The sequence below is a fragment of the Salmo trutta genome, chromosome 19, assembly GCF_901001165.1.
Source record: "Salmo trutta chromosome 19, fSalTru1.1, whole genome shotgun sequence".
Taxonomy (NCBI): domain Eukaryota; kingdom Metazoa; phylum Chordata; class Actinopteri; order Salmoniformes; family Salmonidae; genus Salmo; species Salmo trutta.
Genome location: NC_042975.1, coordinates 49,025,830 through 49,092,678, shown reverse-complemented (window position 1 = coordinate 49,092,678; position 66,849 = coordinate 49,025,830). Strand labels below are relative to the sequence as shown.

The window sequence follows — 66,849 nt, the reverse complement described above, 5'->3', positions numbered from 1 at the left end:
ATCCAGAGCGACTTACAGTAGTGAATATATACATTTCATTTTTCATTTCATGCATTTTTTTTTATCCCGCTATACCACAGTTGCCAAAGAAAACAATACTAAAGCACACATTTACGGGTATAATTTTTTTTTAATTGCCATTGATAATTCATTATTTCTCATCTTTTGTTTGCTTGAGACGCAACCCAGTTCTATGTGTTCTGTTGCCATGCTCGCTGGCAACATTCTTGTCCCTTGCTTACTAACTAGACAACTAGCTACGGCTAACAGTCTCGACCTCTGCAGCCGGAATAACCGCAAAGTAGCTGCATTTGTTTAGGATATTTTCTATTGACAGTCATTCGAATACATCCATAACAATGAGCTAAGTATGCCCGATTTTGCCGGGCATAGCTAGAAAAGGTTTCCTTCTCGCCGAGCCCTGAATGCTAAGGCACCTTGGAGGTTTGTGATATACTGTATGGCCAATATACCATGGCTGAGGGCTGTATCCAGGCACTCTGCGTTGCGTTGTGACGCTAGAAAAGGTTGCCTTCTCGTCAGGACACTTGACACTGTTTTAATGTCCATTCTAGAATGCCCTTCTAACCAATCAGTATTCAACAATGTTGTGGTATAAGTTCTATTATAAACTGTGTGGTTTGAGCCCTGAATGCTAATTGGCTTAAAGCCGTGGTATATCAAACCGTATACCACGGGTATGACAAAATATTTATATTTACTCTTGTAATTACGTTGGTAACTAGTTTATAATAGCAATAAGGCACCTTGGAGGTTTGTGATATACTGTATGGCCAATATACCATGGCTAAGGGCTGTATCCAAGCACTCTGCGTTGCGTTGTGCGTAATAACAGCCATTAACTATGGTATATTGGCCATTTACCACAGCCCCTCGGGCCTTATTGCTTAATTATACCGCAACATTGTTGAATACTCGTTTCTGATTGGCTAGAAGGGCATTCTAGTGTTGACAGTTGGAAAAGATTTCAGGACAGTTAGAAATGATATCGGGACACCTTGCAATCATGACACAATATGCGCCTACACATGCAGACCATACTTGCAACAAAGTTACAGAAAGCTAAACCTACAACCACACAAACCGAAATTGGATACATTGTAAACGCTGGGCCAACTATGAAAAACGTAACTACTAGTATCGATAAAACATTTTTTTCAGAGACATCTTTTTTTGGGACCATCTGGTGTCCTAATGCAGTGAGTGATCAACATGAATTTCACCGGTCCCTTTGTTGCAGTCATGACGCAAGTGGCGCTGTGCTGTCAAATCCTCCCACATGTTTCTAGTTTGAACAGCTACTTTCAGCTACTGGTATGTTTTAATTCGGTTGTCATACTGGTAGTTTTTCTGGAAACAAACTAACGTTATTTAGCTAGCTTCTAGCCTAGTGTTTGATATGCTATGCAATCTCCTCATAATAAACAGTGTTGAGTGTCATGACAAGTAGGCAACCTTTCTAGCTACCCAAGGCAATCGGGCATCATCAGCTCATTGTTATGGATGTATCCAAATGAATGTCAATAGAAAACAGCTTAAACAAACGCAAATCCGGCTACTTGCTTTTATTCTGGCTGCAGAGGTTGTGACTGTGTTAGCCATATCTAGTTGGCTGGCTAGCTACAGTAGCAAGCAAGGGACAAGTATGTTTTTTTTTTGTTTTGGGGGGGACAAGTATGTTGCCAGCGAGCATGGCAACAGAGCATACAGAATTAACAACTGTGTCGCATCCATAAATATTGAACTAATCGAACGAAAGACTGGGTCGCATCTCTAGCAACCAAAAGATGAGAAAGTATGAATTATCTTCTAAAAATGAAAATATCAATGAAGATATAATTTATACCTGTAAATATGTGCTTTAATATTGTTTTCTTTGGCAATTGTGGTGTAAGCATGATAAACACCTCTTATGTACAATACCTTGGAAAAATGAACTCCCCAAAGAGACTCGGCTGCGTCGTCCATTATTTCCGAGGTAATATGCAGAACGTCGGTGTTTATCCCCTTAAGTCTAAAGATTGCTCAGAAAACAAGGTGTTTTAATTGGTGTATGCTTACTTCGATTATGACCTTATGCCGATTAAGACAAACAGAGTAAGGTGTTTACATGTGTCACGCCCTGGCTATAGAGAGGTTTTTTATTCTCTATTTTGGGTAGGCCAGGGTGTGACTAGGGTGGGCATTTTTTTCTCCTTTTTTTATGTTCTTTATTTTCTATGTTTTGGTCGGGTATGGTTCTCAATCAGGGACAGCTGTCTATCGTTGTCTCTGATTGGGAACCATACTTAGGTAGCCCTTTTTCCCTCCTTGTGTTGTGGGAAGTTGACTTTGTTTATGGCACATAGCCTTTAGCTTCACGGTTTGTTGGGTAGTGTTTGTTGTTTTGTTTGGCGTCTTTTCTAATAAAAATAATATGCAAGCTCACCACGCTGCACCTTGGTCCTCTCCTTTCAACCGACGTGACAACATGACTAATGCCATAACCGACCTACTGCTATAATCAGTTTAATATCGAATTATTAGTGTGCATGTAAACTTACTCATAGCTAGTTTTTTTTACAATATAACAACGTTCACAGTTAATACAATGTATTTCCAGATGGTCAATTCAATTAGACATGAGTGGAAATAATAGTGAACATCTTTATTGCATGTACAGTAGAATGGGCTGACCATTATTCACTTAAACTGATATAACAAAATATGCAAGCAAATGCCATTAAAAAACCCTCACAGTGCATTTGCTGTGTAGCAATGTATGCATCTCAATTAGTGTATGGAGTTCATTAAAAATAGAAATGTGCACCTTTTTTTTCTGTCTAAGATGTTTAGATATCGTTTTTTGTCTTATTCAGAAACATCCCTCTACCGTGTGCCTTTCCATCTTACTATTATTTACAATTTAGATACCTAACAGAACAGGGAACATATACATGTTTTGCCAGCCCTGGTTACAGTAATGAAAAGTGTATATTTAAGCAATAAGTCCTGAGGAGGTGTGGTATATGGCCAATATACTATGGCAAAGGGTTGTTCTTACGCACAACACAATGCGGAGGCCTTGTGGCCATATACCACAAACCCCTGAGGCGCCGTATTGCTATTATAAACTGGTTACAAAAATAATTAAAAGTAATTTTGCATCATATCTGTGGTATATTGTCTGATATACCACGGCTTTCAGCCGATCAGCATACAGGAACCTACCCAGTTTATAAATAAGAATATACTATCATTGCTTTGATATAGAGGTACCATACATTACAGACTGTATACGAATGATACTATACCGAGAGTAAAAATTGAAAGATTATGACAAAAATGTTAACAATAAAGGCACTTCATTTGAAATGAAACAACATGAAAAATCATTAAAACAGCATTAAAACTAAGTCATTTAGTACATCTCAAGAAATTGCATGTAAAGTATCAACTGCCCTTTCAATGTGTCTGAGTTAACACTCAAGGATACATGCCACAGACCTTTCAATATAGAGTTGGAAATTCAACAGCATTTTGCACAAGACAATACTCTAGCCAGGCAAACAGATTAGGCACAATGAATATATACTATTGATGAAAAATGTATCACAAATTAATTCTGACATTTACAATCAGTACCTTTTAATATGCTGACGAAACCTGATGGAACAACCCTGACCGCATGAGAACCCTTGGAAGGAATGAGATGTCGTGCTTAAGGGGGAAATCTGCAGTTCAAACAATAACAAAGCCAGCATCCTGCCCCTGTTTTGGGTAAACAGCTGAGGGATGTGGCTGGAGAAATGCAACCACTCTCAAATTCATAGACATAGCTACGGATGGAAGGACTGACCATCCATCATATCAAAATTATAGTTTGATATAATCATATCTGCTTTAGCTGACATCCACATAGCAGCTGCCTTGGCGGTGTCTGAGGTGGAACTGTGTTAAGCTTACAGTATGCTTCCCAGTCCAAACAGTTTGCTTATATACAGTGCAATCGGAAAGTATTCAGACCCCTTGATTTTTTCCACATTTTGTGATGTTACAGCCTTATTCTAAAATGCATTAAATCAAGTTTTTTCCTCATCAATCTATGCACAAATCCCCAAAGCAAAGATATGTTAGAAATGTTTCCAAATGTATAAAAAATGTAAAACTGAAATACCTTATTTACATAAGTATTCAGACCCTTTGCTATGAGACTCGAAAGTGAGCTCAGGTGCATCCTGTTTCCATTGATCATCCTTGAGATGTTTCTACAACTTGATTGGAGTCCACCTGTGGTAAATTATATTGAATGGACATGATTTGTAAAGGCACACACCTGTCTATATAAGGTCCCACAGTAGACAGTGCATGTCAGAGCAAAAACCAAGCCATGAGATCAAAGGAATTGTCCGTAGAGCTCTGAGACAGGATTGTGTCGAGGCACAGATCTGAGGAAGGGTACCAAAAAATGTCTGCATCATTGAAGGTCACCAAGAACACAGTGGCTTACATCATTCTTCAGTGGAAGAAGTTTGGAACCACCAAGACTCTTCCTAGAGTTGGCCGCCCAGCCAAACTGAGCAATCGAGGGAGAAGGGTCTTCATCAGGGAGGTGACCAAGAACCCGATGGTCACTCTGACAGAGCTCCAGAGTTCCTCTGTGGATATGGGAGAACCTTCCAGAAGGACAATCATCTCTGCAGCACTCCACCAATCAGGCCTTTATGAAGTGGCAAGACGGAAGCTACTCCTCAGTAAATCTAGTACTGAAAGCATAAGCTACGACTAGCTAGCACTGCAGTGCATAAAACATGGTGAGTAGCTGACTCAAAGAGAGAGAAAGACAATAGTTGAACAGTTTTGAACAAATACATTTCTTCAAAAATGAAGATCCAAGAGAGGGAGAGCTATATTTTGTATTTTTTTCACTTTCACTTACTTAGCTAGGGAATGCAGCTAGCTAGTTTAGCCTACTCAAACACCCGGCTCAAACAGAAAAGGATGCTATGTTACCTAGCTGACTATGGCGATCCAACAGTGGATCTCTTCCAAGTCAAGGTAAGCTTTTGGTTTCATTAATTTATTGCCACCGGGGCCCGCCAATGTAACTGCTAAACTGCTTGCTAACTGTACACTGTACGGCAATGTAGTGGGTTTATTAACGCATTAGTTCTCGTAGCTCTGTTGACTTGATGTTGGATAATATGGTGACAAAGATGTAGGCTTTGTGTAGCATTTTCTTCGCCTGGTCACAGACAGCTGTTGTGTTGTGCACTGAAGTCCACAAGCGAATCAAAAAGGTGAGAGGAGTAGATGCAAGAAGGAATTCTACAACAATCGAAGGGATCATGCTGTTTGTATGTGGCCGCTATGAAATTGAACTGTTTGAGTGTGATCAGGGGTGTATTCATTCCGCCCATTCTGTTGAAAAAAAAAGCTTAAACGGGGATAAACATAACTGAATTGGTCCAATAGAAACTCGCGTTTGCAACTGTTGGACTAATGATTACACCCTAGATCAGCTAGATGCAGGCAAGATTATGCAAGACGATTGAATGTGTCAATGTCTGTCACCTTGATTACTCAAATTTCTCTCGACCTGTTGCGCCTATGTTGTAAACTCATTCATAGGCTAGGTTTTAGCAAACTCATGATGGGTATAGGGAAAATTAGAGTATCATGTAGTAGCCTAAACTTATCGATGTTACGTTGAACTGGGTGAATGGAATATGAATGACAAACAAGCGTTCTACCTGACAACAAAAAGGGTTGTTCAAAGGGTTCTCCTATGGGAACAGCCAAATAACCCTTTTAGGTTCTAGATCGCCTACACTTCTAAGGCGAGTGGGGCGTGGGTTGCTTCGTTACAATGATCGCAAGAGCAGCTGCTGACTGATTTGATCGCTCCAACGCAGTTCCACCTCCAACACCGCCAAAACATCCTATGCAGCTGTTTGCTATCGCCGGTTAATGCTTGATTTGATTGAATTTAGGCCCATGTTTCGAGGCAGTGTTTGTTTACAATTACATTGTTTACAAACAGTGGAGTTAAGCAAGCTTATATTTTGGGTTCTGATGGGGTATAACAGTTGAGCTAAGCTGGCATTTATAAGTTATATTCTTCAAGAATCAATGGGTATATATCATTCATTTAAAAGTCCCAAAATGTATGCTTAAATTTATTTAATCGCTTTTTCAAAACATAATTTTGTCTAAAATTGAGAATGAGAAGTGCAAATATGCGGTGCATTACTGCAAGCTTACATTCTCTTTAAAACATTTTTTTTTTTAATGATTGAAATTAAATGTATTCCCATGCCAAATATACTTTTCTTTACAGTTTGACAACTTGAATTTGATTACATTTGCATATAATATTACCATTGCCATTTGTCAAACTGCTGATGCTTTTTTTTGTGAATCATAGCATTAAAAGGGAAAAAGTACCTGAAAGATATACAGTATATTACCAATATACAAAAATAATAACGATATAATGTTTCCTAAAAGGGCCTACAACATTAGTGTTTAACTAACAACACACATTGTCATGTACAACATCGTCCTATACAGTAGACACCTCTAACTTCAGCTCTCTAATGAGGGGCTACAGGAAACTCTCCTCCACTTCAGGGGTACATGGAGACTGGGGGAGCTTGTCTTCTTGCGTGGGGGGAGGCACCTCTTCCTCTGTGGGTACTGGTTCTTCTAGGGATGCTTCTGGTCCATCCAGGGAGGCTGTATCAGTATCTGTCTGGTCGGTTGTGCTTGGAGGACTAAGAAGGCAGAACAAAGATTGGTTTTACGTTATTACTGCTTTATTAATGTCAGAGGAAAATCAAAAAGACCGAGTGTCAACTGCCAATTATTAATGACAATGAGCAATAAACAGAAACACAACATAAGAAAAGATTGTGCAGAATTGGGAAGTCCTCAAATGCTGCCTCTGACTCACGCAGCCACACTCTTCCTGTGGGAAACAGCCACAGAGTTGACAGACAAGAGACATATTCTGTGGAGAGAAGATCCTACGTTACCTTGATGTACTCTGTGTGGCGGTGTCCAGCACCTCACCACCTGCTTCTGCCTCTTCGACTACATGGATATCTGGGATGGCGATTATGTAGTCAGTCTGGGAGGGGCCAGCCTCCTTCCCAGTCTCCCCTATCTCCCCCGTCTCCCCTGTCTCCTGACCCGCTCGATCCCCTGAGGAGTGGTCATCTGAAGACACAGCCGGGTTCCCTGCTGGTATGGGTTTGGACCTGATCGCAGCGTGGTGGTCGCTCTTCAGAAAGCTCTCATTCACCTGGGTGTATTTCTGGGATGGTTTGGAAATGATATGGAGTTATTAATACATGAGCAATCAAAGTAGTCATAGCCATAGTGTTGAGAATGATTCTAGTTTTCCATACCTTTTTGTAAGCATCAGTCAGCAGGTTTCCCGTCAAATTAACCAGAGAGGAGAACAGTGGCCTCTTCTTGAATTTCTCATCCCAACACTTGCACATGACGTCATAGCTGAAAGAACATTTTTATTCCGAGTGAATCTCACCTTGTCCTATGCATGCAGTAGTTATTTTACTCATAAACTCCTACAGACAAAGAGAGACAGATGAGGCCTTACATCTCGTCTGTAGCATGAGGGGGTTTAGGCATCCTGTAGCCTCTCTTCAAGGCAGCGTAGAACTGTTCGTTCATGGGAATGTCAGGATAGGGCGTTCCTCCTGAAGTTAGGCCGAAACAAGGTGTATACGGTGCATTCGGAAAGTATTCAGACCCCTTGACTTTTTCCAAATGTTCTTACGTTACAGCCTTATTCTAAAATTGATAACTACTTTTCCCCCCTCATCAATCTACACACAATACTCCATAATGACAAAGTGAAAACAGGTTTTTAGAAATAAAAAACAGAAATACCTTATTTACATAAGTATCCAGAACCTTTGCTATGAGACTCAAAACTGAGCTCAGATGCATCCTGTTTCCATTGATCATCCTGGAGATGTTTCTACAACTTGATTAAAATTCAATTGATTGGACATGATTCGGAAAGGCATACACCTGTTTATATAATGTCCCACAGTTGACAGTGCATGTCAGAGCAAAAACCAAGCCATGAGGTCAAAGGAATTGTCCGTAGAGCTCCGAGACAGGATTGTATCTTGGGAAGGGTACCAAAACATTTCTGCAGCATTGAAGGTCCCCAAGAACACAGTGGCCTCCATCAATCTTAAATGGAAAAGTTTGAAACCACCAAGACTCTTCCTAGAGCTGGCTGCCCGGCCAAACTGAGCAATCGGGGGAGAAGGGCCTTGGTCAGGGAGGTGACCAAGAACCCGATGGTCACTCTGACAGAGCTCCAGAGTTCCTCTGTGTAGATGGGAGAATCTTCCAGAAGGACAACCATCTCTGCAGCACTCCACCAATCAGGCCTTTATGGTAGAGTGGCCAGGCGGATGCCACTCCTCAGTAAAAGGAACATGACCGCCTGCTTGGAGTTCGCCAAAAGGCACCTAAAGGACTCTCAGACCATGAGAAACAAGATTCTCTGGTCTGATGAAACCAAAATTGAACTGTTTGGCCTGAATGCCAAGTGTCATGTCTGGAGGAAACCTGGCACCATCCCTAAGGCGACGCATGGTGGTGGCAGTATCATGCTGTGGGGGATGTTTTTCAGCGGCAGGGACTGGGAGACTAGTCAGGATCGAGGGAAAGATGAATGGAGCAAAGTACAGAGATATCCTTGATGGAAACCTGCTCCAGAGTGCTCAGGACCTCAAGCTGGGGAGAAGTTTTACCTTCCAATGACCCTAAGCATACAGCCAAGACAACACAGGAGTGGCTTCGGGACAAATCTCTGAATATCCTTGTGTGGCCTAGCCAGAGCGCGGACTTGAACCCGATCGAACATCTCTGGAGAGACATGAAAATAGCTATGCAGCAACACTCCCCATCCAACCTGACAGAGCTTGAGAGGATCTGCAGAGAAGATTGGGAGAAACTCCCCAAATACAGGTGCGCCAAGCTTGTAGCATCATATCCAAGAAGACTTGAGGCTGTAATCGCTGCCAAAGGTGCTTCAACAAAGTACGGAGTAAAGAGTCTGAATACTTATGTAAATGTAATATTTCAGTTTTTTATTTGTGATACATTTGCAAAAATTTGTAAAAACCTGTTTTTGCTTTGTCATTATGGGGTATTTTGTGTAGATAAAAAAAATTATTAAATTCATTTTAGAATAAGGCTGTAACGTAACAAAATGCAGAAAAATTCAAGGGGTCTGAATACTTTCCGAATGCACTGTAACTAATATCAAGAAATACAGTCATAAATATTATCTCTAATTGCAATAAGTAAAGAATCAAAACACATCTGTTCTATGCAGAAACTTTTGTATTTACCTAGAGTAAAGATCTCTGAAAGCAGAATGCCAAAAGACCAAACATCGCTCAAGGTTGTGTAGAGGTTCTGGAAGATACTCTCTGGAGCCATCCACTTCAGTGGCAGGAATGTCTATAATATCACAGACATACTGTAGGTAATCCATTTTGGGTAATGACAGTTGTAATACAGAGTTACAGATGTAATTATGGAAAATGGCCTTGTGCTTTTGGTACAGTGAAGAAAATTGACAATGTTTTGGTATTCTGACCGAAGTCCTGTACCATCTATGGCATAATGACTTTTGGAAAGCTGTTTCACATCCTCTTCTGATCGAAGACCAAAAAAGCCAAAAGCCAAGAAAACCCCAGTGGAAAGAGTCTGCAGCCCAGATATCCAATAACTCAACCACATTTCTGGCAAAAACAACTTCACCCTACTAGGAAGTTTTAGCATTTAAAAACCCTGAAAATGGCGCCTGCGCCATCTTTTTAACCTAAAACATATTTTACTCTCAGGATGTACAGAATTAACCAGCAATGCAGCAGTCTGTTTGGGGAAAAAATAGCTTAAACCATTTAAACATTATAGTGTTGTCGGTCAGATATTTTGCATAAGTAGGTCATATTAACCCACATCTCTGGAAGTTCCATATCAAAAAATTGTCTTTCAGTTTCAATCACTTTCATCTCCGAACAGAATGACTGTTTGGTTGTTTCTTCCCTACCTTTACTTACTGCACATCTTCCAATGGCATGTAAACAAATACATAGCGACAAAAAAACTAAACAAATGAACTCACGTTGCCTTTGGCTATGTAGTTGGAGTCGTTCATGACATCACGGGCCAGGCCAAAGTCACAGATCTTCACCAGCTTTCCCTCGCAGATGAGAACGTTTCTGGCAGCCAGGTCACGATGAACACACTGTGAGGACAGGGCCAACAGTATAGACTATTACTGGAGTTCATGTGGGTTCAGTAAGGTCATTTACACATGTTCTCCAGAATTAAGGAACGTTTGATGTGACATGGCAAGAAATGTCATGATATGAATAAGGATGTATTATGAAGCTATTCCATAGTCATACATTCTTGGACGCCAGAAAGTCCATGCCCTTAGCCACTTGGTAGCTAAAGCCCACCAGATCTGTGTAGCTCAGAATTGGGGAGTCACTGATAGACAACGGGACGTCTGCTCTCTCTTGGCCTGAGCAACATGAAAAGAGAACATCAAATTGTCATAAACTTTGAGCCAGACCGTGCAAACAAATGACCAACTGATGGTGTTTATCAAAAGAACAGTGTTAGAAGGCATCGTCTGGTTACACAAGAGGTTGAAACATATACGTATTTTTCTGTAAGATGCTTGCGTGTCAACACTCTTAAGTGGAGAGAAAGGCTTCCCTATTTTGGTCTCTCCGGTAGTATTTCAACATCAGGGGTCTGTTTGTCTGCTCACCATCTGCCTGACGGATGTTGAAATGTCTTCAACACACTAAAGTAGCGTGAGGAGGACCATTGTTTGCTGCTGCTTCCCATAATACATGATGAACAACCAAGTTTTCATCAAATAAAATGTTGCTTTTATGAAGTGTTTTATGCCTTCAGCATTTATATTTTGTAAAAAAAAAAAATATTCCACCTTTATTTAACCAGGTAGGCAAGTTGAGAACAAGTTCACATTTACAATTGCGACCTGGCCAAGATAAAGCGAAGCAGTTCGACACATTCAACAACACAGAGTTACACATGGAATAAACAAACATACAGTCAATAATACAGTAGAAAAATAAGTCTATATTTTTTAATGTGAGCAAATGAAATGAGATAAGGGAGGTAAAGGCAAAAAAGGCAATGGTGGCAAAGTAAATACAATATAGCAAGTAAAACACTGGAATGGCAGATTTGTAGGGGAAAAAAGTGCAAAGTAGAAATAGAAATAATGGGGTGCAAAGGAGCAAAATAAATAAATAAATACAGTAGGGGAAGAGGTAGTTGTTTGGGTTAAATTATAGATGGGCTATGTACAGGTGCAGTGATCTGTGAGCTGCTCTGACAGCTGGTGCTTAAAGCTGGTGAGGGAGATAAGTGTTTCCAGTTTCAGAGATCTTTGTTGTTCGTTCCAGTCATTGGCACCCGATTCCCTATATAGTGCACTACTTTTGACCAGGGCCCATAGAACTCTGGTTAAAATTTGTGCACTATATAGGGAATAAGGTGCCAATTCAGACACACCCTATTTCTTTGTAGAAAGCAGGGGTTGGAACGGAAATACATTTTCAATCGGTTCACTTTGAACAGAACCCTTATTTATTTTATTCCGTTCCACTGCTCCAACCAGCAAAATAAAGTTCTGAACCAGTTCAAACCTCCCAAAAAGTACCGGTTTATGTCGTTCCTGTCTGTTCATTTTTAAACCTCTGAAATTGTCATGATTCCCACCGACGGTGGCGCCCCCTCCTGCTCGGGTGGCGCTCGGCGGTCGTCGTCACCGGCCTATTAGCTACCACTGATTCCCTTTTTGGTTTTCCCTTCTTTTTGGTTTTGTGCACCTGTGTTAGTTTGGTTAATTAGCGGGGCTATTTATGTTAGCTGGTCCGCTTCCGTGTTGTGCGGGATTATTTCTATTGTGACGGCTCATGTTCGTGTCGGCGCTATTTTACGCCGTGTGTACTTTCTCCCCTGTGTTTGGGAGTATTTGTTTGATGAGTGAGTGTAAATTAAATACACCACTACCCTGTGCTCGCTGCTTCCTGTGCCTCATTCCTTCACCACGACTGCCAACCCGTTACAGAAATCATACTTTTTTAACAATTAGCTCGACATTAAATTACTTCACCAATCATGCGCTGCGGATAGAGCAGCTTGCTATGGAGCAGGAAAACTATAGCTCAGTGAGTTGTTTACATGCTGTGATAGAAAGACAAGTGTAGGGCACGAGATGCAACTGACATTTTGCTGGTGTGGAGAGTGCAAGAGAGGGTGAATGAAGGAGGAGGAGGCTTGGCTTGAAGTGCTGGGCATCTTGTGATGACATGCATTATCTGAATTAGGCTCACAGAATTATGCCTGTAGGAGTGGCTTCTATAGAGGAACTTTGAATGTGTTTGAACTTCAGAGTTGGCTAAATGTTGGACCAGAGCTAGCTAGCTAACAAGCTTGTGTGTGCAGAGCGGCACCTGGATTAAAAGCACATCTTACCTTTTTGTAGTTAATACATCCAATGTGAAATGTGATAACTATAGAATCCCTAACTAGCATTGAAAAAGTGAATCCTTTCTCCTCTAATAAAAAATCTCTCTCCCTAACTTCTGAATCATACTTACGTCAGTAGGCTACTAGACTATGCTTGGAGGGGGATGGGCAGGTTGCCTAAATGAACACATACTGGCAAAGATTTTCATCTGGCATGCAGACACTGGAAGAAGTTTCTGATTGACAGAGGGAGGGCTTTGAATAGGCGCTTCGTTGCGTTTTTTATGGGACTGGAAGAAATGGCCAGAATGTAAAATAATGTTATTAACCAGTTCCATGTTTTTGAAATAACATTTCTGTTCAAGGAAAGTATAGATCACTTTCGTTCCCGGTTCTGATTCTGTTCCTTGTAGTTATTTTTTTTTGTAAAGTTATTTTTCTGGTTTTCGGTTCTGGTCCCTGAACTGGTTCCAACCCCTGAAAAAGAAAGTGCCCACTGGGCACAGGCAACATCTATTCCACATTGGTTCAACGTCATTTAGTTGAAACGACGTGAAAACAATGTTGATTCAACCAGTGTGTGCCCAGTGGATAATGTGTACAAAAATGTACCTTGTCCTTGGTAGTTGTTGTCCTGATGGTAGGGTGTCTCATTGACTGAAGGCTCGATGTCTGCATACTTGATGTTGTCACTCAGCTCTTGCATTGGGACATAATTTAAAGATTCTTCCTTGGTCATGTCCATGTAACCCCCATCGCTCTCACTGTCAAAAACCAAGGGCACAATTTGTTACAATAAGTGATAGTACATCTTTGACTTACAGAAAGCATAGGCCTCTGAATACATTTTCCAATGCAACTAAACATTGAATGCTGATGGGTGATTTTGCAATGTAAAATCAGTAGTGTGTATTTCGGAAGGCATCAGTCTTGCCTTTTTCCTTGGATTTGGACTGTACTCTCTGTGCTGTTCCTGCACATATCAGCATCCCTGCGGTTTTTGTCTGCGTAGTACTGCAGGAAGGTATGCTTGTTGCGGTGAAGGTAGTCAGCCAGGTCACCATAGCAACAGTACTCAGTTATGAGGTAAATAGGACCTTCAGGACAGAGAAAAGTGGGCAGTTGCTAACACACACTTTGACTAACTTATCAGAATATGTTAAGTCTATAAGCAGTGGTATGCTTTCCAGTTCCCACCTCGTTTCGTACAAGCCCCCAGTAGGTTGACGATGTTTAGATGGGGCCCAAGGTGACTCATTATCTTCAGCTCAGATATCAGAGCCTGAGTCTCACTTGTCCTTGCTGTGGCTGTCAGTCAAAACAATAGCAGAACATGCAGTGTTGCAATATTTTTGCATGGTAGAATGAGTACCGAGGTCAGTGGTTTGTGTGTAAAATGGAGGAAATGGCAAGCTGTTGGTAATAGTAAAGCATAAAGCACTCACACTTTAGCATCTTCACAGCCACTTTGGTGGTGGACTGAGAGTGACGAAGGCCATAGGCTGTGGCCTCCACGACCCTCCCAAATGCTCCAGAACCCAGAGTGTGACCTGGTATGACAGAAAAGGAGGTGTACTGTTAGCTTAGCTCATGTCAAATATATCAATACATCATGATTCATAAATAGGCTATAGTATTCACACAATTATACTAAAACATTCCCTGTAATATAATAGTCGCTCACCCAGGACCAGGCTGTCCCGAGGTACCTCCCATACACAGTCATATGGCAGGTGCATGGGGTCCATGTAGGTGTACTTATGGCCATCTGAGCTCACTGACTCGATCACCTTCCAACGGATCTCATACCGGGGCTTCTAAAGGCAGATACAAAAGGCTGTCAGAGTTTTATATATTATATATTTAAGTAATAAGGCACGAGGGGCTGTGGTATATGGCCAATATACCACAGCTAAAAATTGGCCATATATCACAAACCCCTGAGGTGCCTTATTGCTATTATAAACTGGTTACCAACGTAATTAGATTAGTAAAAAAATAAATGTTTTATCATACCCGTGGTATATGGTCTGATATACCATGGCTGTCAGCCAATCAGCATTCAGGGCTCGAACCACCCACTTTATAAACAGTATTATACTTCATTGTCCCCAAGGGGAAATTTGTCTTGGACAATGAAAGAGTGCTGCTGCTTCCACAAAAATACATAAATACATAGAATCAACAGAAAGTTTGTTATGCCAGGCAAGGCTGTGACTAAAGTGGCAGTTCCACATGATTTAAGACCTACTGGCCAGGCTCCTGTCAATTATTGTAATCCTCGCTAATTTTACAATCTCATCTTTCAACAGTAGCATCACTACCAAGACAAATGTGATGGGAAGGAGATGGGTTTCTGTTTGGGGGGGGGGTCACCTTTCTCCAAAGAGCGATGAGGATGATGAGGAAGATGACGGCAATGACCACCAGGGCTAACACTGCAGCCAAGACAGCCACCTGGGAGAACAGAGCTGCAGATACACACACAGAGAAGGAGCTCATACAAGAGGACAACCTCTGTGTTCCTTATTCATACTCTGTTAGTCAAAGTCAAAGACTTTGCCAAAGACTAATACATTTCTAGGATTTTATTTGTATAAATATGTCTGTAAAGTGTATTGAGGCTTTTGATCAATGCACTTTAAATAGATTGTGATTTGAAAGAGTTTATATCAGTAAATCAAAAGTAATCAATTTGTTTCCATTTTAAATGAAATATTTTAAATGACAGTTACTGTAACTGCTTATAGCTTATTTGCATATATGTAAATACGTATCGCTTATTTGCATGAATGCTTACAGTTCGAGACCAGTTTGATGTCCCAGGCCCTGCGCCCTCTCTCGCTGCGGGCTTCACAGCGCACTGATGTAATACCCCCCATGGTCTGGAAGGTCAAAAGGCTGCGGACGTGGTTGACCCCTGAGGCCTCGATGTAGCTCACGTTCATCTGGATGCTGACGTTGTCTTGGTCAGCCGACAGAGACTTCCACGCTGTGGTCTTATTACTGCATCTGGGTGAAGATGTCATAATTAGCATCGATGGTGATAGAAAATATGCTTGTTCAGTTCGTGAGACTTTCTGTCTGAGCGAGATATTGGGTGACTGATAAAAAAACACGCTATAGACTATTGAGAGTCCAAAATAAGCAACAGGTCTAACAAATATCACTCAATTGTTTAATTACAATGTGTGACCCTATTGTAACACTGCCCTCTACAGATTGAGAGTAAAAGTCAAAACACAACTGAAGAGCCAGAATATGCTTCATTGTGTTGGTCAGTATTTCCAGGGGTCTGATCCCTTACTTTCCAATGCTTTCACAGCTGTACCAGTGAATGGTGGGTGTGGGGACCCCCTCTGTGACACAGAGCACCCCGTGGCCCTGGTCCATATGCTGGTCAGACAAATCTATTATCTTCGGGGGAGCTGCAGGGAGAGGAAATATCCAATGAGACAGTGAAAGGTAGTGAAACATAGATACACTGAACAAAAATATAAACGCAACATGTAAAGTGTTGGTCCCATCTTTCATGAGCTGAAATAAAAGATCCCTGAAATGTTCCATATGCATAAAAAGCTCAATTTCTTTGCACAAAGTTGTTTACATCCCTGTTAGTGAGCATTTTTCCTTTGCCAAGATAATCCATCCACCTGACAGGTGTGGTATAACAAGAACATTGTGCTGAGGACAATAAAAGGCCACTCTAAAATGTGCAGTTTTGTCACACAACACAATACCACAGATGTCTCAACTTTTGAGATTGCGTGCAATTGGCATGCTGACTGCAGGAATGTCCACCAGAGCTGTTGCCAGAGAATTGAATGTTCATTTCTCTTCTGTAAGCCGCCTCCAACATAATTTTAGAGAATTTGGCCTCACAGCCCCAGACCACTTGTAACCACGCCAGCCCAGGACCTCCACATCGGGCTTCTTCACCTGTGGGATCATCTGAGACCAGCCACCCGGACAGCTGATGAAACTGTGGGTTTGCACATCCAAATAATCTTTGGACAAACTGTCAGAAACCGTCTCAGGGAAGCTCATCTGCATGTTCGCCGTCATCACCAGGGTCTTGACCTGACTGCAGTTTGTAACCGACTTCAGTGGGTAAATGCTCACCTCCGATGGCCGCTTGTACACTGGAGAAGTGTGCTCTTTACACGTCATGTGGGCGAGCGGTTTGATGATGTGAACAGAGTGCCCCATAGTGGCGGTGGGGTTATGGTATGGTCAGGCATAAGCTACGGACAATGAACACAATTGCATTTTATCGATGGCAATTTGAATGCACAGAGATACCGTGACAAGTTCCTGAGGCCCATTGTCGTGCCATTAATCCTCCACCATCACCTCATGTTTCAGCATGATAATGCATAGCCCCATGTCGCAGGGATCTGTACATAATTCCTGGAAGATGAAAATATCCAAGTTCTTCCATGGCATGCATACTCACCTGACATGTCACCTGTTGAGCATGTTTGGGATGCTTTGGATCAATGTGTATGACAGCGTGTTCCAGTTCTCAACCAATATCCAGCAACTTCGCACAGCGATTGAAGAGTAGTGGGACTCTAAGTGAAGGAGATGTGTCTCGCTGCATGAGGCAAGTGGTTGTCACACCAGATACTGACTGGTTTTCTGATCCACGTCCCTGTATTTTCTTTTAAGGTATCTGTGACCAACATATGCATATCTGTATTCCCAATCATGTGAAATCCATCGATTAGGGCGTAGTTAATTTATTTTAATTACATTAACTTTAACTCAATAAAATCTTGGAAATTGTTGCATGTTGTGTTTACATTTTTGTTCAGTGTAATTTGATTGTTTAATCAATAGAATAAACTGTTCAACATCCTTTAAATTCAGACATGTTAACTCAATAAAGAAAAATGGCTGAATAGTGATCCCATCTAATGTAGATATGTCTGTCCAGAGTTGATAATGATTCAGGCATGTATCTTACACTTGACTTGAAGATCAAAGGTTATCTCCTTGACGTCGTCTTCATTGGCCACCTGGACAGTGTAGAGGCCCCTCTGTTCCATCCTGACCCTTACCAAGGTCAGAGTACTGAGGTAACTTAAGGTCAAAGATCAAACAGAACACAATCAATATCATGGGGCTTATGTACTGATTCTCAATTTCATTGTCACCATAATAATAGATTTCTTTGTTGGGCTGTTCATGATCATGTATGATGGGTACCTGGTCTCATGCACCTGTCTGGTGTCCATGGATACAGTTTCCCCAGTAAGGGTGGTGTTGTCTCTGGTCCAGAGCACCTGAGGTTTGGGATACGCTTCAATCTGCACTTTGAGCTCAACGCTCTGATACTGCAGCGCTGAAACATTAGTGTTGATGGAGGGTTCCAAATCCACAAAGCCCCGTTCTGTAAAATGATATTTGAATAGAAGATCACTACCTTATAGATGCATGGCAAGAACATCAATCAGTTAGATACTTTCCAAAGCAGACACACACAAAGCCCATGGAGGCCCCATGACATTGTGCATAGTATTGCCACCTTTTCACTCGATTTAATGAAAAGTTACTCAGCTTATGTTGTTGTGAGTTTGGAAACGCTTTGAGGGTGGTTGCTCACCCAGAACAGTGACAGTGAGATTATCCATGGCTGACTTTCCGGAAAAAGGGTCCTGCACTCGGCAGATGTACTGGCCAGAGTCCTCCAGAGTGACACTGGAGATGTTCAAGAAGGAGCGGATTCTAATCTCCGATAGAAAGTCTGTCAGTGGCTCAATTGTCTTCAGATGGAAACAAAATATAACAGAAGTAAGAACAGCATTGCAACAACCTAATTATCAACAAAAGAGATGATTATGCTTGGTAATATAGGTCGCATATTGTCCACTCACCTCTTTACGAGGAAAATCCCATTCGAAGTAAACTATCTCTGCTTCTTCTACAGTACAATTAACCATTAAGGCCTCGCCTTGTTTCAGCACAGTCTTTGAGAGTGTCATGAAGGCGTTCATGGATTTGGGGACTGGAAAGAATAAACCGGAAGAGGACATTATAACAGGTCCGACCTTCCAGCAGCCTGGTCTTCAATAAGCATTTTACAGCTTTTTAAAGAATATTTTAAGATTGTGCGTTGAGACACTTTGTTTTATTTTGATTTAAGTTTCACTTTGAGGGTTGACACAGAGCCTTACCCACAATGCTGTAGACATAATACACCTGGGACGCCTTCTCCTCTCCGTTCATGGCACCTCGGCAGATGTAGGAGCTATCTTTCAGGATGGCGGTGAACCCTTTACTGGGGTGGTATGTTCCCTCCACAGAGGCCTTGTTGTCCCTCTCGTACAGGGTCACGTTAATGCCAGGGTCAGTCACCATGCAGTGAATGGTACCTTCCTCTCCCTCCTTCATCACTACTGCTTGCCGCAGGGGAAGAAACCATTCCTCAGGGTCTGGGGAAGTAAAAAGGGAATCAAAAACAATGACATTTCTAAAATAGCCTTTAGAGACACGGGGACATTGTATTCAAACGGTAGGGGGTGGTGTCAATTGTGAAACCAGCCCTAATTTGTATTAGCTTTGAATTGTAACAGTTTGTCCCTCCATAGTCCTCCCTAAAATAGAAGGTTCAGTGGTCTAGGATGGTCTAATGGTCTAAGCCACTGCCTCCGGATCTCACATATCGCTGCAGCATCCGGCCCACTGCTATTTTAGCACACTCTCTCCTCTATCATTCCTCTCTACCTCTGTCCTATCCAATAAAATAAAATACAAATGCATGAAAAAGAAAATAGAAGGTTCATAGAGGGTGTTTGGTCTCACCTGGTACAAACACCGATATGTCCTTGGTCTCCTGTGTAGAGGACTCTTCACAGATATAGTTCCCAGAGTGCCTCCAGGTGACGTTGTGGAGGACCAGCACACTGGTGGTTCCCCTGTCCTCCACAGCCACTCCCTCCAGGCTGGGGTCGTGGGGAGACTTCCACGTCACCTTGCTCCAACCAGAACAGACCACCGTGAAGGAGGAGTTGGTGCTCAGTATGACCTCTTTCTCGCTGGGGCTGAGCTCCAGACTGAAGCCCTCTGGACAAAACTGCAGCAGCACTGGGAAATGTATTTAGCATTTATTAGAATCCCCAGTTAGCTTCTACCGAGGCAGTGGCTACTCTTCCTGGGGTTCAAACATAATGAGATGAACAACGCGAACACATTACAAATGTGCAATCTTGACCAATTTACAATCCAACTACAGTGTAAAAACCCCATTTAGCTTTTTCTTACCTGCAAAGATGGCCACCAAAGGCAGAGACTTTGCCAAGCCCAACTCCATAGTGCCAGTGTGAATTGATAACACTCTGGAAAATAAACATTGAATGGTGAAGAAGTCCGTAAAGGAGTACTGTGTAGAGAGAGGCCTTTAAATACTATGTATGTGATGTTTTTAGAGGGATTGGAAGCATGGAGGACTTGCCGTGTCTGGAAACAATTAGGCTCAAATAAAGAGTGGAGAGCACAAAGATGGCAAGGACACTGGGACAGGAATGAGTGGGTGTACTGGGAGTGCACAGAGCATGTCAACTCAAGTAAGTAAGGTCTGTGAAATGGAAGCTCACCAACCAGGGGTAGATGTAACATAGTAAGTGTAAATCTGTCTCCCTCCATTTAGTATGATATGTTACGTTTCGTATGGTATGTTTTCATTTGGGGATGTCCATCATCCATTTTGTATGGTACACGCTTAGAAAAAAAAGTTGTATTGTATCTAGAACCAAAAAGGGTTCTTCGGCTGTCCCATAGGAGAACCCTTTGAACAACCCTTTTTGGTTCCAGGTAGAACCATTTTGGTTCCAGGTAAAAACCCTTTTGGGTTCCATGTAGAACACTTTCCACAGAGAATTATATACTGCTCAAAAAAATAAAGGGAACACTTAAACAACACAATGTAACTCCAAGTCAATCACACTTCTGTGAAATCAAACTGGTCACTTAGGAAGCAACACAGATTGACAATGAATTTCACATGCTGTTGTGCAAATGGAATAGACAACAGGTGGAAATTATAGGCAATTAGCAAGACACCCCCAATAAAGGAGTGGTTCTGCAGGTGGTAACCACAGACCACTTCTCAGTTCCTATGCTTCCTGGCTGATGTTTTGGTAACTTTTGAATGCTGGTGGTGCTTTCACTCTAGTGGTAGCATGAGACGGAGTCTACAACCCACACAAGTGGCTCAGGTAGTGCAGCTCATTCAGGATGGCACATCAATGTGAGCTGTGACAAGAAGGTTTGCTGTGTCTGTCAGCGTAGTGTCCAGAGCATGGAGGCCCTACCAGGAGACAGGCCAGTACATCAGGAGATGTGGAGGAGGCCGTAGGAGGGCAACATCCCAGCAGCAGGACCGCTACCTCCGCCTTTGTGCAAGGAGGAGCAGGAGAAGCAGTGCCAGAGCCTTGCAAAATGACCTCCAGCAGGCCACAAATGTGCATGTGTCTGCTCAAACGGTCAGAAACAGACTCCATGAGGGTGGTATGAGGGCCTGACGTCCACATGTGGGGGTTGTGCTTACAACCCAACCCCCACCCTCATGCTGCTGCCTGCAACATCCTCCAGCATGACCGGTTTGGCGGTGGGTCAGTCATAGTGTGGGGTGGCATTTCTTTGGGGGGCCGCACAGCCCTCCATGTGCTCGCCAGAGGTAGCCTGACTGCCATTAGGTACCGAGATGAGATCCTCAGACCCCTTGTGAGACCATATGCTGGTGCGGTTGGCCCTGGGTTCCTCCTAATGCAAGACAATGCTAGACCTCATGTGGCTGGAGTGTGTCAGCAGTTCCTGCAAGAGGAAGGCATTGATGCTATGGACTGGCCCGCCCGTTCCCCAGACCTGAATCCAATTGAGCACATCTGGGACATCATGTCTCGCTCCATCCACCAACGCCACGTTGCACCACAGACTGTCCAGGAGTTGGCGGATGCTTTTGTCCAGGTCTGGGAGGAGATCCCTCAGGAGACCATCCGCCACCTCATCGGGAGCATGCCCAGGCATTGTAGGGAGGTCATACAGGCACGTGGAGGCCACACACACTACTGAGCCTCATTTTGACTTGTTTTAAGGACATTACATCAAAGTTGGATCAGCCTGTAGTGTGGTTTTCCACTTTAATTTTGAGTGTGACTCCAAATCCAGACCTCCATGGGTTGCTAAATTGGATTTCCATTGATTATTTTTGTGTGATTTTGTTGTCAGCACATTCAACTATGTAAACAAAAAAGTATTTAACAAGATTATTTCATTCATTCAGATCTAGGATGTGTTATTTTAGTGTTCCCTTTATTTTTTTGAGCAGTGTACATGGAACCCATTTACATTTACGTCATTTAGCAGACGCTCTTATCCAGAGCGACTTACAAATTGGTGCATTCACCTTATGATATCCAGTGGAACAACCACTTTACAATAGTCCCTCTATATCTTTTTTGGGGGGAGGGTGGGGGGGGGGTTAGAAGGATTACTTTATCCTATCCCAGGTATTCCTTAAAGAGGTGGGGTTTCAGGTGTCTCCGGAAGGTGGTGATTGACTCCCCTGTCCTGGCGTCGTGAGGGAGCTTGTAGAACCCAAAAGAGTTCTACCTGGAACCAAAAAAGTTTCTCCTGTTGGGACAGCCACAGAATCCCTTTGGAACCCTTTTTTCTAAGAGTGTATGTTACAAATTAGCTAGGCTAGGGGTTAAGGCTAAAGTTAGGGGTTGAGGTTAGGGATAAGGTTCAGGTCAGGGGTTAAGGTTAGGGTTAAGGAAATCGTTAGCTAACCTGCTAAGTAGTTGCAAAGTAGCTAAAACATTTTAGGTAGTTGTTGCAAACTTACTAATTAGCTAAAATGCTAAAGTTGTCCGTGATGTGATCCGAACAGGCAACCTTTGGGTATACGCCCACCCACCCATCCTCCCTCCCCGCCCGCCCGCCCGCCCGCCCGCCCCCCCGCCTGCCTGCCCAAACTCCCTTCTTTCATTTTTGTCTTAAGTAACCATTCGAAATGTAACACATCTGTCACAGATTTACATTTACTCAGTAGCGGTGCATGGGTAAAATCACTGGGGAAGCCAAGCCAGAAAAGCCAGATAATTGCGTTGTTTGCTCTATGACCTGTTAGTTCATATGCTTTGCGACCGTGGTATATAGGCCTAAGACCGAGACAATAAGAAGACACACTGGCAGAATAAATTCAACCACACCTTTGTTTACTCACAAAACCAGAGAGCAACCTCTGTCCAGTGAAATCGACAAAGCATATTGCAAACAGTTACATGACCCACAGCATGGTCATCAGGGGCGGAAATCCCGGGGGGGACAGGGGAGACACGACCCCCCCATCCTGGGAAAAATATGATTTGTCCCCCCCAATATATCACTGAAACATAACTATGTAATTTAAATAATATTAATAATACGCAATGAAAGCAATTGTGCTGATTATAGATACTTAATAGCACGTTTTTAAGTTTCAAAAGATTGCGACCCCCCCACCCTTTGCCTCACAATGGTTTGATCCACTACCAGTTCCTTAGCTTGCTAGGTAACAGAGAGGTCGTATCTACTGTCTGAAAGGCACTCAATGCACGTAACTGACATGAGGTTAATCCAGTCAATCGCGCACACACACTAGCTGAATATGCAGAGCTAGCGCGCAAATATTAACTATTAAGCTAGCTAGTACCTATTCCATTTATGTGGCGTCGTCAAAGATGGAATCTTTGCTATCGTCAATTTATTCCAAGATCAGCATGCAGATGATGTAAGTTAGTGCTTCAAAGTCCCTGTGATAAGGTTAGCAATAAACTGAAATCCAAACTGAACAGAACTACACTCTCTTCTACCATTGTCTTAAATATATTTAATGGTCTCGTTGCAAAAGCTAAATTGTCGCAAGGGAACTTTTATTTATTTATTTTATTTCACCTTTATTTAACCCGGGTAGCAAAGATTATAGCAAACACCACTGAAACTGAATTGGTGCTCGCTAGCTTTGCAAATTCAGCTATTGTTGGAAGCCAGCCAATATGAAACAAACTATTACAATTACAAAAGGTTGCAGCATATGTTGTGTAAATGGTGAACTCATACAGCTTTCAACTCTTGTCATTTTAATCCGTTTCACATTTGCTAGCTACCTTTTAGATCGAAGCCCAAATAGAATGATTGAAGATGATAGAAGCCCATCTCCTACTGTAAATAACCTACACACTGTGTGTGTAGCCAGCCAGCCAGCCAGGTAGAAAAATGGCAGAAAAATAAAAGACGGACATCAGAGTATTTTTCAATACACCAAAACGCATAGTAAGAACGCTAGTAGCCTAATATCTCAAAGACTAGTTGATAAAATGTTCATAAAAAAGAAATGAAATTCTAATGGAAATGTTTCACAATGATGTCATTAGGCAGAGCAGGCAACAGATGGCACACAGACAGCAGAGTTGGGGACAGATATGCAGGGACAGACTGGCAGAGACAGGGAGTCTCAGGTAAGATTGTTGAGTCTTTGTTTGGCAACATTATGAAAGGTTCTCAATTTTTTTGACTTGTAAAATAGGAACATAATTGGAAAATGCCATGGATACCCCCACTCTCAACTTAAACTGGTGACTGAACTAAGATTTGTTAAAGACAATGGTATTGCTGTTGTGATTAGTTGTGTAGTTTTGGGTACCGGTAGTTAGGAGTACGGCAAACACCTTATTTCTTTGGTTCCTCAATATACATTTACCATATTACAATGTAGGCTATGTGTTACAGCACTACTTTTGGTGTCCCCCTCAGGAATTGCTCTTGAGAAAATTTCATGTAATTGTCCCCTCCAAAGTTGATATCAGATTTTTGCCCCTGATGGTCATGCAAGTTACCGCAAGTCGCAAAGAAAACACAAGCTGCCTCCACTATTCCAGCACCATTTCAACTTCAAACATTTCAGCATCACAAAATCACTGATAGTTAGTCTAATACAGTGACAACTAAAGGATACCAAAAACAATTTAGTTCAATCAACGTAAGCTAAATATGATGTGGCTTTCAATGGTTCTGATTTCTTACCTGTATAAAAGACATCTGTCCACAGAAGCAATCAATCAATCAGATTCCAAAGTCTCCACCATGGCCAAGACCAAAGAGCTCTCCAAGGATGTCAGGGACAAGATTGTAGAGCTACACAAGGCTGGAATGGGCTACAAGACCATCGCCAAGCAGCTTGGTGAGAAGGTGACAACAGTTGGTGCGATTATTCGCAAATGGAAGAAACACAAAAGAACTGTCAATCTCCCTCGGCCTGGGGCTCCATGCAAGATCTCACCTCGTGGAGCTGCAATGGTCATGAGAACGGTGAGGAATCAGCCCAGAACTACACGGGAGGATCTTGTCAATGATCTCAAGGCAGCTGGGACCATAGTCACCAAGAAAACAATTGGTAACACACTACGTCGTGAAGGACTGAAATCCTGCAGCGCCCGCAAGGTCCCCCTGCTCACGAAAGCACATATACATGCCCGTCTGAAGTTTGCCAATGAACATCTGAATGATTCAGAGGACATCTGGGTGAAAGTGTTGTGGTTAGATGAGACCAAAATGGAGCTCTTTGGCATCAACTCAACTCGCCGTGTTTGGAGGAGGAGGAATGCTGCCTATGACCCAAGAACACCATCCCCACCATCAAACAAGGAGGTGGAAACATTATGCTTTGGGGGTGTTTTTCTGCTAAGGGGACAGGACAACTTCACCGCATCAAAGGGACGATGGACGGGGCCTTGTACCGTCAAATCTTGGGTGAGAACCTCCTTCCCTCAGCCAGGGCATTGAAAATGGGTCATGGATGGGTATTCCAGCATGACAATGACCCAAAACACACAGCCAAGGCAACAAAGGAGTGGTTCAAGAAGAAGCACATTAAGGTCCTGGAGTGGCGTAGCCAGTCTCCAGACCTTAATCCCATAGAAAATCTGTGGAGGGAGCTGAAGGTTCGAGTTTCCAAACGTCAGCCTCGAAACCTTAATGACTTGGAGAAGATCTGCAAAGAGGAGTGGGACAAAATCCCTCCTGAGATGTGTGCAAACCTGGTAGCCAACTACAAGAAACGTCTGACCTCTGTGATTGCCAACAAGGGTTTTGCCACCAAGTACTAAGTCATGTTTTGCAGAGTGATCAAATATTTATTTCCCTCAATAAAATGCAAGTCAATTTATAACATTTTTGACATGTGTTTTTCTGGATTTTTTTGTTGTTTTTCTGTCTCTCACTGTTCAAATAAACCTACCATTAAAATTATAGACTGATCATTTCTTTGTCAGTGGGAAAACGTACAAAATCAGCAGGGGATCAAATACTTTTTTCCCTCACTGTAGATACATTTTGAACTTCCAGGGGCACAATGTATGAATTTATGGTTGGATCAGAGTTGCCGTTATAATCATTGGCCAGTACGGAGAATTAAGAAAAACCACAAGTCCAAATCCCTATCTTCATCCATGGTTAATTTAGGAAAGGGCCAATTTTAGCTAGCTAGCTAGCCACCGGAGGACAACAAACAACGAGATGCAACAATTCAAGAATGTTTGTATCAATGACAAATGTTTTCAAGGGAGGCCAAATGCACTGCATCTCAGGGCAAGAGGTGCTACTATAGTACCTGGTTCGAATCCAGGCTGTATCACATCTGGCCATGATTGGGAGTTCTATATTGCGGCACACAATTAGCCCAGCATCGTCCGGGCTTGGCAAGAGTAGGCTGTCATTGTAAATAAGAATTTGTTCTTAACTGACTTGCCTTGTTCAATTTTTAAAAATGCTACTGGCGGCAACAATGTCATACTCTTTATGACCAGACACCATCAGATACATGGCCTATGCATACAGAGACAGAGGGGCGCTGTTTTGCTCGGATGCTTTTCCCGGTGAGATAGATTCAGGCTCTTGCGAATTTCAGGAAGATTATGGAAACTTAGAGAGACTAAATATTTTGTTTTGTTTCTTTGTCAATACTTGGGGGAAGCCTGGCTTCCCTTGGCATGCATGAATACATGCCACTGCATTTACTATGTTTCTTCTACTCTTTGAGGCCAGGCTGAGCTCACAGTCAAAATAGAGATGTCACAACTGGGGGTTCCCAAAATCTATGACATACTGCTTCTGGAATTCACTACACCAACCAGCAGGTCTTTCTTCCTCTGCACTTTTGTAAAATGTTTGTATTAACCTATTGAGAGCAATTTTGTTTGTACAATCTGAGTCATGGTGTCTTATGATTCATCTTTTCCATTCAGTCACAGTAACGTTATGTTGTCAAGGCCATTGACATTCCAAGTCGAACATCATTGGTTGTCTCAGACCACTAGCTGCAGGACAAAGAAGCAGCAGGACACTGCTCTGCTGTCTGTCTGGTACCATGAATCAAATGCATACCTCTCTGCTACAAGACCCTTCAGCCAGCTATAGTGATCCTCGGCAAGTGAAGTTAATGTCCTTCCCAGCTACATTATGTCTGAAAGTGAGAGTACAGATGGGGCATTGGTGGCAACTCGCAGGCAAGAGGTGCAGACAGACAGAACCTCACTGTGATGTGACTGCCATGTTAGCCTCTCTTTCTCTCTCTCCCTGTTTCCCTCCTTATGGTTTTACTAGAGCTTAAAACGGACCCCCCCCATCCTTTCATTAATCACACTGCCTTTTTCTCTGGGGAATGAACAACTCAATAAACAGACCCCGGGCATTTTAAACAGAATTAAAAAGAATTGCTCTTGCTACCTGATCATTTGAATTTTGTGTTCCCTCTGGAAACAAACGGAATATGGCATGGATTTAATGACTAGACCATGCAGGCCAAGTATAAGGAAATTCCATCTGAAAGAAGCAATGTGTTTTCAGGGGAAAATATCAAGAGGTAGAGGAAGAGTGGTTAAGGGAGGAGGCCACATAGAGGGAGATGTTGGGAAAGAGCCCCAAAGATAGGGGGAATTTTCCACAGAAAGCCAGAAAGCCAATGCGATCAAAATACCTTGTTGAGATTATCAGCTCTTTTCTAACCAAGCATCCTCTCAGGACTCGTGCTCTTTTGAGGAATTAAAACAAACATTATTTGCCATAAACCAAAAACCTCTCTCTGGCAAAGGTTTGCAAATGAACTCTTTCAGAAAAGCATCAATAGTTTGTAAGCACATTGGCCCAGGTCCTATAATGTTAGTTGGCCGCTTCCCAAAGAGGGGCTGGAGTCAAAATGTCTAATAAAACAAAATAAACTGTCTCTATGTGACCTGGCCTCATAGATCAAATAAAGGTTGTTTACATGAACACACACAAACTCATTTCACACTCATACTTCCTCCTCGCCAGGGAGGAGCCACTGAGTAAGTGAGAGATACTTTATCTAGAGGTCTAGGCAAATTCGGGATAAGACTGAATTCCCAACGGAACTGAACTGGGCATCACCTCATCAGTTCAATCAGTTAGAGTCTGGAGCATGGTGTTTACGAAACCCTCTGAGCTGAGCTAAAGCAGCCAGCTGCTTTCTTATCATTTTGAGGGTGGGCAGAACCTGGCCGTCACAGTGTCTCTGTGACGAGGAACACTGGCCTCCCTTGTGTGGGGGTGAGTGACTGACACACCAGACGCAACCAGCCTGCGAACGCAGATGCTGATCTGTGGCACCCTACCATAACCGCGCTGCATGCCATGTGTTTCCCACCAATCGGAAAGGCTGCAAAACAAACTAAACCTCTGTTTCATATGGCCTGCGCTCCTGTATCCGATTTAGCACCGTCAACGACTCCACGACTGGTACGTTTCCAGCCCACGTACAGTCTGCAGCAGACCCTCTCATTGGGTATGGCATATTTTCATTTCAAAAATATGTACTAAATTAAACACAAGCTCCTCCTAGCTCGTCGCAGGCCTATTAAATGGTAATAGGCCCTCGAGTAGCCGCTATAGCAAAATGCAATGGAAATGAAATCACGCAGAGGCCATCATTTCACCCTTTCAAATACGCGTTAATAAGCTGTAATCCTTGAGAGTTTGGCCTGACTAGATGTTACATAAACGACCCCGCAGCAGTATATTGATAGACAATTTTGTAGTTTTCAGTACTAAGCAAATGTTCATCTGTGACCCAAACAAGGCCTTAATCAATTTAACACATGTTCCATGCATTGTCTGGATTGAAGGGAGGGGTCGGTGGTGGTTATAGAGTAATCAGGTTACAGTGTATAGAGCAGTACCCAGTTCTGTGGTAGAAGAGTATTTTATGCCATTGTTTTTAGTTGAGGGAAGTCTTGCTGTATTACTTTTACCCCATTGAGGTTAGTACATCCTGTGATGGAAAGTAAGTGTCTAGTAAAAATGGAAGGGTGTATGAGCATGAAACTCTACACTGCAAAATCTGCTATTGCAATTTGGTTTCTTTTTGCACCATGTGATCTAGACGAGCTGTTTTTCTCACAGCTACAGTAGTGGGTTCCTTTTCTTTTGTTTTGCTTTCGGGTGAATTGTGTATCTGTAATGACATTCCACGCATGCCTTTTCTCATGTCTTCGTTCTTTGGTAAGTGTGCAAGAAAGACGGGAGGACACAGACGTTTTGACTCAAATGTACAGAATAATAAAATGTTGGTAAGCGATGCTACTGAATCCGCAGTTGAATAGTCAATATATAATGAGCTGTGTGGCACATCATTTTTTATATTTTACCTTTATTTAACTAGGCAAGTCAGTTAGGAACAAATTTTTATTTTCAATGACGGCCTAGGAACAGTGGGTTAACTGCCTTGTTCAGGGGCAGAACGACAGATTTTTACCTTGTCGGCTCAGGGATTCGATCCAGCAACCTTTCGGTTACTAGTCCAACGCTCTAACCACTAGGCTATTACGCAACAGTGTGGTAACATACTATGTCTATGTGTTCTTTGACCATTGTGCCATTGAACTGAAATCCAAGCAAGTGTTAATGTCGAACAGCCCCCATTGAAGGAGATGAGGGATATCCATAGAGGGTCAGTAAATCTTTCAGCGACGGCCACAAACCAGACAGTGTGTGGCCGTCGTGGCTCTCAACCCATGTTACATGCTGTTTTCTTTTCATCTATCTTGGGAACAAGTTTGACCATCTTGTCAATGATGAGTATCCTTACATGTCTGGAAATACTATTTGGTTAAAGTCCTCTTGTTATCATTTAGCTGCCTTGCCTGAGGGGAAGGAACACACAGCAGGGGATATGCATACCAGCTGCACTGAGAGACAAGCTATTCGGAAAAACATCAGTTTGTGTTGTTCACCCTGACAATACCACAAGAGAGACCCATCAGGATGTGGATAGCTTTGTCACCCATCACCATGTTGGGGATTTTATCATGCCCGAGAGCAGAGAAACCAGTAGTGTCTCACATACAAAAGTGTGGGTTGGCAGTTGTGAAATAGTCTGGGCTGGTTGCAGACAGAGAGACGCAGCCTTGAAACCCTCCTTTTTGTGTGTTAGAATAAGAGTGGGAAGAAGAAAGATGATAAGGACGATATGGTCGTCACTTACCTTGGGAGAGTTCCTCTCCACATTTTTCACCACCCTGTCTTCTCTGTTGACTAGTAAGATATCCCGTATCCTTTCTGAGTTGGAGAAAAGTCCTTGAATTTGATGTTGAGTGAGCTCCTTCAATTTGCAGGGATATATGGGTGGAAACCTTCCGTCTGGCGCATGCTTTAGGAGAGTGGGTGTATGGGAAGTAAACAATACACAACAATTCTCTTGAAGCCATTAGGGTAAACAGTTCCTCCTCCTTGAACAGGACAGCATTCTGGCTAGAATTGCTATGTCCGTTCTTACTACAAAAGGACAAACAAATCAATACAAAATAAATATCTTATCCACTGGCGGAAGTCTATTATTGCCTTGAAAGTCAATATTATTCCATTCCGATAAAGAGCGAGAAAAGAGAATGGCTGCTGCCTTTCTTTGAGGGTCCAAGCTCTATGTCTGTTTTCAATCTTGGCTTTTCAGCCCTTCTTTTTCCTTTTCCTTCTCAGGATGTGAGTGGCTGGCTAGAAAATGCAGGGAGCTCGCCAGAACCTTAGCTAGAGCTTTTTTATTTGTGTTTTTTTTTGTGGGGGAAGGGGAAGCAAGGTCAGTGGAGGGATTTAACTGGTTTCTGTGAAGTCACTCTTGGACAGACAACGTCTAAATGTTCAGTGTGTGCTCGTGTATGTATGAGTTTAATCGTCTTCCATTAGCTAAAATAATATAATAGTGAAACTAAATTCAATACTTCAAAACTTTTATGACTTTTCAGAGACGGCATTTGGATCTTATTTATCCAGACTGTGTGCGGGATCATATTCATATGAGATTTCCCACATAGCACTGCTGTAGAGAGAGGGAGATGTTAGTGCTGGCATGTTCCTGCTCTCTCTGACACAGCAGTGTTTGTCATGGCTCTGCTCTGTGGGAGGACAGGCACGCACACACACCAACATGAAATGAGGCAGACCCTGATTACTGACCTCACCAGTTTTAGACCAGTGTGTGGGGGTAACCACGAAAATCAAATCGAAGTTTATTGGTCACGTACACAGATTTGCAGATGTTATCGTAGGTGTAGCGAAATGCTTGTATTTCTAGCTCCAACAGTGTAGTAATAATACCTAGAAAACAATACAAAACACAATGCACATAATTCAAAAGTAAAAAGAAAGAAATGAAAAAATGTGAGAATGAGCAATGTCAGAGTCCGGAGCAAATAAATAAAGTATTCAGACCCCTTGACTTTTTCAACATTTTGCTACGTTACAGATTTATTCTAAATTTGATTGAATTGTTTTTTTTCTCTCATCAATCTACACACAATAAATACCCTATAATGAAGAAGCAAAAACAGGTTTTTAGAAATGTTTGCAAGTTTATTACAAATAAATACTGAAATATTACATTTACATAAGCATTCAGGCCCTTTACTCAGTACCTTGTTGAAGCATCTTTGGCAGCGATTACAGCATCGAGTCTTCTAGTATGACGCTACAAGCTTGGCACACCTGTATTGGGAAGTTTCTCCCATTCTTCTCTGCATATCCTCTCAATCTCTGTCAGGTTGGATGGGGTGCGTCGCTGCACAACTATTTTCAGAGATGTTCGATCGGGTTCATGTCCGGGCTCTGGCTTGGCCACTCAAGGACATTCAGAGACGTCCCGAAGCCACCTCTGCATTGTCTTGGCTGTTTGCTTAGGGTCGAAGGTGAACCTTCACCCCAGTCTGAGGTCCTGAGCACTCTGGAGCAGGTTTTCATCAAGGATCTCTCTGTAATTTATTATTTTCAACTTTGCCTCGATCCTGACTAGTCTCCCAATCCCTGCTACTGAAAAACATTCCCACAGCATGATGCTGCCACCACCGTGCTTCACCGTAGGGATGGTGCCAGGTTTCCTCCAGGCGTGATGCTTGGCATTCAGGCTAAAGTGTTCAATCTTGGTTTCATCAGACCAAAGACAGTGACTAAAGTTCAGAAGAGAATACTCGGCGGAGGCCGGCTATTGGTGACTGTTTAACAGTCTGATGACCTTGAGATAGAAACTGATTGTCAGTCTCTCGGTCCCAGCTTTGATGCACCTGTACTGTCTCCTCCTCCTAGATCAGAGATGGGCAACTTTGATGGGGGTGGGGACCACAAAAAAATCTGAACTCATCATGAGGGGGCTGCAGTTTCTCACGGGTCTGCGTATCCAGATGTACATACCCCCCACCACATAGCGAGTAAAACATTTTAGCAGCCCCCCTATTGACAGCGGGGATAAATAACAAATGTTTTATGCAAATTCCACATTTTGCTATGGGGCATAGAGAAATTTGGCCGTATCAAAGCAACGAGTCAGAGTCAGAGTTTTCTCTGGTCTCTCCTCCACCCGTTAGGGGGTCTGAGATGCCGAAGCCTCTCACCATTAGCTCTGACAAATTGAGCACCCTAGTCAATGGCGACTACATTACCCGTAGTATTACCCATAGTATTAGTAACATCCAGCGATCATACACTGTTTACCAGGGGGCAGGGCCACCAACGTTATGGCTAATCTGAAGATGGTGCTGGCTAAGGCTAAAACTGGCGAGTGTATAGAGTATAGGGATATTGTTATCCAAGTCGGCACCAACGATGTTAGAATGAAACAGTCAGAGGTCAGCAAGCGCAACATAGCTTCAGAGTGTAAATCAGCTAGAAAGATGTGTCGGCATTAAGTAATTGTCTCTGGCCCCCTCCCAGTTAGGGGGAGTGATGAGCTCTACAGCAGAGTCTCACAACTCAATCACTCGTTGAAAATGTTTTTCTGCCCCTCCCAAAAGATAGAATTTGTAGATAATTTGCCCTCTTTCTGGGACTCACCCACAAACAGGACCAAGCCTGGCCTGCTGAGGAGTGACGGACTCCATCCTAGCTGGAGGGGTGAGGGGTGCTCTCATCTTATCTATGAACATAGACAGGGCTCTAACTCCCCTAGCTCCTCAATAAGATAGGGTGCAGGCCAGGCAGCAGGCTGTTAGCCACCCTGCCAGCTTAGTGGAATCTGCCACTAGCACAGACAGTGTAGTCAGCTCAGCTATCCCCATTGAGACCGTGTCTGTGCATCAATCTATGTTGGGCAAACCCAAAGCAATCTCACTGGAATAAAGACCTCCTCCATTCCTGTCATTATTGAAAGAGATTGTGATATCTCACATCTCAAAATAGGGCTACTTAATGTTAGATCTCTCACTTCCAAGGCAGTTATAGTCAATGAACTAATCACTGATCATAATATTGATGTGATTGGCCTGACTGAAACATGGCTTAAGCCTGATGAATTTACTGTGCTAAATGAGGCCTCACCTCCTGGTTACACTAATGTCCACATCCCCGCGCATCTCGCAAAGGTGGAGGTGTTGCTAACATTTACTATAGCAAATTTCAATTTACAAAAAAAATGAACAACTGCGTTTTCGTCTTTTGAGCTTCTAGTCATGAAATCTATGCAGCCTACTCAATCACTTTTTATAGCTACTGTTTACAGGCCTCCTGGGCCGTATACAGCGTTCCTCACTGAGTTCCCTGAATTCCTATCGGACCTTGTAGTCATGGCAGATAATATCCTAATTTTTGGTGACTTCAATATTCACATGGAAAAGTCCATAGACCCACTCCAAAAGGCTTTCGGAGCCATCATCAACTCAATGGGTTTTGTCCAACATCTCTCCGGACCTACTCACTGCCACAGTCATACTCTGGACCTAGTTTTTTCCCATGGAATAAATGTTGTGGATCTTAATGTTTTTCCTCATAATCCTGGGCTATCGGACCACCATTTTATTGCGTTTGCAATCGCAACAAATAATCTGCTCAGACCCCAACCAAGGATCATCAAAAGCCATGCTATAAATTCTCAGACAACCAAAAGATTCCTAGATGCCCTTCCAGACTACCCTCCACCTACCCAAGGATGTCAGTGTGCAGAAATCGGTTAACCACCTAAATGAGGTACTCAATTTAACCTTGCGTAATACCCTAGATGCAGTCGCACTCCTAAAAACAAAAACATTTGTCATAAGAAACTAGCTCCCTGGTATACAGAAAATACCCAAGCCCTGAAGGAAGCTTCCAGAAAATTGGGCGCTACACCAAACTGGAAGTCTTCCGACTAGCTTGGAAAGACAGTACCGTGCAGTATTGAAGAGCCCTCACTGAAGTTTGATCATCCTATTTTTCCAACTTAATTGAGGAGAATAAGAACAATCCAAAATGCATTTTTTATACTGTCGCAAAGCTAACTAAAAAGCAGCATTCCCCAAGAGAGGATGGCTTTCACTTCAGCAGTGATAAATTCATGAACTTCTTTGACGAAAAGATCATGATCATTAGAAAGCAAATGACGGACTCCTCTTTAAATCTGCGTATTTCTCCAATGCTCAGTTGTCCTGAGTCTGCACAACACTGCCAGGACCTAGGATCAAGGGAGACATTCAAGTTTTTTAATCCTATATCTCTTGACACATTGATGAAAATAGTCTTGGCCTCTAAACCTTCAAGCTGCATACTGGACCCTATTCCAACTAAACTACTGAAAGAGCTGCTTCCTGTGCTTGGTCCTCCTATGTTGAAAATAATAAACGGCTCCCTATCCACCGGATGTGTACCAAACTCACTAAAAAGGGCAGTAATAAAGCCTCTCTTGAAAAAGCCAAACCTTGACCCAGAAAATATTTCAAAAAACTATTGGCCTATATCGAATCTCCCATTCCTCTCAAAACATTTTCAAAAAGCTGTTGCACAGCAACTCACTGCCTTCCTGAAGACAAACAATGTATACGATACGCTTCAGTCTGGTTTTAGACCCCATCATAGCACTGAGACTACAGTCGTGAAGGTGGAAAATTATCTTTTAATGATGTCAGACCAAGGCTCTGCATCTGTCCTTGTGCTCCTAGACATTAATGCTGCTTTTGATGCCATCGATCACCACATTCTTTTGGAGAGATTGGAAACCCAAATTGGTCTACACTGACAAGTTCTGGCCTGGTTTAGATCTTATCTGTCAGAAATATATCAGTTTGTCTCTGTGGATGGTTTGTCTTCCGACAAATCAACTGTAAATTTCGGTGTTCCTCAATGTTCCGTTTCAGGACCACTATTGTTTTCACTATATATTTTAACTCTTGGTGATGTCATTCGGAAACATAATCTTCACTTTCACTACTATGTGGACAACACACAGCTTCGATGAATCATGGTGAAGCCCCAAAATTGCCCTCCCTAGAAGCCTGTGTTTCAGACATAAGGAAGTGGATGGGGGAAAATGTTTTACTTTTAATCTCGGACAAAACAGAGTTGCTAGTTCTAGGTTGGATCTGACAGTTAATCTTGATGGTTGTACAGTCGTCTCAAATAAAACTTTGAAGGACCTCTGTATTTTTCTGGACCCTGATCTCTCTTTTGATGAACATATCAAGAATATTTGAACGACAGCTTTTTTCCATCTTCTTAACATTGCAAAAATCAGAAACTTTCTGTCCAAAAAAGGTTGCAGAAAAGTGTATCCATGCTTTTGTCACTCCTAGATTAGACTACTGCAACGCTCTACTTTCTGGATACCCGGATAAAGCAACAAATAAACTTCAGTTAGTGCTAAACACAGCTAGTGCTAAAGACAACCAAAAAATGTGATCATATTATTCCAGTGCTAGCCTCTCTACACTGGCTTCCTGTTAAGGCTAGAGCTGATTTCAAGGTTTTACCGCTAACCTATAAAGCATTACATGGGCTTGCTCCTGCCTATCTTTCCGATTTGGTCCTACCGTGCATACCTACACATTCGCTACAGTCACAAAATACAGGCCTCCTTACTGTCCCTAGAATTTCTAAGCAAACAGCTGGAAGCAGGGCTTTCTCCTAGAGAGCTCCATTTTTATTGAATGATCTGCCTATCCATGTGAGAGACTCGGACTCGGTCTCGACCTTTAAGTCTTTAATGAAGACTCATCAATCAATCTAATGTATTCATAAAGCCCTTCTTACAGCAGCTGATGTGAAAGTGCTGTACAGAAACCCAGCCTAAAAGCCCAAACAGCAAGCAATGCAGGTGTAGAGGCACGATGGCTAGGAAAAACTCCCTAGAAAGGCCAGAACCAAGGAAGAAACCTAGAGAGGAACCAGGCTATGAAGGGTGGCCAGTCCTCTTCTGGCTGTGCCGGGTGGAGATTATAACAGAACATGGCCAAGATGTTCAAATGTTCATAGATGACCAGCAGGGTCAAATAATAATAAATCACAGTGGTTGTAGAGGGTGCAACAGGTCAGCACCTCAGGAGTAAATGTCAGTTGTCTTTTCATAGCCGATCATTCAGAGTTGAACACAGCAGGTCTGGGACAAGGTAGCACGTCCGGTGAACAGGTCAGGGTTCCATAGCCTCAGGCAGAACAGTTGAAACTGGAGCAGCAGCATGACCAGGTGGACTGGGGACAGCAAGGAGTCATCAGCCCAGGTAGTTCTGAGGCATGGTCCTAGGGCTCAGGTTCTCAGAGAGAGAGAGAGAGAGTGAAAGAGAGAGAGAGAGAAGAAGAGAGAGAGAATTAGAGAGAGCATACTTAAATTCACACAGGACACCGGATAAGACAGGAGAAATACTCCAGATATAACAGACTGACCCTAGCCCCCCAACACATAAGCTATTGCAGCATAAATACTTGAGGCTGAGACAGGAGGGTTCAGGAGACACTGTGTCCCCGTCCGACGATACCCCCGGACAGGGCCAAACAGGCAGGATATAACCTCACCCACTTTGCCAAAGCACAGTCTCCTCACCACTAGAGGGATATCTTCAACCACCAACTTACTCTCCTGAGACAAGGCTGAGTATAGCCCGCGAAGATCTCCCCCATAGCACAAACCCAAGGGGGGCGCCAACCCGGACAGGAAGATCACGTCAGTGACTCAACCCCACTAAAGTGGTGCACCCCTCCTAGGGACGGCATGGAAGAGCACCAGTAAGCCAGTGACTCAGCCCCTGCAATAGGGTTTGAGGCAGAGAATCCCATTGGAGAGAGGGGAACCGGCCAGGAAGAGATAGCAAGGGCGGTTCGTTGCTCCAGTGCCTTTCCGTTCACCTTCACCTGGGCCGACTACACTCAATCATAGGACCTACTGAAGAGATGAGTCTTCAATAAAGACTTAAAGGTCGAGACCGAGTCTGCGTTTCTCACATGGATAGGTAGACCATTCCCTTAAAATGGAGCTCTATAGGAGAAAGCCCAGCCTCCAGCTGTTTGCTTAAAAATTCTAGGGACAGTAAGAAGTTCTGCGTCTTGTGACCGTAGCATACTTGTAGGTATGCACGGCAGGACCAAAGCGGAAAGATAGGTAGGAGCAAGCCCATGTAATGCTTTGTAGGTTTGCAGTAAAACCTTGAAATCAGCCCTAGCCTTAACAGGAAACCAGTGTAGAGAGGCTAGCACTGGAGTAATATGATACAATTTTGGGGTTCTAGTCAAGATTCTAGCAGCCGTGTTTAGCACTAACTGAAGTTAATTTGTTGCTTTATCCGGGTAGCCGGAAAGTAGAGCATTGCAGTAGTCTAACCTAGAAGTGACTAAAGCATGTATAAATTTCCCTGCACAAAAAGTTCCTGATTTTTACAATGTTATGTAGATGGAAAAAGCTGTCCTTGAAACAGTCTTGATATGTTTGTCAGAAGAGAGATCAGGGTCCAGAGTAAAGACTTTTGGAGGATGGCCTGGTGTCAAGAAGGGCAGCAAAGAAGCCACTTCTCTCCAGGAAAAACATCAGGGACAGACTGATATTCTGCAAAAGTACAGGGATTGGACTGCTGAGGACTGGGGTATAGTTATTTTCTCTGATGAATCCCCTTTCCGATTGTTTGGTTCATCCGGAAAAAAGCTTGTCCGGAGAAGACAAGGTGAGCGCTACCATCAGGCCTGTGTCATTCCAACAGTAAAGCATCCTGAGACCATTCATGTGTGGGGTTGCTTCTCAGCCAAGGGAGTGGGCTCACTCACAATTTTGCCTAAGAACACAGCCATGAATAAAGAATGGTACCAACACATCCACCGAGAGCAACTTCTCCCAACCATCCAGGAACAGTTTGGTGACGAACAATGCCTTTTCCAGCATGATGGAGCACCTTGCCATAAGGCAAAAGTGATAACTAAGTGGCTTGGGGAACAAAACATAGATATTTTGGGTCCATGGCCAGGAAACTCCCCAGACCTTAATCCCATTGAGAACTTGTGGTCAATCCTCAAGAGGCGGGTTGACAAACAAAACCCCACAAATTCTGACAAACTCCAAGCATTGATTATGCAAGAATGGGCTGCCATCAGTCAGGATGTGGCCCAGAAGTTAATTGACAGCATGCCAGGGCGGATTGCAGAGGTCTTGAAAAAGAAGGGTCAACACTGCAAATATTGACTCTTTGCATCAACTTCATGTAATTGTCAATAAAAGCCTTTGACACTTATGAAATGCTTGTAATTATACTTCAGAAATTCAATAATAACATCTGACAAAAATATCTAAAGACACTGAAGCAGCAAACTTTGTGAAAATTAATATTTGTGTCATTCTCAAAACTTTTGGCTACGACTGTATAGTATTAAAACACTTGAGTGTCTCCCTTGATCCTAGGTCCTGGCAGTGTTGTGCAGACTCAGGACAACTGAGCTTTGGAGAAATACGCATATTTAAAGAGGAGTCCGTAATTTGCTTTCTAATGATTCTGATATTTTCGTCAAAGAAGTTCATGAATTTATCACTGCTGAAGAGAAAAGCCATCCTCTCTTGGGGAATGCTGCTTTTTAGCTAGCTTTGCGACAGTATCAAAAATACATTTTGTATTGTTCTTATTTCCTCAATTAAGTTGGAAAAATAGGATGATCGAGCAGCAGTGAGGGCTCTTCGATACTGTACGGTACTGTCTTTCCAAGCTAGTCGGAAGACTTCCAGTTTGGTGTAGCACCGTTTCCGTTCCAATTTTCTGGAAGCTTGCTTCAGAGCTCGGGTATTTTCTGTATACCAGGGAGCTAGTTTCTTATGACAAATGTTTTTGTTTTTATGTGTGCGACTGAATCTAGGGTATTACGCAAGGTTAAATTGAGTTCCTCAGTTAGGTGGTTAACCGATTTTTGTGCTCTGACGTCCTTGGGTAGGTGGAGGGAGTCTGGAAGGGCATCTAGGAATCTTGGGTTTCATAGCACAGCTTTTGATGATGCTTGGTTGGGGTATGAGTTGATTATTTGTTGTGATTGCAAATGTAATAAAATGGTGGTCCGATAGTCCAGGATTATGAGGAAAGACATTTAAGATCCACAACATTTATTCCATGGAACAAAACTAGGTCCAGAGTATGACTGTGGCAGTGAGTAGGTCCGCAGACATGTTGGACAAAACCCACTGAGTCGATGATGGCTCCGAAAGCCTTTTGGAGTGGGTCTGTGGACTTTTCCATGTGAATATTGAAGTCACCAAAAATTTGAATATTATCTGCCATGACTACAAGGTCCGATAGGAATTCAGGGAACTCAGTGAGGAACGCTGTATATGGCCTACTGTAAACAGTAGCTATAAAAAGTGATTGAGTAGGCTGCATAGATTTCATGACTAGAATTCATGACATTTACTAGAAGTAAATGTTAGCAACACCTCCGCCTTTGCAAGATGCACAGTGGATATGGACATTAGTGTAACCAGGAGGTGAGGCCTCATTTAGCACAGTAAATTCATCAGGCTTAAGCTATGTTTCAGTCAGGCCAATCATATCAAGATTATGATCAGTGATTAGTTCATTGACTATAACTGCCTTGGAAGTGAGGGATCTAACATTAAGTAGCCCTATATTGAGATGTGAGATATCACAATCTCTTTCAATAATGACAGGAACGGAAGAGGTCTTTATTACAGTGAGATTGCTAAGGCGAACACTGCCATGTTTAGTTTTGCCCAACATAGATCGATGCACAGACGTGGTCTCAATGGGGATAGCTGAGCTGACTACACTGTCTGTGCTAGTGGCAGACTCCACTAAGCTGGCAGGGTGGCTAACAGCCTGTTGCCTGGCCTGCACCCTATCTCATTGAGGAGCTAGGGGAGTTAGAGCCCTGTCTATGTTCATAGATAAGATGAGAGCACCCCTCCAGCTAGGATGGAGTCCGTCACTCCTCAGCAGGCCAGGCTTGGTCTTGTTTGTGGGTGAGTTCCAGAAAGAGGGCCAATTATCTACAAATTCTATCTTTTGGGAGGGGCAGAAAACAGTTTTCAACCAGCGATTGAGTTGTGAGACTGCTGTAGAGCTCATCACTCCCCCTAACTGGGAGGGGGCCAGAGACAATTACTCGATGCTGACACATCTTTCTAGCTGATTTTCACGCTGAAGCTATGTTACACTTGGTGACCTCAGCACTGTTTCATTCTTACATCTTTCATATCTTCAGTAGGTCCTATGATTGAGTGTAGTCTGGCCCAGGGGTGTGAAGGTGAACGCAAAGGCACTGGAGCGACGATCCGCCCTTGCTGTCTCTGCCTGGCCGGTTCCCCTCTCTCCTCTGGGATTCTCTGCCTCTAACCCTATTACGGGGGCTGGGTCACTGGCTTTCTGGTGCTCTTCCATCCCGTCCCTAGGAGGGGTGCATCGCTTGAGTGGGTTGAGTCAGTGACGTGATCTTCCTGTCTGGGTTGGCGCCCCCCTCGAGTTCGTGCCTTGTGGGAGATCTTTGTGGGCTATACTCGGCCTTGTCTCAGGGTAATAGGTTGGTGGTTGAAGATATCCCTCTAGTGGTGTGGGGGCTGTGCTTTGGCAAATTGTGTGGGGTTATATCCTGCCTCATTGGCCCTGTCCGGGGGTATCGTCGGACAGGGCCACAGTGTCTCCCCAACCCCTGTGTCTCAGCCTCCAGTATTTATGCTGCAATAGTTTATGTGTCGTGGTGCTAGGGTCAGTCTGTTATATCTGGAGTATTTCTCGTCTTATTCGGTATCCTGTGTGAATTTAAGTATGCTCCCTCTAATTCTCTCCCTCTTTTTTTCTCTCTTCTCTCTCTCTTTCTCTCTCTCTTCTCTCTGAGGACCTGAGCCTCAGAATTACCTTGCCTGATGACTCCTTGCTGTCCCCAGTCCACCTGGTCATGCTGCTGCTCCAATTTCAACTGTTCTGCCTGTGGCTATGGAACCCTGACCTGTTCAATGGACGTGCTACCTTGTCCCAGACCTTCTGTTTTGGACTCTCTCTCTACCACACCTGCTGTCTCTAACTCTGAATGATCAGCTATGAAAAGCCAACTGACATTTACTCCTGAGGTGCTGACCTGTTGCACCCTCTACAATCACTGTTATTGTTATTATCTGACCCTGCTTGTCATCTGTGAACGTTTGAACATCTTGGCCATGTTCTGTTATAATCTCCACCCGGCACAGCCAGAAGAGGACTGGCCACCCCTCAGAGCCTGGTTCCTCTCTAGGTTTCTTTCTAGGTTCTGGCCTTGGGAGTTTTCCTAGCCACTGTGCTTTTACATCTGCATTGCTTGCTGTTTGGGGTTTTCGCCTGGGTTTCTGTACAGCACTTTGTGACATCAGCTGATGTAAAAAGGGCTTTATAAATACATTTGATTGATTAAAGCAAGTTTGCTGCAATTCTACACATTTTGCCATGGGCGGAGATAAGATTTTGCAATTTTATAACACATTTTATGCAATTTTACTCACTTTGCCATGGGTTGGAGAGACATTTTGTAGGTTTTTAATATGATATCTGAGTGAAACTGGGGCGGCAGGTACCCTAGTGGTTAGAGCTTTGGTCCAGCAACCGAAAGGTTGCTAGATCAAATCCCTGAACTGACAAGATAAAAATCTGTCGTTCTGCCCCTGAACAAGGCAGTTAACCGACTGTTCCTAGGCCGTCGCTGTAAATAATAATTTGTTCTTAACTGACTTGCTTAGTTAAATAAATAAACAAAATCAATAGTGGCCATTCGACCATGATTCCTAAATTTAGATAGCTGGCCGCAAACTAATTTACCAATCTAAAAATTGTTAGCTGACATGGGCTAATTGAGTGACTATCAGTGACTGACATGTTTTCTACTATTCCAACTTGCCACAGTGACTTGAGACCCCTACTGAGTTCAAATTCGGATGATTTGTTTATTGATCCAAGGGGCTTCAAAAGGCCGCCAGTTGCCCATCTTGTTCTAGATGTTAGCGGGGTGAACAGGCCGTGGCTCGGGTGGCTAAAATCCTTGATGATCTTCTTGGCCTTCCTGTGACACCGCGGTGCTGTAGAGTCCTGGAGGGCATGTGTTGGGCTGACTGCAACACCCTCTGGAGAGCCCTGCGGTTGTGGATGGTGCAATTGCCGTACCAGGCGGGGATACAGCATGCTCTCAATGGTGCATCTGTAGAAGTTTGTGAGGGTCTTAGGGTCCTAGACACATTTTTTCAGCCCCCTGAGGTTGAAGAGGCGTTATTGCGTCTTCTTCATCACACTGTCTGTGTGAAGGGACCATTTCCGGTCGTCAGTGATGTGCACACCGAGGAACTTGAAGCTTTTGACCCGCTCCACTGCAGCCCCATTGATGTGGATGGGGCGTGCTCTCTCTGTTGTCTTCTGTAGTCCACGATCAGCTCCTTCGTTTGTTGACATTGAGGTGAGGTTATTTCCTGACACCATTCCGCCAGGGCTCTTACCTCCTCCCTGTAGGCTGTTTCGTCATTGTTGGTAATCAGGCCTACCACTGTTGTGTCATAAGCAAACTTGATGATTGAGTTGGAGACCTGCATGGCCATGCAGTCATTGGGCTGAGCACGTACCCCTGAGGGGCCCCAGTGTTGAGGATCAGAGTGGCGGAAGTCCAGGACCCAGTTGCACAGGGAGAGATTCAGACCCAGGGCCCTGAGCTTAGTGATGAGCTTGGAGGGCACTATGGTGTTGAAGGATGAGCTGTAGTCAATGAACAGCGTTCTTACATAGGTATTTGTCTAGGTTGTCGGGTAAGGTGGAGGTGATATGGTCGTTAACTAGCCTCTCAAAGCACTTCATGATGGTAGAAGTGAGTGCTACGAGGCGATAGTCATTTACTTCAGTTACCTTTGCTTTCTTGGGTACAGGAACAATGGTGGACATCTTGAAGCAAGTGGGGACAACAGGGATATGGATAGATGTAATATGTCCTTAAACACTCCAGCTAGCTGGTTTGCACATGATTTGAGGATGCGGCTTGGGATACCATCTGGGCTGGCTGCCTTGCGAGGGTTAACGTGCTTAAATGACTTAGTCACGTCGGCCATGGTAGAGCCCTTCACGGGCATGAATTTTAAGCCAGAGTCCTACCCATTTCCGTGACATTCAGGCCCTACCTTACCCAGGTCCGTTGGCTTCTGCCAAATTTAAGGCTTTGCCCGAAATCCGAAATAACTTCCTCCGTTAGTAAATCCATTAGCTGCTCCTGCGTATGTCACTTCCTCCCTGTGCGCAGCTCGCTCTGAGTCTGTTAGTATCCATAGCAATGGCACCGCTTGGGCTGCTCAATGAAAAGACATGAGAGAGCAGTTAGCTGTTAGCTACTCATCGTCATTCTAAACTCCGACAAAACTCAAGGAACATAATTATTTTCTATGAAATAAGCACTTCTGACACCATGTTATAATCTTAGCAGAGCACGCGCAAATGGCTCAGCTTCAAAATGTTAGTGATCAATTTAGTGATACCTGAACCCTGAACGTACCCTAGTTATTGATGAATAACCAGGCTCTACCCGGGCCCTAACCCAATGTATAATGTTAGGGACAAATAATGTCCCCCGGTCAAATAGTGTCCCCCTCTACGTCACAATGGGATCCGATAAACTATTAGCATCCGTTTCTATATCAACGGTGTGATGACCTAATTTGGAGATCATTACAGCCTAAATTACGTTATTTTCATCATCACAATGCAAACGAGGCTGATTTCTGCGACAATTTCACTGTTTAAACAAGTTTTGTTTAGCTAATAAAATCATTCATTTTGAACTACTTTTGGGTACCTTGTTAACATTACAACATGAAATCCATGTCTTAAACGTGGCTACATTTTGGAAATGGCAAAGAAAACATCTAATCTGCTTGACACATTAAAGTTATTTACCTTACAGATCACGAATTCAGCTAATTTCCACTCCATTCATATGCAAATCCATTTGATTCATACACTGGCTTGTCATGTTTTCATTTTAACCTTCCCTTATCTACACTGAAATAATATAATTTCAGTCGTCCTCTATTATGATTTTTAGTTTTTATATATTTCGCATAGCTCATTATTACACCCTTGTGGTTTAATATATATATATGTATATTTTGCAGGTCCTAGGATACAACAATGAAATTAATACCATCAAAGGATACCTTACAACTTACAATAATGAACACCTTGTGAAACAGCTGTGAAAACCAACCAATATTTAAGATTTTAATACATAAACTTTGATCGTTTTTGGTACAGTTGTGTCATAAATTTATTTTCACAGATTTTTTTTGGTGCACTCACATGACAATCATAGACTAAAATACTGAATTTTGGTGTTTGGAATATAGAGGAGGTGGTTGCTGTGTGGGTGGGAGGTTCTGCCTGTCACTTGTTCTCAACAGGCAGCCAGTCTCGGAAGGGGGACTTGAAGAGGTAGACTGCAAAGTCCAGGCAATGCTGCTCTCTTTGTTCTGGGTGTTTGCAGTGCTAGTGTTTTTAGTTAATCTGTGTATCTCACATATTATGTGCCCGGTATGATAGAGCAAGAAAACCTTCTTAGCAGATAATGACATCATGACAACAACAGTATCTGTAAATGATGTAATGAAAAGTTGGAGGGTGGTTGGTAATGAAGGACATCATGTGGATCCAAGTCTGGGTGTTGGGTAGAACCCCAAGCTCCTGGAGAACAGGAGCAGAGTTAAAGGGAACAGGGTAGAAGACAGAGACGTAAACAAGCAAGTTACACTTCAAATTTGAATTGGGTCACTTACCGATCATATGCCATGGTGAAACAACTTTGATGGGCTTCAATTCCGGTGCCACAGTCTTCGCCCTCTCAATCTTCTGGCAGGCTAGACAGGGTGCTCTCTGATATGACATTCATTGAACTCATAATAATTTCAGATATAATATAATGTGATTAATAAACAAAAGGTTATTTCACTTGCCCAGAAGAAGTGTAGGTTGATTTTGGCAATCACGCGCTTCACTCCGAAATGACCAGCATACATCTCGGTCAGCACGGCCTCCTTCTCTTCTTTAGTAAAAATCACCTCCCTGTGTGGCTGGCCATCCTTCCCCCGTAGGTAGGTAGATATGATTACCTAACAAGTTTGAAGAGAAGAGTTGTTGAAATACTCAAGTCTAAGTACATTTTCACTGCTGTCTTTCTCTCTCTGTCTGTATTCCACTCAGTTCCCACCTCTCTCTCCCTCCCTCTCTCACTTTCATCGTTTCTTTCTCACTTTCTTCCTCCCCCCTCTCTGTGTCTGTCTAGCGAAGACACCTAGTTAAGGGCATTTGGAAATACCATAATTGCTTACACCTATCCATTTGATTGATCAGGTTTAACTTATAGCTAGACACCTCAATATGACAGACATATAACTATATCAGTGGAGGCTGCTGAGGGGAGGACGGCTCATAATAATGGCTGGAATGGAGTCAATTGAATGGTATCAACCACATGGAAACTACATGTTTGATACCATTCCATTTACTCCATTTCAGACATTACTATGAACCATCCTCCCCTCAGCAGCCTCCACTGAACTATATGTATAGCTAGCAACAAGTTAACGTTAGATGGAATATGGTTGTCCATACGAAATCCGTCCAGTTATCTAATAGAAGTTAACTGCTTAACATTACCCTGAATTGTGAATTTCTCTGCATGTTGCGCCTCTTGCCGAGATCAGTGCTGTCTTCATAGTACTTCGCCTGGTTGGAAAGATAAAAGAAAATCTCCCCAAGGGATGCCATTGAAGTGCAACTACATACAAACAGAAAGCTGCAATAACAGTTACAGTAGCTTGCTAGCTAGCTAACGTTAGCTAAATAAAACTGTCTGGCTGAGTGAGCTAGCTGGCTGTCACGTTCGTCGTAAGGAGTGGACCAAAACGCAGCGGGAATGTGTATGCTCATCTTCTTTATTTAGAAGAAAACCAAAATAAACACACAACGAGGAACAGCTGCCTCCAATTGAAGGTCAATCCAATAAACTAAACATAGAAATAGAAAAACTAGAACGAACATAGAAATATACCAACATAGAACATTAACCAAAAAAACCCGAAACACCTAAAACAAACACCCCTGCCATGCCCTGACCAAACTATAATAACAAACAACCCCTTTTACTGGTCAAGACGTGACAGTACCCCCCCCCCCCCCCCCCCCCCCAAAGGTGCAGACCCCGGATGCACCTCAAACAAAAAACACACAAATAAACCCCAAAACAAAAATAATCCCAAACTAAAGGGAGGGAAGGGAGGGTGGCCACCGTCACCGATGGTTATTGTGCTACACCCCCCCCCCCAATCCTCCTACTATGGAGGTGGCTCCGGCTCTGGCCTTAGTCCCCAACCTAACCTGTCCACCCCCGCTGAAGGCTCAGGGCTAAAGCGCGTCGCTGGAGACCTCAGGCTGAGGCGCGTCGCTGGAGATCTCGGGCTGATGCACGTCGCTGGAGACCCCGGGCTGATGCGCGACTCTGGGAGCTACGGACTGGAGGGCGACTCTGGGAGCTCCGGACTGGAGGGCGACTCTGGGAGCTCCGGACTGGAGGGCGACTCTGGGAGCTCCGGACTGTAGGGCGACTCTGGCTGCGCCAGTTCCGGACTGTAGGGCGACTCTGGCTGCGCCGGTTCCGGACTGTAGGGCGACTTTGGCTGCGCCGGTTCCGGACTGTAGGGCGACTCTGGCTGCGCCGGTTCCGGACTGTAGGGCGACTCTGGCTGCGCCGGTTCCGGACTGTAGGGCGACTCTTGCTGCGCCGGTTCCGGACTGTAGGGCGACTCTGGCTGCGCCGGTTCCGGACTGTAGGGCGACTCTGGCTGCGCCGGTTCCGGACTGTGGGCCGTCTCTGCAGGCTCCGGACTGTGGGCCGTCTCTGCAGGCTCCGGACTGTGGGCCGTCTCTGCAGGCTCCGGACTGTGGGCCGTCTCTGTCGGTTGCGGACTGTGGGCGTCGCCGGAAGCTATGGACGGAGAACTGTCGCCGGAAGCTCTGGACTGGGAACTGTCGCCAGAAGCTATGGACGGGGAACTGTCGCCGGAAGCTCTAGACGGGGAACTGTCGCCGGAAGCTCTAGACGGGGAACTGTCGCCGGAAGCTCTAGACGGGGAACTGTCGCCGGAAGCTCTGGACGAGGAACTGTCGCCGGAAGCTTTGGACGGGGAACAGTCACCGGAAGCTCTGGACGGGGAACTGTCGCCGGAAGCTCTGGACGGGGAACTGTCGCCGGAAGCTCTGGACTGGACAGGCGCACTACAGGCCTGGTGCATGGGGCTGGCTTTGGAGGCGCCAGACTGGTAACACACACCTCAAGGCCAGTGCGAGGAGCAGGAGCAGGACGAACTGGACTGGGCTGACGCACTGGAGGCCTAGTGCGTGGGGCTGGTACTGGAGGTACCAGGCTGGAGACACGCACCTCAAGGCTAGTGCGAGGAGCAGGAACAGGACGTACTGGACTGGGCTGACGCACTGGAGGTCTGGTGCGTGGTGCTGGCTTTGGAGGCGCCAGACTAGAGACACGCACCTCAGGGCTAGTGCGAGGAGCAGGAACTTAATACACCGGGCCATAAACAAGCACTGGAGGTCTGGAGCGCACAGCCTGCACCACCCGTCCTGGCTGGGTAGTCACAGTAGCCCTGCACGGGAGGAGTGCTGGCACAGGGCGAACTGGGCTGTGCAGAGGCCTGATGGCTGCCGTGCGTAGAGCAGGCGAAGGGTAGCCTGGGCCTAAGAGATGTACTGGTGGCCAGATGTACTGCGCAGGCATACTCCTACCTGGCTGGATGCCCACTCTAGCACAGCACTTGCGAGGGGCTGGAATCGCTCGCACCGGACTGTGCGTGCGCATGGGCGAGATCGTGCGCACTTCCGCATAGACCAGCGCTCTCATGATCCGCTGCTCCCCATAATAAGCACAGGGAGTTGGCTTAGGTCTATTACCTGACCTAGCCACTCTTCCCGTGTGCCCCCCCAAAAAAATTATTGGGGCTGCCTCTCACACTTGCTAATCTGTGCGTATAATGCCTCGTAATGACGCCGCTCCGCCTTGGCTGCCTCCAGCTCCTCCTTAGGTCGCCGGTATTCCCCAGCCTGGTGCCAAGGTCCTGCCCCGTCCAAAATTTTCTCCCATGTCCATGACTCCAAATCCCTCTGCTGCTCCTTCCTCCACTGCTTGGTCCGTTAGCGGTGGGTAGTTCTGTCACGTTCGTCGTAAGGAGTGGACCAAAACGCCGCGGGAATGTGTATGCTCATTTTCTTTATTTACAAGAAAACCAAAATAAACACTTAAACAAAAACAACGACGAAAAACAGTCCTGTAAGGCACACAGCTTACATACAGAACAACTACCCACAAAAACCCAGGAAAAAACACCCCTACTAAATAGGACCTTCAATTAGAGGCAACGAGGAACAGCTGCCTCCAATTGAAGGTCAACCCAATAAACTAAACATAGAAATAGAAAAACTAGAACGAACATAGAAATATACCAACATAGAACATTAACCAAAAAACCCCGAAACACATAAAACAAACACCCCCTGCCACGCCCTGACCAAACTACAATAACAAACAACCCCTTTTACTGGTCAGGATGTGATACTGGCTAGCTAGCCAACTACTGTAGCTGGCTAGCTGACTCGGCAGACTGAGGTATATAAGTACCATAGCTAGCCACGTCAATCTAAAAACAGCTTAAATTATTTATTCCTATTTAACAAAATGTACTTATATAAAGACAAAAATATGGTAAAGAAAGTGTTCTCTTTCCAGTCTTTTTGGTCCTCTGAAGCAGCAGGTTGTCACTGTCAAAAACACCGTCCTTGGAGAGCAATTCTGAGGTAATAATTTTGCGTGGACTGAGTGAGCGTTTATGCGGTGAAATAGAACTAGAACTGCCCGCATCCTCCTTCCTTCCCGACCCCTACGAGGTAAAATATAACCAAGCAAGGAGTTGATAGAATTTCGGTAGCGTTTTCTTCAGATTTCTCAGGATATGCGGTTTCCTCAGGATATGCCTCAGGACATGCGGTTTCCAGTTTGCATCCAGTGCATCCAGTGTAGTTTCGTGAGAGCTGTTGCGGTGTTGGCATGGGGTTGAATATAGACGGCAGTGTAGGTGGTAATGCGATCAGCATTTGATGGTGAGGTATTCCAGATCGGGAGAACAAAAGGACTATTCACCACCCTACTCAGCATGCTGACAGAGACCAACATATTCTACTGTTGCCATAATGGTGCTTGGGCATATCTGACATGTCCTCAAGCTTGCCATTCAGTTTTATCAGAGAATAATGTATGACTTTAGTAAGGAGTGGTAAAGCAAAATGTAATTTGGAGTGCTCAAAGCCTAGATAGACATTGTAAGTAATTTGATGTACAGTACCAGAGCATATTATAGTAGCATCCCACTGGGCACACACTGGTAGAATCAACATTGTTTTTACGTTTTTTCAATGAAATATTGTTGAACCAACGTGGAATAGATGTTGAATTGATGTCTGTGCCCAGTGGGCAGTATTCTAATGTTTCTTTAGCATAAAGCAAGTCAGTGCCAAGTGGGATGGCAATGAAAGTGAGGGAGACCATTAGGGGAAAACTATATCTGACAGTGCAATTTATCTAAATAGACTGATGTAAAGAAACCAAATGAAATGGGTTAGCACCCACCGTACATATGGCTCTGTGAGTTGGAGGTTGGTCCAGCAGCTCTCTTGATCAGCCTAACTCAGCACATCTGTCAACACGTGGGATATTTAGGTCCATATGTTCCTCCGGAAGTGGAACAAACTGGGAGCAGAGCGGAGGCTTGACCGCAGGCAGACACAAGACTCTTTCAGCTGACTGTGTGTGTGTGTGTGTGTGTGTGTGTGTGTGTGTGTGTGTGTGTGTGTGTGTGTGTGTGTGTCTGTGTGTGTGTGTGTGTGTGTGTGTGTGTGTGTGTGTGTGTGTGTGTGTGTACATGTGTGTGTACATGTGTGTGTACGTGTACGTGTGTGTGTACGTGTGTGTTTGTGTGTGTGTGTACGTGTGTGTGAGAGAGAGAGAACCTATTGGATCCTGCACATGAAAACCAGCATCACAGATCCATCCCAGTACTGGAGCATGCCCAGAGTATGACCCTCAGTTTCCATGGTGATCTGCAGCGATAAACAGAGATAATATGAGGTCGTAATTATTTATTTTTAACTTGAAGTAGTTAAGAGAACTTTTGGCCAATGGAGTTGAAGGAAAGGAAATTATGCATGAAGACATAATCCCCAAACCAAGGATGCAGCTCAGAGAATAATGATTTCTTTGCACATTTTTACATTTGCTGTTCACTCACTCTTTACTCTCAACTTAGTTTTCTTTAATCAATTTGTCAGTTATACATATTTCACTCTATTGCTGTGTTCTTATAAAGCCTATGCAAGGTTTTGTTTGCTATTTCCATCTCAACAAAATTAAGTTTCAAGAAAACAATACCTTCTTTTTTCTGCTCCCATTCCACTTCTGGGGTGTAGGAACCAAACAAAACCAAACAGAATGAAACAGGGAGGGACCTACCTAAATGTGTCCAATAGAAACGTTGCAAAACGTTTTACGACGATGTAAAACCTTTTGCTACGTGTGCGACTTATAAATAAGCCCCATGCAATTTCCTAATTTATGCAACAGGGGGAGACAGAGGGCAGTTCACATTCAATCTTCACACAGGTCATCAGGACTGCACGCTCAGGTTAAATGTACGACCACAACAGAGACCCCATGCACAACTGTGTGTGGGCAGTTGTAAAATAAAAGATGAGTAAATGTGAATTGAAAACTTGTAGTATCAAGCAATAGTTAAAGGAGCATTCAGCATTTGCTACATCCATTTTTTGGCCTTAAATGAACGATACAGTGTGTACCAATTGATTCTTGAAGAATAGAACTTATAAAGGCCTCATGAGCTGAGTTTAACTCTCGTACCACATCAGAACCCAAAATATAAGCTTGTTTTAGTCCAATGTTTGTAAACAAAGCAACTGTAAACACTCTGTATAGTCTCAAAACATGGTTAAAAACTATCATTTTGATATCATTGATGGCCAGTCCTTACACCCATAGCTCTGTGTATGAATTTGAGAGTGATCACATTTCTCTATCCCCCATCCCTCAGGTTTTTACCGAAAGAGTGGAGCTTTGTTATTGTTTCAACTCCTGATTGGCCCTTTAAACTTTGACTGCGGAATATCTGAAATGTGGATGAAACAAATCACAACTGCCCTTGTTTTGAGAGCACCGCTCTAAAACATCTCACCTTGTTTCCTTAATATTCACGTAAGAATAAATTGATATTTAGTTCATATCCTAGATTTAGTTATAAGCATAAGCAATACATAAAGTGTAATAATACTTCAAATGGAGTCTACCTCTCTTAATCTTATCTAAAAAAGATCAAATACTACAACTACATGCCTATAAACATTCATCATGTCGAAATGAATGGTAACATAACATGCCAAACAACAAATCTCAACTAAACCTATACCATAACACCTTTCCACAATATTAAGATGTCTTTTTTTCGACTGATCCCTAATGAAACTCTTGGACTCAAATTCTCTCTCTCAAGGCACATTTTATTTGGAATAGTCATGGAGTACGCCATTCAGCATGAATTAAATGTGAAGCAATGACCGAATTATAATTTTGTACAAACGTACACAATGTGACTTTACCATTGCTCTTGTTCCACTGAATTGCATTGATCTCTTGGCTGTACACCCTCGTTTCTCCACCTGTTGTGTTGAGCTGAATCAATAGAGCAGTCAGCCAGTCAGCCAGGACTTCACTGTCTCCATGACTCGCAGGTCGGGTCATCCCCCTGACTGTCTCCATGGCACCCTGCGTTGACGAGGAAGTCACACCTGGTTGTGAAGTGTGACCTAACACTGTCACCCCTCCCCAGCCTGCTTTGAACTTTTATTTCTCATCTTACCCATTTTCATGATTGTTATTCATTTCTTCCCATGAAAATGTGTCCAAATTCACAATTGCATTTCTCAGGGCAAAACAAATGATGAAATACACATTCATGTTCATCTATAGTATGTTTATAAATCAGTTGTGTCTTTGACTGAGAAACAGAGAGAAATTCTATCAAATTCCATCTAGACACCGTTGCCTTAGAGCAAAGAATTTTTACCTAACTTGGCCTAAACGTCAGCACGACAGGTAACTTCCACAAAGCTGTGAACGATTTGAGAGACATGGCAAGAAGGGCCTTCTACGCCATCAAAAGAAACATCAAATTTGACATCCCAACTAGGATCTGGCTAAAATGACTTCAATCACTTATAGAACCCATTGCCCTCTAAGGTTGTGATGTTTGGGGTCCACTCACCAACCAAGAATTCACAAAATGGGACACACACCAAATTGAGACTCTCTACATGCAGAATTATGCCTAAACATCATCTGTGTACAACGTCAACCCACCAAATAATGCATGCAGAGCAGAATCAGGCCAATACCCGCTAAAATCCAGAAAAGAGCTGTTAAATTCGAGAGGCACCTAAAAGGAAGTGGCTCCTAAACCTTCCATAACAAAGCCATCACCTACAGAGAGATGAACGTAGAGAAATGCCCTCTCAGCCAGTTGGTCCTGGGGCTCTGTTCACAAACGCAAACAGACCCTATAGAGCCCCAGGACAGCAACACGATTACACCCAACCAAATCACGGGAAAAACAAAAAGATAATTACTTGACACATTGGAAATAATTAACCAACAAACGGAGCAAACTGGAACGCTATCTGGCCCTAGACAGAGAGCACACAGTGACAGAATACCTAACCGATGTGACTGACCCAAAAATAATACAAGCTTTGACTATGTACAGACTCAGCGACCATAGCCTTGCTGTTGATGTTACACGTTCCTGGCTATTGAGAAAAGACAGGCTATGTGCACACTGCCCACAAAACGAGGTGGAAACCGAGCTGCACTTCCTAACCTCCTGCCAAATGTATGACCATATTAGGGACGTATATTCCCCTCTTATTGCACCGACTCACAAAGAATTTGAGAGCAAACAACATATCTATTAGGCCAAATACCACAGTGTGCCATCACAGCAGCAAGATTTGTGACCTGTTGCCATATGAAAAGGGCAACCAGTGGAACACAAACACCATTGTAAATACAACCTATATTCGTCTGCTTATTTATTTTCCCTTTCGTACTTTAACTTTTTCAACATTGTTATACATTATTATAGCCAATAATATAACAATATGAAATGTCTTTATTATTGGGAAACTGTTGTGAGTGCAATGTTTACATTCAATTTCTGATTTTTATATTACATTTTTTGTTGATCTATTTCACTTGCTTTGGCAATTTTTCCCATGCCAATAAAGCCATTTGAATTGAATTGAGAGAGTCAGGCAGACTGGTAGTCTGTGGGAAGCAGTGGGAGAACGGCAGATAGGGCCGCATATTTACCATTAAGGGCGGGTGAGATGGGAGAGGCTTCCCCATGTCATTGTGTCCCTCTGTCCTCCCGGAGCCCGACAAACACTGTCCCAGACAGGGAGCCATGGGGAGCCACGGGGAACCAGAGCAGGGCCACTTCCCTGGGCCCTCAGCCTGGTGGAGGAACCCCCTCAGGGGCCAGACAGAGGTCACCTCACAGCACAGTCCTCCTCCTCGCAGAGCACAGGTGAACACGCCAGCCCACACAGAACATAGTGCTCCCGAGACGGCTATACAGGTGACAGGGAGAGGAGAGAAAACAGTAGAATGCCATAAGACACTAGGAAGTTCAAAGTCTCTGTAGCACTATACCCTTGCCCACAAATGCTTCTTCACAGTGTACAGTATGCTCTCACTGTTATTATTAGGTTATTATCAGGTTATTATCTGAACATTAACTGGTTCAAACTGTTTAAAATGATTAGTGCTGGTTTTTAAACTGCCCTAGTGTTATATAAACAGCCTTCAATATAATATGTTGAATTACATAAAATCCATCTAGGTCTGATTTTCTTTTGATACTGACAGAATGCTAAAAACTGTCACCTGAACTGAAATACACTGAATTCATGAGTTATTATTATATAGTTATCGTTCTGATTTTATGTTTATAATTATTTTCGTTTGTATTGTTTATACTGTTGATGTTGTTATAATAAGCATCTGTGTTATTGTATGACAGGAATGAAAGTACAATTTTACATATTTGAAATATCCTTCATAAATCAAAAATATCGTTTTTTAATAAATATCTTTTTTTTTATTTTTATAAATAGCTACAATTATTTCGATTTTTAGGACAATTAAGCTAAAAACGGTATTATTGAAATGCTTCATCCAATAAAAAAATTGTTTCTAAACATTCTATTCCATTTTGTTATTACCGGTAATAGCAGACACCTGACATAAACGAACTCTTGTAGATCTAAAGGAGAAAAAAAGAAGGAACACTTGAAATATTATACTCTATTTCGTTCGTAATTATGACTTGAACATTAAGGTCTGAATGAATTACAGTAGAATAATGACCTGGATGGACATCTAATGTTTTGTCTTTAATTATTTTTGACAAAATAGACGGTGTGATTTAGCTTTGAAGTCGTATTTCGTTTGAAATTCGATGTATTTCAATGGTATCTAAATGTAGACCAATTCTATTTGAATTGTGTGACCCTCGTAAAACTCAGCTACAACCTGCATGTTTTTTTCACTGGTCCAATTCCATTTCTAAAGCACAAGAGGGGTAACAACAACAGAGAAGCGTAAACTCGGGGCACCGAGAGAGCAATGAGTTTTAGTAAAATTCGGGAATATTCCATGAGCCACTTCCTCCTGGTTTAGAACAACCGGGAGGTGGACACGAGACTAGACCGGCATATCACCTCAGAGATCTGTTTGAAATCCCCTGATACAGCCATGGAGCCGCGCTATCTGTTTCAGCACACCGCAGAAAGAACACATTAATACTTTCCCGCAAAGAACACGGTCTATTCCGTATTTGAACGATACAATAAGTTGTAGCTGAAGGTCACTTGAAATATGTTATGCTCCAGCGGGAGAGTAAAATATATAGGCCAACTCATGAAATAAATATACATATAGGCCTAATATGACAAGGAATATATCACCCAAAACAAGAGATGAGCACACGGCAGAATGTCGGCTATCTAAGGGAATTGTATGGTTAGTATATAGGGTCGTTTAGCATTTAATAGGGATTTATTGGGGCACATTTATATGCACAACATGATTTTATAGATAGGCTATCTGTTTTGTTGTTTTTTTTAAAGGCCATGGCCACTCCAGGCCTTGCTACCACGTTCCTCGACCCGTCGCCATTTTATTCCACAAGGCACGTATGGGCGTTATGCGGACAATGCAGTGACAGGTTCTCCCACTGAGAAAATCAACATGGACTCATGTTAGTTTCTCCTGTGCGATTTGTAGCATTCTTCTAAATGCCCGTGACGGCTTTGATGCCGCTGCTCGGTTGCCTTTGAAATGCAGGCCCGTCTCTAATGCAAATTGTCCCTGGTGGGACAAGGTGAGGGAGGGAGGTGAGGGCTATAAAATGTTGACGTCAGCGCGACACCTCTTGACTGGCAGCGTGTTTAGCAAACAAGAAGTTGAAGAGTAGGTTATAGACCAGCCAGGTAGAGGAGGCCTTGGTTCAACAGAAACCTGGGGTAGAGGAGGCAGGAGCAACGCGCTTGACGCACACTATGCGCACGAGTTCCCATACGGAAAGATGTACGTGAGTTATCTTTTGGAGAAGGAACCCAGCATGTACCCAAATTCAGTGCGACATCCCAGCCTAAACTTGAACCATCAGAACTTTGTCCCCGCACCTCCACAGTATTCGGATTTCAGCGGATACCACCACGTTGCTGGGATTAACAATGACCCTCACCACAGCCAGGCGGGGGCCTGGAACCCCGCTTACCCGCCGAGCCGGGAAGAGTGGTCACCCTATGGGCCGGGGACAGGACCGTCCACATCTAATCCGGGACCAATAGGGTATAGTCCCCCAGAGTTCTCTCCAGTCCCACAACCCGGTCTTCTCCCGTCTATCAACTCATCTGTTGGGCAGCTGTCTCCCAATTCTCAGCGCAGAAACCCTTATGATTGGATGAGGCGGAGCGTACCACCGGCAAATTCAGGTAGGTTACTGAGGTGGTTTTTTGTAATCAAGAAGTGGATAATTTGGTTGTCCATAAAACCATAGAAAGTAAAACCTAAATCACGTTTTTAAATGTTTATTAAAATAATAATAAACGAAATGTATCTGTAGCAAATCACATACATATGAAATATGATGGGTTAAATTCAATATCTTGGCCCGTTTTCTTTCTCACATCAAAGATACTGAAATACTGTAGGCACCGTGTTGAGAGGAAAAAGCTAAACCAGAGCCACTGCCCTTGGGAGTCACATTCCTTGAATGATGCGTGCACCTGTTCTCTAAATTCAGAGACGAATTCGTGTTTCAACTCAGAAAGATTGAATACCGGGTTATCTGTCGCTTGATTTTTCATAGTTCTTTCATTCTTTAGTATTTGTCCAATCCCATCAAAGTATTTGACATTGCTGTGTATTGTCATATAATATCATACGTCACTGACATAAACTTTATATTTTGCGCTCATTGGCACAGTTGCTCTTCACTGCAATGCTTGTGTGAACACATGAATCACACCTCGCATGCCATCTTAAATTAGTGGCATTATCTCGTGCGTTTTATGGGTACAGATGTGGGATCTTAATTTGATCACTCTTTTGTTACTGCAAATTTTCCTGGACAGCAGGAAATGCAAATTTCTACTGTATTTGAGTTTTAAAAAGGCTTCTAAAGTTTGTAATTTCCCCTTTGAAATTTCAGACTTGAATTGCCCCAACAAGAACTCTAACATACACAAATTTTAATTAATTATAATCCATTCACATTTCCTGTTGCTGCAGAATTATTTTCCTGCTGTAGCAAACTGACCCAAATGAAGATCCTACATCTGTGTAGTATAGGCTATGTAATGTTTTAAAAAATATATATTTTTAATTTAACCTTTATTTAACTAGGCAAGTCAGTTAAGAACAAATTCTTATTTACAATGATGCCCTACACCGGCCAAACCCGGACAACGCTGGGCCAATTGTGCGCCACCCTATGGGACTCCCAATCACAGCAATCAATGTATTGACAGTTGAGGGTAAAGCAGGGTATGCATTTTAATTGCATTGTGTGTTGACCTATTGAAATAATAAGCGCTCAATGATTATAGTTATAGTTATGATTATAATTGCCTATCATCGGTAGAGAATAGTAATAGTAGTAGTCTAGTAGTCTAATAGGCATAATGTAGTCTGTAATAGGCATAATGTAGTCTATAATAGGCATAATGTAGTCTATAATAGGCATAATGTAGTCTATAATAGGCATAATATAGACTATAATAGGCAGAATATAGTCTATAATAGGCATAATATAGTCTATAATAGGCATAATGTAGTCTATAATAGGCATAATATAGTCTATAATAGGCATAATATAGTCATCATCGAAATCATTTGGATTTTGTCTGGTGTAGATGTCACAATTATTACGTGAGCAATCACTCCTTTCCCCCGACATCTGCATATTTCATAATGTTACAGGATTCTTTCATAATTTCAATAAGAATCCTTTAGAGTCAGCTGAGACTGCTAAACCTGCAAGTGATCAAATGAAAGAAACAGTGCTAATGTTGGAAGATCTCGTTAGGCAAATGAAGAGGTTTGTTATGTTCTTGTATGTCAGCGACCTAGGGCTCTAGAATTGTTTTCTGTGTTGTAATTCTTTGTTAGGCATTATGTCTCAAGGCGCGAGTAGTTGTTGTCGACTACTTTGATGTCGCTCGCTTGGTTCACGCTTGTCCTCCACTAGACCTACGTCAGGCAATCATATAGGTCCTACTGATATAATACGCCAGGCAATGACATCATATGGCATGAGATTTATGAAAAATTATATTTTACGGACTTCAATTGAAGGGGCATGGAAGCACCTTAGCTGTACTGTGCCTACAGTTTGTATTAAATCACCTTTATCAGTACAAGCAAGCAGGCCCGAAGAGAAAATAGCAAATAATTCCAGAGTATGCATGCTCCTTCTGGCCTCATAGATTATAGGTACTGATACTGAATTACAAGAATGCAGTTTGAACCCATGTGAATCCAGTAGACCAAACTGCCCAAGCTGAGAGTTAGATGACTCCAACGCTTTACTTCCTGTGTAGAAAACCAAACAGAAATCAAGTTGTTGTCAATGGCTGCCTGGGACCGCTTATGACTACAAAGGCAGCAGGGACACAGACTTTGGGCTTCCATAAATGTCCTGTTTACTGTACCTATTGGATGTGGATGCTTCAAAAGTACATTTTTCTATCCAAAATTTGTCGTTCCAGTTCATGTGGTTATCTGGTTAACCCAGACAGAGAGTTCTACGGTCCGCGTTACAGATTATCTCCATGTCACTTTATCGTACCGGCCAGAAAATCTCCTTAACCTCAACTGCTTAACCATTTATCTCAGCAGCCATCAATGATAATTATTACAGAAGTACAGTGCTACATAGATTAATGGACAGTGCATCAATCATTCTCCACTCATGCAATGTAAACACTACCACTTCTCAAATTTTTCACATTTGGATTGGATTATGGTTTTTATGTGTTCTTGAATGCTGTTGGCATTTTTAACAGTTCCGTCAAGGGAAACTATCATCGGACTGTTGAATATTTCTGTGTCCTCTACAGTGCAGCGTTAGGATGCTTTGCCACCAAACATTCAAATGAAATGCTAATGTACAGGCTCAAAGTTAGCCCCTTGGTGGCCTTCTCATGTGACTGCAAACTGTGCTGTCGCTGGTGATGGGAGCCACTACAATCAGTACCGTTTTTGATTAACGCAGCATTACGATTGTATGGCTCAATACCCCCGTAGACATACACCTCAGATGCCGTCTGTTTAGGAGTGGTCCTCTCCTCTGTCAACATGGAAATTTGAAAACAACGGTCATTAGAGAATTACGAATCAGGAAGTGAAGAGAAACAATTAGGGGAACATTGGAGCAGGAGGGTGTGTTCTGTGTTTCAACAGCCTAATGGTCTGGATTAACTCTCTGGTCGTCAGGTCTGGCGCCCTCACGGGCAGCCCCCTCACCCTCTCAGCTCACACATTTTAATCTTTAACTTGGTCGCTGCATCTGCACTTAGGTGCCTCATTCACTATGGACAGAATTAAGTGACTTTTGATTTACGGTACCTAATTAAAAAGGCTAGTTGATCCCAGAGCTTTGCTACTTTATCTGTGTGTGTGTTTTAGTGAAAGGTTTCATGTATGAAATGAAGCAGAAACCACATTTTCACAGATGTCTGATGTCATCTTTATTTACTCTTCCAATGTTGCTTATTTACGGCATGTAAGTTAATGTGAAATCGGACTGGACAGTAGGCCAGTCATCCTCCCATTATAACCAATGCAGGTCAAGCCCTGTCTCCTAGTGAAAAGGAGTCCTACTCAGAATCACATCTGTTCAGCTAGTTTATACTGGGTGGGGGGTGGGGGGGTCTACTAAGCTGACATATGGAGTTGTTTTAAGTTGGTCATACCATGGATCATTTAGCTATTTGATTTATTATTTTAGGACCCCTTTATGTATAAAAAATATTGAATTTGCCCTTTACTGCTGTAGCCTATAGAAACGTATTGACTAACACAGCGCTTCCCAACTTTGCCGATCCTCAGGGGGTAGTTGGCCGATCTTCAGGGGATATTTGGCTGATCCTCAGGGGGTACTTGAGAAGACACATAAGACCATAGGCCTACCTCTGAAATGCACATGAGGGGGTACTTCAAGGGTACTCCGGGCAAAGCAAAATTCAGTTGGTGGTACAGTAATCGAAAAACGTTGGGAACCACTGGATTAACATATTCATAAATGGTAAGAAAGACAGTAAAAAAATGTATCATAATGTTTTAAAGTGTCTGTCCTTTATCTAGGAGATATAAGAAAGCTCAGGAAATATTTTTGTTTTTTGGACACATATTTAACCCATTATTTTTGTTGGCCACAAAACTACCTCCATACTTTCATTCATTTGTATGGGTTACCTTCAGATGAGTCCCGTGACACATCGTGTTCGTGAGAGTTTCGTCTTGTGGTCATATTCGCTTTTAGGCCAAACCGTTCGGACGTTACACACATTTTCGTGAGAAGACCGATTTTTGGGATGTCTCATGTGACAAACACTACTGTAGCTCGGCCACCTTCCACCGCAGATGTGGAAGGCCGAAATAGGCGGACGCGTTGGATTGAGATGCAGCCCATGCATATCTCCAGCTGAAATTGACGGATTTTTACTGTTACTTAGATCGACGCATGGGTGGCGTCAATAGACCCTTAAGGATTGAAGTTAGTCAAAATATAAGTTGTTTTTCTACATTTACACACACAATATAAAATTTGACAGATGGCCGTACTCTGTTGCAGGTGGTAAGACAAGAACGAAAGACAAGTACCGGGTGGTGTACACAGATCACCAGCGGTTGGAGCTGGAGAAGGAGTTCCACTATAGCCGCTACATCACCATCAGGAGGAAAGCAGAGCTGGCCACGTCTCTCAGCCTCTCAGAACGACAGGTCAGACACAACATCAGGGGACAGGGGACAATCTCTCCATTTTCTGTCTCTGTCTCTGTCTCTCTCTCTCTCTCTCTCTCTCTCTCTGTCTCTCTCTCACACACACACACACACACACACACACACACACACACACACACACACACACACACACACACACACACACACACACACACACACACACGTACACACACGTGCGCGTACGCGCGCCTTTCTCAAAAGTTTACCGGACCAGTCACGGAGCACTTACATCAAATCTTTTCTTTATTCCATAGGTAAAAATCTGGTTTCAGAATCGGCGTGCCAAAGAGAGGAAAGTGAACAAGAAGAAGATGCAACAGCCTCAGCCTGCGTCCACAACAACACCTACTCCCCCAGGCTCTGGCATGCCCGGCAACATTGCCATGGTGACCAGCAGCAGTGGTGGCTTAGTGTCTCCGTCTATACCAATGACTATCAAAGAAGAATACTGAGGACGATGGTCTGACGTGACGGGAAAAAAAAGACTCTTGTCCAAATCTAACCTGCAATAGCGACTGCCCCCCCCCGTCCCCCGTCCCCCGTCAACAGCTTGAGCAACACGGGGTCAAATGCAGGAGTCAACAGCTCCAAAGACAGACAACAAATAAAGACTTGCTGCTGTTTCCTTCGCTTTTGTAAAAAAATAAAAAGAATAATAACAAACGTCTAAAGGACCAGATAGACCAACACGAACGTCGGCCATGCGCAGTAGATCACCTGCTGGGTGTTGAAAAACTGTGGCAAATTCAATTTGTAGAATCATATGGAAATAAACTGAAAATGATGGCCCATGTTCTGTGGTTGAAGGCGATAGGACTGCCAGCCGCTCTGCACACGTTCGTGTTGGACTGTCTTGTCAGAAACTGATATAAGAACAGATATAAACATATATAGATATTAAACTGTTGTATTTTACTGTTATAATGGCTTCTACTGTTTCTATTGTTGATACATACCTCTTCTGCTCTGCCCATCACATACTGGAAATACTTGTAAATGGTTCTGATTCCATGCCAGAATAATAATAAGTGTATATTTTTTAAGTAATTTGTATTAAAAGCTTTATTGTAAACTCTGGAGCTCATTCTTTATAGAAGAGATTTTTTTTTAGAAGAGATTTGGAGCACACATTTACAATATGACCATCTGTCACACACTTAGAATAACATAATTTCAAAAGTGTCCACAATGTGAAATCCTACTTCAATGTCTTAAGGCTACGTAAGTGTGGCCATAAGCTTACTGTGCAACACGTGTTTTTTCGAGGCACTCAAATGACAACAATGCATTTCAAATGGGAATGATTGGGATAAACATCATTGAAAAAATGTGATTTCAGCTGACACTTCATCTCTGGATCAATCTAATTTGTGAAAGTTAAAGAAAACCGTGTAAGTGATCATTGTGTATCGAATTGAATTTATTTGGGGTTTGTGTTGTGACTTTATGGATTTACAATGTAGTATTTTGGATCATTATCGTGTGGGTCTTTCTGCGAACATCAGCAGGTTAAAGGAGAGGTATCATGTCATAAAAAAAGTGATAGAGTCAGTGGTCAAAGTGACAACGAGACAGGCAGGGCCCGTGACAACTCACCAAGGAGGCATGACTGTTTGCACAGTAAAACTGAGTGGCACGATAAGGAGCGATTGGCTTCAGGAGGATAGAGTCGTTTTAATATCGTCTCTACCCGTTATCACGGCCCCGCGACGGAGAGGCGCACTCTGTGGAGGCCTGTGGTATCAGCCCTGCTGCATCGCACGCACAGACCTATTTGCCAATCTACTTACCAAAGGCAGGGCGCGGCGTCCAAAGGGCAAGGTGAGAAAGACGGTGAGTAAACAGAGCAGGAGGATCCATCTGTTTGGGAACATCTCTTGACCCAAGGCCAGGGAGAAGAAGGCCATTGGGTGAGATTCTGAGCCCAGGAAGGAGTACGGAGGGTAGTGGATTCTAAGACCCTGTAAACTGTGCAGATAGAGCCAATACTCTCCCATTTGGAGTCCTATGTTAGCAGACAATGTTAGAAACTATCTCTACAGTGTCATTAAACATGGAGTAAGCATGCGTTTAGTCCCCCCTCACACCCACACAGACAAGAAAGGCCTATTTGAATGATGAGGCCCAAACCAAAGTGTTGCTTGTAAGACTGACAGAGGGCGATATGAAGTTTCATTCCAAAACACTATGCCCTACATTTTTTGTCCTCTCTAGTAGACATCAATTCTTGGTCGGTATCTACAAGCCACTGTATTAAGTCTTGTTGTCCATTGGAGAGGGCATTCTGGGCTTTACAATGATATCACATGTGTGGGGGTGTGACCTTGACAACTTCATTTTCCTGGTTCTTTTAAAAATGTTCTGTTGCCAAAATTGGCATACTTTATTGAAATGTCAAAAGTGTGTGTAATTATTACAATTTTTTTTGTGAGTTTAATGTTCAAATAGTTTCTAGTAAGTGAATATCTCAGGAATAGTTAAGGGAGTTGTCAGAACTGTGTCAAATTTTTCTCACATTAAATAAAAGCTAATTAAGAGCTTATCAAGAAAGGTCCTCTGTATTGGACACCTGGATGCCGCAACTATGTTTTTCACCTACTGTACCCATTAACAGTAATGTTAATGTTTTTCACCTACTGTACCCATTAACAGTAATGTTAATGTTTTTCACCTGCTGTACCCATTGACTGTAATGTTAATGTTTTTCACCTGCTGTACCCATTGACAGTAATGTTAATGTTTTTCACCTGCTGTACCCATTGACAGTAATGTTAATGTTTTTCACCTGCTGTACCCATTGACAGTAATGTTAATGTTTTTCACCTACTGCACCCATTGACTGTAATGTCATTTTTTCATATTTATGTCCCAATGACCACTCGAGAGGACAATTTGGCACTTGCAATAAAAGATAAATAACACAAAAAAATCATTTTTTTTTCTTGGTAACATGTTTTCTTCCCACCGCAAACAAGGAGGATATCCATTTTCCGAAATGTTGGCATATTAGCTTTTATTGTTTAAAGAAATTATGAAAGAGATTGATGTGTTTTTTCACTATCTAATCATGAGATTGTTCAATGAGCGACATGCACTTGTTTAAAATCTATCACTTGATGGTTTCTTTTCCTAGAGACTAATAAGTATTATTATTATATTTTTTTTTTTACAAAATGCTATACATCTGCCTCACTCTCAGAGAAACAAGTAGTAATGCTAGGTTTTGCACAGTCAAATGTAACAAATAACTACATTTTTTTATAAAGAAATGTACAAATGATACATTTGTGACATCAATATTTAACAAATGTTAAAAAAAAATATCTAAATTATATAAAGTATAATGAGATCTTTATGTAAAACATTTACATTTAACATTTTAGTAATTTTGCAGATTCTCTTATCCAGAGCGACTTACAGTAAGGGAATTAATCTGAATAAGATAGCTAGGGGAAACAACCACATATCTGCCTCATACATATTTTTGAAACCATAAAATTGTATTAAGAACCTTTGATTCCGTAATCTCCCCTCACTGAGGCAAGGTTGTTATTCGTTTCCACCCAGACTTGACAACCCAATGTGGAGTGACACTTGGTTAGGACAAAGCATTTCCTGGTGTGTGTCAGGTCTTGTTTGGATGCCTGGAAATTGTAAATGACAATGGTTCTGAACTTTGAACTTCAGCAGCTCTAAGTTCCGTTGTTTGTTAAACACCACGGGTGGTATCAGTGAGATAGAACCATATCAGTGCCCTCCTGAACACCAGGAAGTACCTCCAAAAAGAGTCATCTTCAACTTGAGCCGGAACCCACTGCCAGTGACACACAAAAAGGGTTGGACTGACAGGTATTGGTGGGTGGGGTTGTTTTTGCTCTGGTCTCCAAGGGAAAGTATTTTAGACTAATCGGTCTATCATCGAAACACTAAAGACATGACAAAAGGAAAGCCCCAGATGATCTGCTGTATGTTTAGTACTTAGCCCTGTTACTTTTACAAGCTCTCCCAGAGTCTCGCTAGGAAGTTGGTTGGTCTTGCCACAGAAACGCTGGCATCTTTATGCACAGGTCAGCACCATTAGAGGCATGGTCAGTGTAATGGTAATTTATGTGATAGTTTCTTACCATGACAATCATTTGGTCCTTGCCATAAAGTAGTCATGACGGTGGCTCTAGGATTCAAATAAAACTGGATCCAAAGGCTCTAGGATTCAAAGGAAGTTGAACATATATTCTTGAAAATGAATTTAAACACAACATTTTTGATAAGCCTTTTTCTCTTTCAGTGGTGTCTTTTCCCAGGGAAACAGATAATAATTTGTATAAACAATAGCATGCTTGCTCTTAGCTTCCTCAAGGCTGTAAATTTTATTGGTGGGTAATGCTCTAGAAATTTCCTCACCACAGTAACGGAGATATGGTTGTTGAGAGAGTCTGATGCTCTGATTCTATAGGTGATTCCTAAAAGCGGCGTATGGAAACATGTTGAAATACAGCACACCTCCAAATAAATAGGCCTACCAGGATTATCAGCCAAAGGCAATTACTGTAGCTTTACTGTTCAAATATCAAGATGGCCGTCCAAAACCAATTGATCTTGCATGCGCGTACAGGAAATAATGATTTCTAAATAAAATAAGTTCACTTTAAACAACACCAGCCTATTTAGGTGCTATATTTACTCTCAACAGCAGTTACTGGTGTCCTCATGGATTCATCTAAACTCTAACTTTTAAGACAGATGTGCCATAATCAGAATGGAATCTGTTTACAGACAATCAAAGAAGGGAATATTATCATAATCTATGTAAACAGACAATTATTTCAAGCAAATAAAAAGAAACCAAACAGAGCAAATAACTCTTACCACCACCTTCAATAAAAAACAATTGCCTCTGCAGTGCTCATACTAGCTTATATAGCCACGTGTTTATGGGGCAGTTTTACCATAAACGTTCATTTACAATATACTTACTGCCGCCTAATATCCTCTATACTGGTCAGATTTATTCTGTATAAACACGGGAGCTGTAAAGTAATAGTAATCAGAATAGGGTTAATGCAGTAGCTGTCTATAAATGCTTGATATGCTTAAGTGCCCTTGTCAGGTAAACCTTTTAATTGAGATTACTGGTATTCCGCAGCACGCGCCTTGCCTGTCGAAATACCAACGAACGCAGACACTCACGGACTGAAGGCACTTTGTCAGATGGCGTCTTTCTTTTTTACAGGATGATAAATGGCACGTTATTTTAAGATAATAATAATACGAAGTACATATATGTGGAGAAAAAAATACATAATATATATATATATATATATATATATATATATATATATATATATATATATACGTCTATGCTGGGCAATATATGAAAATATAGAAGGTTTCACACAACATTTACACAAGGTATTACAGAGCGATGTCATGACCATCCTATCAGTATGACGCTGATTGTAGTGGGTCAGTTTCGCGGGGCCTAATTAAGGCCAGAAGCTGTATATACCAGAAGCCTATTAGCCTGTACCAGTTACAGATGTCTGGTAGACTGTAACAATCAACCCTTAATCCCCCCCTAACATGCTACGGTCACACCGGCCAATTGTTGTGACCGAGCCAATATTTATGAAGTGTTAGAGGTATTGTAAACAGCACATCGAGAGTTATCACTACATAAGGCAACATTAATACGAATGTTAAGTAAAGGGTCAATTGGACATGGCATTGTGCATGGTCTATGGTTAGGATGGAGGCTTTTTGGCTTTGCAGAGGGGTACACTTAGTTTCCTCAAGTGAGACAGCCATGAA

The 66,849-nt window shown here is 42.9% G+C and overlaps 2 protein-coding genes and 1 long non-coding RNA gene across 3 annotated transcripts; 1 reads left to right on the top strand and 2 right to left on the bottom strand.

Annotated features, from left to right (window-relative positions):
* Positions 1-6,168: 6,168 nt before the first annotated feature.
* LOC115154887 (platelet-derived growth factor receptor beta) lies at positions 6,169-30,593 on the bottom strand. Its single transcript, XM_029701575.1, has 23 exons — positions 30,119-30,593; positions 19,843-19,916; positions 19,384-19,665; positions 18,756-19,013; positions 18,456-18,586; positions 18,185-18,344; positions 17,788-17,971; positions 17,546-17,661; positions 15,884-16,004; positions 15,377-15,588; positions 14,953-15,047; positions 14,261-14,393; positions 14,022-14,126; positions 13,774-13,884; positions 13,511-13,673; positions 13,189-13,340; positions 10,470-10,588; positions 10,184-10,306; positions 9,402-9,513; positions 7,625-7,724; positions 7,413-7,518; positions 7,038-7,318; positions 6,169-6,776 (listed from the first exon to the last, which is right to left on the bottom strand). The coding sequence occupies exons 1-23, from the start codon at positions 30,139-30,141 to the stop codon at positions 6,608-6,610; spliced, it is 3,330 nt and encodes a 1,109-aa protein (XP_029557435.1). The 5' UTR covers positions 30,142-30,593; the 3' UTR covers positions 6,169-6,607.
* A 14,188-nt stretch (positions 30,594-44,781) lies between these two features.
* LOC115154886 (uncharacterized) lies at positions 44,782-46,146 on the bottom strand. The gene is made up of 3 exons (XR_003867960.1): positions 45,981-46,146; positions 45,101-45,433; positions 44,782-45,008 (listed from the first exon to the last, which is right to left on the bottom strand). It is a non-coding gene; the product is annotated as an uncharacterized LOC115154886 (long non-coding RNA).
* Positions 46,147-55,956: 9,810 nt separating this feature from the next.
* cdx1b (caudal type homeobox 1 b) lies at positions 55,957-62,113 on the top strand. Its single transcript, XM_029701574.1, has 3 exons — positions 55,957-56,507; positions 60,872-61,020; positions 61,296-62,113. Exons 1-3 carry the CDS (start codon positions 56,096-56,098, stop codon positions 61,491-61,493), a joined length of 759 nt encoding a protein of 252 aa, XP_029557434.1. The 5' UTR covers positions 55,957-56,095; the 3' UTR covers positions 61,494-62,113.
* Positions 62,114-66,849: the final 4,736 nt, after the last annotated feature.

Bases quoted from the DNA above. Each gene is read 5' to 3' on its own strand.
- cdx1b (XM_029701574.1), top strand. From the start codon at position 56,096: ATGTACGTGAGTTATCTTTTGGAGAAGGAACCCAGCATGTACCCAAAT. The intron at 56,508-60,871 runs GTAGGTTACTGA...ACTCTGTTGCAG, and splicing joins CGTACCACCGGCAAATTCAG to GTGGTAAGACAAGAACGAAA. The intron at 61,021-61,295 runs GTCAGACACAAC...TTTATTCCATAG, and splicing joins TCAGCCTCTCAGAACGACAG to GTAAAAATCTGGTTTCAGAA.
- LOC115154887 (XM_029701575.1), bottom strand. From the start codon at position 30,141: ATGTGGAGAGGAACTCTCCCAAG. The intron at 18,345-18,455 runs GTGAGTGGACAA...TTCCATCTGAAG, and splicing joins GGGATTTTCCTCGTAAAGAG to ACAATTGAGCCACTGACAGA. The intron at 7,319-7,412 runs GTATGGAAAACT...AAACCATCCCAG, and splicing joins TGACTGATGCTTACAAAAAG to AAATACACCCAGGTGAATGA.